Consider the following 53,962-nt stretch of genomic DNA (forward strand, 5'->3'; position numbering starts at 1 on the left):
AATTCTATTTTATTCTACAGAAATGGTAGGGGATTATTATATAGCCATACAGATTGGTAGCAGTGGACGGATACATAGACATACATATCAAATAAAATGTACAGTGAACAACAGTCACCATGGACCTTGTTGCTTAACTTTTTCTAACTCTCACAGGAAACTCTTCTCGGAACAAAAAGAATCAGAGATTATAACCATTGATACAAACTAAATACGGGCTGAATACCTCTGTAGTTGTTGCAAAATATAAGGGCACGATAAAAAATTGATTTACCATGGTCCTCACACTTAATGACTGTCGCAGCATGATCACAGGATCAAAATTTGGGCTGGCAGGTATCGGCGATGGTTGCCACATCCCAGGGTCACCTGATCACCATTTGCAAACTTCCCAGATGGCTTCTGACAAGCAAAGTCAATGGGGGAAGCCAGATGCCCTTAAATGACCATGTGATTCACTTAACAATTGCACTGATTCGCTTAACAACCATGGCACAAAAGGTCATAAAACCAGGGGCAACTCCCTTTAACAACCGCCTTGCTTAGCAATGCAAATTCTGGTTCCAGCTTTAAGTCAAGGACTAATCCGTTATTGTGCTTATATCTGGAGATGCAGATGTCACCACCTGTCCAAAAGGGAACAGGGTTGAAGAGCAAAATTCAAGGGCCAGGATGTTTCAAGTAGCTCGGAATATCCTGGTGACTGGCTCCAACCGAGGAATTGGATTTGGACTGGTGAAAGAGCTGGTGAAAATAAACCCTCCTCAAGGCCATATTTTCGCAACTTGTAGGAACCCTACTGAACCTGAATCAAAGGTATGTAGATGATCAACCGTAATTAAACATCTTTAAGATATAGGTTGGGGGAATGTGCTGATGTGGGCTTCCCTTGCAGCCATGAATCAATTGAGGTGTTTGGGACAAAAGATTAAGCCAGTGTCAAGTATCATCGAATGTTATTGCTTGACAGCCAGGATGTTGTGAATCACAGTCTACCGAATGACGCAAGGTGGCTTGGGATCCAGACCTCACACTAAGACATCCCAAACCAGAAAACTCACCTGCTTTATGCACCTCATGCTGAACCACACCATGATTTTATTTGGGTTTCACATGTCACACAGTGTAAGAGCCAAGTCCAGGTACTCCTCAAATTTGGACCACAATTCAGCCCCAAATTTCTGTTGCTGGGCAAGACATTTGTTAAGTGAGTTTTGCTCTATTTTGCAAGCTTTCTTGCTAGCTACTGATAAAAACAATCCATTGGGATGCTCTGCTGTAAAGGGATTGAAGAGGGGGAAAATGCTTGCCTTCCACTTGGAGGGTTGAGAGTTCAATGCTAGATAGCAGCAGATATTTTTCTTCTTGGGCGCAAAGAAAAAAATATTTACTGCAAACCCCGCATAGGCATCAGGAAGGGCATCCAGCCAGTAAATGCTCAGTTTCATTCAGCCCCAAATTTCTGTTGCTAAGTGAGACAGTTTTTAAGTGAGGTTTGCTCCATTTTACAACCTTTCTTGCCACAGTTGTTAAATGAATAGCTGTGGTTGTTAAGATAGGTGCACAGTGGTAAAGTGATTCTGGCTTTTTTTAAAAAAAAACAGATAAATGTGCAGATGTGGACTATTCTAGTCCACGAATCCTTCCAAGCTCCAGTTCACAGAAATGCATCCCAGTTAATATTGTTGCGGATGCTTTTTTATATATTTTATCTATTCGACCTGTTTTTTTCCACATTTTTCCTACGGCAACACCTGCGGCCGGCGTCAACTTCCCTCCGTCCAGTACGCTCCCACAGAGAGGGCCTCCTCAGGGTGCCGCCAATCAAAGAATGCCGATTGGTGGCCCCTAGGGGGAGGGCGTTCTCTGTGGGCGCGCCAGACCTGTGGAACCGCTTGCCGGTCGAGCTCCGGATGGCCCCCGACCTTCGCTCCTTCCGGCGGGATCTAAAAACTTATTTATTTGAGCAATCTGGCCTGGTTTGATGGGTTAGGGGTTGGGGTTTTAACATGGTTTTTTAATTACTGTATATATCGGGCATAATATTTAATTGTTTTTTAACTTTTGTACTTCGTTTTTAATATTTATTGCCCTGTACACCGCCCTGAGTCCTTCGGGAGAAGGGCAGTATAAAAATTTAATAAATATAAATATAAATATATTTCCTTTCTCAATTGCAGGCTTTGCAGAATTTTGCTAGTCAGCATGACAACACTCACGTAGTTCAGTTAGGTATGGGATCTTTACTTTCTGGGTAATTGTTGCAGTGAAAGCCACAAAACATTTTGTGGCACTTTAACCCATTTCTTATGGGATAATACTTCAGGAAAAAGACGGTAAGCTTCTTGACTCCAACAATCGAAGCAACATACTACCATATCTATCATCATAAATTCCATGAGCCAGAAGGAGGGCTGAGAAAACATCTGCAGACCCCTCACATCCTGGACATAAACTGTTTCAACTCCTCTCCTCTGGACAGCGCTATAGGCACTATAGGGCATTGCATGCCAAAACAATTAGACACAGGAACAGGTTTTTTTCCCCTCCGGCCATCATTCTGCTGAACACCTCATTCCCACAGCACTGTCTTATGTCTAAGCATATTTACCCATGTAGTGTGAGTGGAGTAGTAGTATCATCCTTTCATCTTCTTTATTACCACCTCTTATTGGCATCATATTACGATTATTATTACTCTGTTACTTTGCATGTACATTGAGAGCTTCTGCACCAGAGGCAAATTCCTTCTGTGTCTAATCACACTTGGCCAGATTCTTCTCTTCTCTTCTCTTCTCTTCTCTTCTCTTCTCTTCTCTTCTCTTCTCTTCTCTTCTCTTCTCTTCTCTTCTCTTCTCTTCTCCTCTCCTCTCCTCTCCTCTCCTCTCCTCTCCTCTCCTCTCCTCTCCTCTCCTCTTCTCCTCTTCTTGTCTTTTTCTCTTCTCTTCTCTTCTCTTCTCTTCTCTTCTCTTCTCTTCTCTTCTCTTCTCTTCTCTTCTCTTCTCTTCTCTCCTCTTCTCTTCCCTCCTCTCCTCTCCTCTCCTCTCCTCTCCTCTCCTCTCCTCTCCTCTCCTCTCCTCTCCTCTCCTCTCAATCTTTCAAGTCAGGAAGTACCCATTCCACCCCTCATATTAATTCTCTTGAACACAAGGGAACGTCCCTTCTAAGATACCTTTGCCCTCTCTCCTCCTTCATTTAAAAGGTGACAGTTTCCCTGTCCAGTTGTGTCTGACTCCAGGGCCCGGTGCTCATCTCCATTTCTTGGCCCAGGGAGGCAGCTTTGGACATGTGGTCAGCATGGCTATACCCAAAAGGTGCAAGGAACGCTGTTACGGTCCCACTGAAGTGATACCTATTTATCTACTCGCATTTGCACGCTTTTGAACTGCTAGGTTGGCCAATTTCATTTATCCGGCTGTTATCTAGGCTGCAGCTTTCCCCCCGCCCCCCGGCTCTGAAGTTCTTTCCCACATACCCTTACACTTTGCCCGCATGCATCAAACTAGGAACCAAGTTGATTTTATTGAGACCTGTCCTATTACCTTTTTGCTGTCTGTGGTAGATACGACAGACCTTTCCAGTATAAAGTGGGCTGCCTCAGAAGTAGAATCCCAGCTGAAAGGACGAGGGCTCAGTCTGCTCATCAACAATGCGGGCAGAAATTCCCAAGCCCTTTTTCTGGAACATGTCGATCAGGAAGATATGCTAATGTCCTACAAGACCAACACAGTGGGACCCCTCCTGGTTGTCAAAGTAAGTCTGGTTTAAGCTCCCGGGAGCTGTATAGATAGTCCTCAACATAAAACGGCATCGAAAATGGTGACCTATGACTGTTTTTCACACTTATGACCGTTGCAGCACCCCCCCGGTCACGTGATCAAAATTCAGGCCCTTAGCAACTGGTTCATATTTATGCCGGTTGCAACGTCCTGGGCTCAGGTGATCCCCTTTTGTGACCTTCTGACAATCAAAATCAATGGGGAAGCCAGGTTCACTTAAGAACCGTGTTGCTAATATAACGACTGCCGTGCGATTCCCTGTGGGAAGAAAACTTGTAAAAGGGGCAAACCTCACTTAACAACGGTCTCACTTAGCAACAGAAATGTTGGGCTTGGTTGGGCTCGTAAATCGAGGACTTCCTGTACATGTGTAGAGTTAGGGACAGTGTGGTGTGGTGGAACATAGTAGAGCAGGCCACAGGTTTTGCAGAGTCATCTTGAGATGGAAGGCCTGGACAGGGATTAAGAGTGAAGACAATAGTAGGCAATCACTCATGAGAAGAAACTCAGCTCTATCTCTTATCACTGAGAAGGGGAGCAGCAAAACCAGCCCATGGTGCTCTGGCTTTGCATAATGACCACTGCAAAAAAGTTCATAAGAATGACTCCGGTCACGTGGTTGCCTGAGTTATACAGTCATGACTCATGACTGTAATGAGTAGCCTCCAGAATAGCATAGCATAGCATAGAAAATAGGATAGAACAGAACAGAAAATAATAAAATAGAAGAGATGAGAATAAATTCTTTACTGACCAAGCGTGATTGGGCACACAAAGAATTTGTCTCCAGTGCATAGGTTCAGAGTGAACCTATAAATCGCGATAATCATAGTTACAATCATTCATCATAAGTGACAAACAACAACTGATAAATCATAAGAAATGATGGTCATAAAACAAGGGTTATCTGCAATCAGCAGCTGTTAAAGATGCCAATGAGGTCAACCGTGAGCCAATGGGATCAGAGGTGGCACCGAGAGAAAGCCATGACTTGGGAAATGAGAAAAGAATAAAAGAAAAGATTTGAATGAGACCCAGGAAGAAGAGAAATGTGACATTCCGGCCTACTGTTTCATATGTATTTTAGGAATTCCTGCCTCTTCTGAAGAAGGCTGCCAAGGAGACCACGAAAGAAAACATGGGAGGCAACAAGGCAGTTGTCATCAACATATCTTCTATAATTAGCTCCATTGGGGAGGGTTTTAATACCCCAACAGTAAAAATTCCTCCAATGTACCAATATCGTATAAGCAAGGTAATTCATAAATTTTGTTATTTTGAACCTAGCCAACGAGATGGTCCAAGTCGTCTCTAGCCCTCCTGCTTGCCAATCTCTGGCTCCAGTAGCGTCTGATCAGTGTGAAGCCTTTGTCAACTGAAACTGGACATGGAGCCAAGGTTCAGAAGATGTGTAACTGTTAGGGAAAGGACTTGTTAAAGTGATGATGAAAACTCAGGTCCTTGCGTGAAGGTTCAGTTAAACTGATTTATTGAAGGTGGAGATTCGTTCTCCGAGCTTCTGGATTGGTTTCCAAATGTTTCATTACCAGGCAAGGTAACATCTTCAGCAGAGTTTAAGGGATGTCGGTGTTGGTGTTCTTCTGCTTCTAAGGGCTTTGTGAGGTCAAGATGTAGCTCTCAAGATGGGGAGGTCCTATCAGGTGAGGGTCTTGTGATGGGTCAGGTGTGGGTCATCTTGGGTTGTCAGACCCATCAGAAGACTCTCACCTGACATGACCCTCACCTGACGTGACCTCCCCATCACAAGATCTACTGACCACAAACAGAAGAACATCTGCTTACCAAGCAGAAGAACATCAACACTGACGTCCCCCTAAACTCCACTGAAGATGTAACGAAACCCACCCACAAGCTCAGAGAATGAACCCTCACCCTCACGCTCAATAAACACATGTTTCATCATCATTTTAACAAGTCTTTCCTTGAAGGTCACACACCTTCTGAACCAACCCTCAGACTCGGAGAACGAACCTCCACCTTCATCCTACACCCGAGTTACAGATATTCACCACTAAATAGCCCTCCACAGAAACCTTGTCAAACTAAGGGTCAGCGCCTACTTGGAGCTTTATGGGGTCCACAGCACTCAAGGAGGGTTGGAGTTAGTTCACTGGTGGCTATGTAGGGACTCTAGGCTGATCCCTCTTTTCAAGCCAACCCCCAGGTTCTGCCATTCATTCTCTCACGCTTTGTTTTATAGACAGCGCTGAACATGGTCAATGCCTGCCTTGCGGAGGAACTGAAAAAAGATGGAATTGCGTGTGTTCTGCTCCATCCTGGGTGGGTGAAAACTGACATGGGATCAGAACAGGTACTATAAGATGGGGGCAGAGGGAATAATGACTATTCTCAAAAATTTGGAAATGTAATAATTGAGAGCCAGTTTGGTGTAGTCACCAAAGGCAACTTTTATGCCTAAACTGGGAATAGAACTCACCGTCTCCGGATGATTGGCCCAAGATCACCCAACTGGCCTTCGTGCCTAAGGCGGGACGTGAATTCACAGTCTCCCACTTTCAATCCTGGTGCCTTAACTACTAAAGGAAGCTGGTTTTATAAATAGTTATAAAGCAAAAATATGCCTTTGGTATATTTCAGGGCCATTTGTGTGTTTTCTTTTTTTGATGGGTTATGTGTGTCAGGCTAAGTCCAAGAACAAGGTGGAACAGTTCAGCCATAATTCAGTTCTTTGCTTCCTTGCACCTAAAATATAGACTCCTACCAGACTAAACCTTTACTACTCTCACCTTAACGGACCTACCCTGGGAGGTTCTAGGGAGTAGCTATCCTTACTCTCTTTCTCTGTCTCCTCTCCATCTCTGGGCTGTGCTGCTTCTTGTCTCACCCTACTCTTGGGATGTGTTCGGCTCTTTCCTGGGAAAGTGCCACCTCATTGTAGTCTTCACACCAGCTGCCCCTCTGTGGCTGTCATCTCTCACAATGTGTGTGTATGTCCAAACGGCAAATTGAAGACTTGTCTTTGGAGTCAGCCCATTCAGAGTTCAGAACAGGGCAATAATAATAGCAATAACAACAACAACAACAACAAAAACAGTAGTAGTAGTAGTAGTAGTAGTAGTAGTAGAATAACAATAATAACTGTAACATCATGCAACATCCACGTCTGCCTATTCCAGGTCCTTGGAAAGGAGTCAATAGGTGGACAAAAATGCCAAACCCCAAAAAACAAAGTGTCACAATCTGCAAATTGAAGTTGAGAGACTGTGGAGGAAGAAATCATGGTTGTACCAATAGGAATAGGAGCCCATGGAGCAATAATCAAAAGGCTGCCTAGACACATGGAAATTTTGGACTTGTTAGACTTGAATATCTTGACTTTGCAAAAAACAAACAAAACCCTACCTTATTCGGAACTGCCTATATACACAAGCACTACCTTAACAGCTCATAGGTCATTGGTTAGGACTTGAACTGTTAGGTTTTTACAACCCAGACTGTGAATCGAATTGAAGGTTAACAATAACAACAACATAAACTAATTTGCAAAACTATAATCCAGCTTCTCTTTTCCTTGCAGGCTCCTATGACAGTGGAGGCCAGTACTAAGAGTTTGGTGAAGGTCATTGCTGGCTTAGATTCGTCATCATCCGGCACTTTTCTGGATTGGGAGGGGAAAAAAATAATCTGGTGAACAGATTATTGAGTTTCTTTCTCCCTGGGGGAAAACATCAGACCTTAGTGAACTGAAAGGAGAAATCTTCCCTGTGGTTTCTTCTGCAGGAAGAGCCTGTCCCTAAACACAGTAGGACTGCCTCGCTGTTGTTTGTTATCCATAAACGCACGACGGTCACGGAAAATCTTGCCATCACCTTTCATTACAAGTGCCACATGTGGGAAGGTTGTCTCCAGTGGAGTGGGCGCTGTTGCTGTTTTATTTGTGCTATTCATTTGTGGGAATCCAGATCTAAGGGGGGAGGTTCAGAAGCATCGCAAAGGATGTGCAAATTGTGGGGGTGGGTGGGTGGGTAGCAGACCGGAGGAGTATCACATCTCTTCTGATCCTTGGAGATGCTTTTCCCAACCCTACAAACTTTTGACAAGTGTCAGGGGTTGGCCCCAAACATGCAAGACCTGTTTTCCCTAACAATTCTTCCCGCTGTGCTCTTGAGACTCCCATCCAAGGCTCTGTCACCGAAACAATGCCTTAAGATCTGCTTTCCCCAGGCAGATTTGCGCGCCACAGCTCCAGGCAAATGAAGAGATTGTGTCAGAAGGAGACACACCTCTTTCCCCAGTCCTTCTTGACACTGTAGTTACTAAACCACCGAACAAAGTCCAGGCAGTACAAACAAGTAAGAGTTCGGTGAAAGGATGGCTCCGTTAGCTCATAGCATATTAGTGACTGGTTCCAATCGGGGAATCGGACTAGAACTGATCCAACAGCTGGTGAAGATGGCTGAGCCTCCAGAACTTATCTTTGCAACTTGCCGGACCCCAGACGGACCTGGAGGGAAGGTTTGTACAAAGTGATCGTAATTGAAGGGCAAGGAGAAGACACCTTGCTGCTATCAAAGCAACTTTGCTTTAAGTTCTAGAGGAAGGATGACACAGTGGCTTCTTTACCTCCTGTAGTTACCTTAATGTTGCTGCAGGAGTAAAGCTACAGAAGATAGCAGAACCTACAGAGATACTTTTCACTCCAAAGAAGTAAGACATAAAATATTTTTAAAAATATTCTTAGAAGCCCAGAAGAGAAACAAGGCTAGGCTCTAAACAGTAATATTTGCATGAACCTCCTTTTGGAGGGAATTCGACGGGTAAGCCAGTCTGCGAAGGAAGCCGTATCCTGCTGGCAATTACTGTGGGACAGATGCCACCGTCTGCCAGAGGAGACTGAAATAGCAAAACAGTGAACTAAAGTACAGTTCTAAAACGGGAGGTTTTGGTGACTCAGAAGTGGGATGGGGGGTGAGGTGTCAAGAGTCACACAAGACAAGGCAATGATGTACAGAAAATGAGATCACATCCAGAACCTGGGCAGAGTAACAATTTGTTCACTGGATATTGCAGCAATGCTTCTGGTGTGTTCACTGTCTTGAGATGATGGGAGGCAGTGAGAAAATGTGACCCCGGGCCCTCTGGGGTCACAAAAGCAGCGAATCACATACAGCTGCCAGCCACAGAAGGGCAACATGAACCAGAAAGCAAATTTAGAAACGTTGCCACTCTTAAAAGCCTACCTGTCTTGACATGTTTTAAAATCACATGAGTGCGGATTCACTGACATGAGATATAGAACAGGAACAGAAAGAGAAAATCTAGATAAAACCCTTTTTTTCCCCCTCCCCAACAAGCAGGCATCCAGCACGCACCATTTTCAGAAATAGAGTCCTGGTTTTGAACTTTTTGAAACTTTTTGATGAACAAAATAAAAAAAAAACTGGTGATTGTATGGATTTGAGAGCTAAAAAGGACTCAAGGATAGGAAAGAAATGTTTTCTGTTGTTCCTTGGATCATCTTGTCTTATTCTCTTTAATTCCAGACCTTGAATGAACTCGCTAGCAAGCATTCCAACATTCACATCATTCAGCTAGGTATGAGCGCTTTCCATTTTTTCCTGTTCCAATTTGGCCTCCGTCTTTTTAAAAACCCATTGGGAAATGTGCATGGACTATGGACAGTTTGACAATGCCGTAGATGTGTTTTAGCTTTAAAATGTTTGTATCCCAATACAGGTAATCCTCGACTTCCTATCACAGTTGCTAAGCAAGATAGACGTTAAGTGAGTTTTGCCCCATTTTATGACCTTTCTCAACACCGTTGTTAAGTGAATCACTGCAGTTGTTAAGTTAGTAACAGGGCTGCTAAGTGGATCTGACTCTTCCATTAACTTTGCTTCTCGGAAGGTTGCAAAAAAAGTGAACACGTGACCCAAGGTCACCGCAACTATCCTAAATATGTCAGTTGCCAAGGGTCTGGATTTTAATCACGTGACCCTAGGGGTGCTGCAGTGATCTTAAGTCCCTTTTTTTCAGTGCTGTTGTAACTTTGAATGGTCACTAAACAAACCATTGTAAATCGAGGAATGCCTATATATAAGTGTCATGTAGGCACCGGCAGAGGTAGGCAACCTTGGCTCTTTTATGACTGGTGGACCAAGTCCCAGAATTCCTGAGCCAGCCATGGCTCAGCTTGGAAACCTCTCCCTTTCCCCTCAGCATGTCTGGCTCAGGAATTCTGGGAGTTGAAGTCCACGCGTCATAAAAGAGCCAAGGTTGCCTACCCCTGGTAGGGCTACCTGAAATTTGGTTCCTTCCCAATTGCTGACCCACAATCCTGGAGGTGTCATGCCAGCTTTTGGCTTCTCAGAATAAATATCCCATTTCTCTCGTCTCTTCACGGAAGAGGTGGAGGATCAGTCCAGTGTGAAGGCAGCTGCTTCAGCGGTTGAGTCGCTTCTACATGGTAAAGGTCTAAATCTGCTGATCAATAATGCCGGTGTGAACTCCTATGCCACTCTGGAAACTGTGGAGCAGCAGGAGATGCTGTCTGCATTCAACACCAATGTGGTAGGGCCCATCCTTATGGTTAAGGTAAGAGAATAATTGTCTCCTCTCTGGGAGGGAAGCAAGAGTGTGAAGGTTTTGGTCTCGTATATGATGAAATAGGGTAGATTAAACCAACACTGGAGAACTTATGATCCTCTTAAGAGGTGTTGGATCACAGTTCCCAATATTTATCACCACTGACCATGCAGGTGTTTGGAGTTATTTAGCAATGCCTGATGGACTACTGATTCCCATCCTATCATAAATCTTATCCTATCATTTCCTATCATATTATCATATTCTATCATGAATCTTATGATTTATGATTTGTGACTATCACTTTATTGTTTGTATGTTCGCAGGGGAAAATTCCTTGTGTGTCCAGTCACACTTGGCCAATAAAGAATTCTATTCTATTCTATTCTATTCTATTCTATTCTATTCTATTCTATTCTATTCTATTCTATTCTATTCTATTCTATTCTATTCTATTCTATTCTATTCTATTCTATTCTATTCTGTAAGGTGCTATGTAAAATGCAGAAACCTCAGAGTTAAAACTGAAGGGGGATCAATGATCCCAGAAATGTAAAGATTGCTGGGATTTTCAACTGAACGTGTGATTAAGGAGATGTGAAAGAAACTAATAAGAAAGAATGGGGCTGCTGAGACCAAAGAAAATCAGAAGCAAAGGCAGCCTTAATCAACAAAAGCAATGGTAGTGTCTTAGAGATAAATCAATGATGTTGATACTAGCCATTCAGTTCCTGGGTCAACTTAATGTATCTTGCTTCCTTCAGGAATTTCTGCCCCTGTTGAAGAAAGCAGCTGGAGAGGCAGCCATAAAGGAGATGAGCTGTCAGAGGGCAGCCATCATCAATGTGACCTCCAAGTTGGCCTCCATTGAACGGGGCTTTGAAGTCATGAAAGGACCCATGTACCCTTATCGTGCCAGCAAGGTAGGTTTTCCTTGGAGGGTCAGGTCATTCCTTTCCTTCAGAAGAATTAGCTGGTGGGACAGCAGAACACACCTATGTGTCCAGTCAATCAGATCTTGACTCCTATTGGGAACATTTCATTCATTCATTCGTTCATTCATTCATTCAACTTATATCCCGCCCATCTTCCCTGGATCTGGATGGGACTTAGTCAGATGGTGCTCATTCACTTATAATCATTAAAAAATGTGTTGCAGATGTGACACATGTAAAAAGGGGCAGACCTCTGTTTGTGTAGACACCATATTGACATTTGGGATTCTGTTGCAGGTTACCCTGGTCCTATGTTGCCTTTGCCTCTCTGTCCGTTAAATCTTTCACATCTGGAGTCTTTAATCCTTTAATCCTTTAATCCTTTAATCCTTTCACCTCTTAAGCACCTCTAGTTCTTTGAGATTACAATTCAGGTAAGCCCTGTCCAATCCATCCAGAGGTTAGGGAGTCACAGTCCAGAATATTTGAAAGGGATAAAACCCATTTTTCTTGTCATGTCAATGCTTTTGATAGCAGCGGTTCTGTGATTGGGTCCGGGCATCAGAGCAGAGAAGTTTCCAAAGAAAGAAAAGGGTGAGAAGCTGATCTTAAGAGTTTAATTTTCTTTACAGGCTGCTTTGAACATGGTGACGGTCTGCTTCGCTTTGGAACTAAAAGAAGAAGGGATCTTGTGTACTCTGATCCATCCCGGTTGGGTGAAAACAGACATGGGAACAGAGCAGGTACTATAAAGGATGTAAGAAAGACAGCCAGGGTTTACTACAGAGACAGCATTGGTCCCTTGTGGGAGCTGAGATGGGCTGGTGTATCCATCTCATTGCTCCTTGATCTTCAACAGCTTTTCACACTGTTGACCATCATGTCCTTTTGAACCAGCTTCAGGGGCTTGGGGGTGGTGGCACCATTTTGTGATGGTTCTTTTTTGTGATTGGTGACATCTACATGTTAGGTGATGTCATCTATCATGTTAGATGAGGTCATCTATCAGTTTGGAGTCAGGTACCATCAGTATCCATCTCAACCCTGGGCCAGCTGAGTTAGGCTGGAGAATTCTGGGAGTTGAAGTCCATATATCTTCAAGCTGCCAAGCTTGAAAATCACAGTGCTATGCTATGCAGTGGCTGTAGCAGCCATCCGTTTGTTGCTGTTGTTTTAGCCAGAGAGGGAGAATGAATGGGTGAGGGTACAGGATTCGAGCTTTCTTCCCTGAGGATAGTAACCCTGCCTCTCTTTCTCTCCCAGGCCCCTGTGACTGTGCAGAAGAGTGTGCAAGGCATCCTCAATGTGCTTGCCAATTTATCATCAGCCTCCAACGGGGCCTTTCTTGACTGGGAAGGCAAAAGGCTGCCTTGGTGAGATGTGCTTGTCCTTTCCTCCAAGAAAAAGAAAAAAAAGGAGTTGGATATACTTATCCTCTTCAATCTTTTTTTTATTGTATTTTTGTATCTCTGTTGTATTTTTAGAGTTTGTATTGGGTACGATTTACTATATATATTGCATTTGTTGTAAGTTGGAGGGTCGCTCTGATTTTGATGGTTGTTTAACCAACCCACCCAGATGGAAACTTTCACTTGGGAAGGAAGTCCAACTTTTAACCTGTTTGTATTGTAGGTAAGGTCCTTGGCCAGAACCAGCTTAAATTCTAAATTAGTTGTGGTTTATGATCTGTAAATATGACTTACCTCTGCTGGAAATCATGCAACTCAAAGTATTCTCCAGCTCTTTTTTATTATTACTATTATTATTATTATGATTATTATTACTCAGTTGCTATATTGTTTTTATGGTTGTTTGCATAATCCACCACATTAGACTGGATTTGGCATTTTGGTCCACCCATCGATCCTTCCCCAAGGACTTGGCATAGGCAGATGTTGTTCGGTGGTGTTAGAGGGATCATCATGGGATGTAAGCTATTCCAAGTAAAACTGCCTTTTGCAACTGGCAGATGGTTTTGACAGTGTTGATGGTGTTCAAGTGATGTTCCAGGTGTTTTGGAACTGAACCCAAGGCACCTGTTACTATTAGTACTATTATTATAACCATGGTTGGTCATACAACCAGTCAGATGTTTAGATTGGATTTGGCATTTTTATCTACCTATTGAATTCTATCGACCTGGGATAGGCAGATGTTATTATTTGATGGCGTTAAAGGGTTGCAGGGTGTAAACAATTGTTATTATTATTATGGTTGGTTCCACTGTCAGATGTTTAGATTGGATTTGGCATTTTTATCACCCATCTAGTTATTACTATTGTTAGGCTTATAATTTTCTTTTGGCAAGCACCAGCCTCAGCTCTAAGTCAACGTTTTGCTCTCCGTGCATGATTGCTGCTGCTTAAATTACCTGCTGTTCAACAGTTAGGTTAGAGCAGACATGTCAAACACAAGGCCCGGGGGCCGGATCCGGCCCGCGAAGTGGTTTCATGTGGCCCACAAAGCCATCCTGGAAACAGTGAGGGAACGGCCCCCACTGCCTTGGCCCTGGCCCAGAGACCCTCCTTCTGCCAGAGACCCTCAGATCTGTCCCACTCCTGCCCAGGCCCCCATAGGCACCCTTGATGCGAACAATGTAGAGCTGGCCACGCCCACCCAGTAGGCCACGCCCACCCACTATGCCACGCCCACCCGGCCCCCTGAGGGCAACCACAATGCTGATGCGGCCCTCAATGAAATTGAGTTTGACACCCCTGGGTTAGAGAGTCACATTTTAAAGACCTTAAAAAAAAGAAATGTGTGAGCAAGTATTTATTGCCTACAGATACACGGTGATAAGGGAAAAGATATGAAAACATTTTGGAAAATATGACAGAGAATGTTGAGTTTCCAAAGACTGCAATAAAAACAGTAGAAATGTCTTAACCTCGTTTTCTAGATCTCTTTCACCGGACCACCAATGTTAACACGACACGTTTCATGCTGCAGTAGTACAATATATAATTTTACCACTTTTCTTGCTAACCAAATCCCTGCAGTTGTTAAGTTAGTAACAAGTTGACTTTGCTTGCCAGAAGGTTGCAAAAGGGGGTCACGTGACTGCAACTTGCTTCTGCAAATAGAATCGCTTTCCGTAGGTGCAGAGTCTACAAGCTGAGCCTCCACCTATTCTGATTGATTGTTTTATCTCAGTTTGGTTGACTTGCAAAATCTTATTGCCTTTCAGCTATAATCCGTGCATTTATGGCATGCTGCAACAAGAACCCTTAATTGCACGATGCATAATTACCTCTTTCTTGCAACCATTTCTGAATGGCGACTTCATTGTAGCTGCAATGGTCCCCATGTCAGTTTTCACCCAGCCAGATGGATCGAAGTGCATAAAATTCCATCTTTTTGCAGTTCCCGAGCGAGCCAGGCAGTGGCCATATCCAAAGCAGCCTATAAAACAAAATTAATCTTTAACAAGGTCAACTCTGCCAATTCTTTCTCCTGCCAAAAGCTAAACTTCTTATTCTTTGATCCAAAAAGCAATTTCAGTTAGCGAGTCAAGGGCTGCTGGAATTTAAAACTAGCAGGTGGTCTAGTTCAGGGGTAGGCAACCTCGGCTCTTTTGTGACTCATGGACTTCAACTCCCAGAATTCTGGAAGTTGACGTCCATGAGTCACAAAAGAGCTGAGGTTGCCTACCCCTGGTCTAGTTGGATAAATTCTGGTGGCTCTTGTTCTTCTAGCAGACTGCTTCCCAAACCTGGGTAAAATTTATCCAAAAATTGTGCAAAAATGTTTTTTCTTTATGTAACTGTTATGTACTGGGCTTTTGGTACCACACCACGTGTGTTGCTGGTGAGCTAACGGCTCTCCAGCAACCCAAACAGGCCGTCTCCGGTCCTGCAATTGGTCAGCCTCAGGCGGCAAGTGCGGGTTCAATCCTATTGGCTGCTACAATAGGGCTTGGCTATATATTGTGGCTGGAAGTGGCCCAAGCTCAAGTACAGTTCCATCAAGAAATAAAGAATGAGTTTCTCGGTACTCAACCGTGTGTCTTCATTCCTGCTCACCAAAGCCCACGACTTAACAGTAACCACAAATGAATGTCTTACAACAGGGACATTTCAATGGACTTAAAGATTTCCACCTGTACAAAATATCTTTCCCTGATGTTGTACAAGATATCTAAAACAAATTCCCATGTAAAGGGAGGCAGCAAAAGGGAAGTGGAGTTATAATAATACAATTAAAACCAAAACCTCTGAATCTCCCACCCTGGATCTTTCTAGCTGCTTGGTCACCGATCTGCTGTTGCATTTAAAAGCTCCACGGATCTATGCAACGGAAATGTTAGCATAAGGTCATTTTGTAAAGAGGGACTGTTTTCCAGAGCCCAGACTATAATGACACGTTGCCATGACGGCTGGATTAGGTGAAATAACATCCAAAGGCAATGAGCATGCAAGATGACATGTGTTTCTAGGGGACGGAGGGAAAGGGTCATGGCTGGCTGCAGCATCAACATTGCAAGGCAGGATGAGGCCAGAATTCCTGCCAGGGCAAAATGCATCAGCCTGACTCCAGGAATATAATGCCAAGGAAATTGGATCAGCTGCAGCTTCAGCGACGCCAAGGGAAAATTCCAGCTTGGCAGCAGCCATTTCAAAAAAGTTGGAGCAGACATTAAATGCTCTGCTCTGGAAAGCAGAGGTGGAAGAGGGGTTCGTGGTACTCTCTGAGCTTGCTTGTTTTCTTGCCGATGTTTCAGACGTGCGCTGATGATGTTACCTCATTTGGGTCATGCAGCGTCTGCAAGAAAGCAAGCAAGCTCGGAGAGCACCACGGACCCCTCATTTCAATCCTGAGCTATAGATATTCTCCTTGAGAGGTCCACCAGCACAGAAACATAGCCTGGTGGTACAAAGCACAGGTGCGAAAACAAAAGGTGTACTGTAAGCTGTGAAATAAATCAGCGGCTCTGTGACAGAGGCCAGCATTACTTTGAGTCCCTTTCAGGTATCTGGCTGCACATTCTCTGCTTCAATAAGTTGTAAAGGTAAAGGTAAAGGTTCCCCCGCACATGCGTGCTAGTCGTTTCCAACTCTAGGGGCCGGTGCTCATCTCCGTTTCAAAGCCAAAGAGCCAGCGCTTGTCTGAGGACGTCTCCATGGTTATGTGGCCGGCATGACTAGATGCCAAAGGCACACGGAGCGCTGTTACCTTCCCACCGTAGTGGTCCCTATTTTTCTACTTGCATTTTTACGTGCTTTCGAACTGCTAGGTTGGCAGAAGCTGGGACGAGTAACAGGTGCTCGCTCTGTTACGCGGCTCTCGGGATTCGACCCGCCAAACTGCCGACCTTCTGATTGACAAGCTCAGCGTCCTAACCCACTGAGCCACTGCGTCCCCTTCAATAAGTTGTACTTTGCCCTTAAGCCATCTAGCCAGAACAGGCAGAGAATGAGCTGTGCTCCTTCCTGCTCAGTATGGCTAAATGCCCAAACGGGGGGGCAAATGGGGCCCCAAGGTGTGCTTTGCTTTTTTTGTAGCACTCCTTCGGCTTAGGAGAATGAAGAAGACGGGAATCAGCAGTAAATTCTCACCTCCCTATGCATACCTTGCATTGACTGCCTGATTCATTGGTTTGGAGGGTGTGTGGCAAACACTGAGCAGTGATCCAGTCAGTGGTATCCTCCATCATACTGAGAAGAATATTATGTCTTTTAAAAAAATACTCAGTTGTTCCAAGCTACATTTGAAGATCACCCTTCCTTCTTTTCTCTCCCTTTCTTTTTTTCCTTCCTTCCTTTTTCTTCCTTCCATGCTCTCTCTCTTTTTCTCTGTCTTTTTTCCTTCCTTCCTTCCTCCCTCCCTCCCTCCTTTCCGCCTTCCCTCTCATACTCTCCCTTTCTCTTTCTTTCTTTCTTTCTTTCTGTTGTGTAGTGGGTTCTGAGGAGTAGGAATGATGCCAGGCCGATGAGTACAGTCAAACAGCTCTTTATTTTATTTATTTATTTTTATTTTAATTCGTTTTATATCCCGCCCTTCTCCGAAGACTCAGGGCGGCTTACAAGCTTAGCAGTAGCCTTCATTCTATGTATATGCCTGCTTATTAGGGCTTTCACACACACCCCAAGCAGCATTATTACAAAGTCAGCTTAATTGCCCCCAACAATCTGGGTCCTCATTTTACCTACCCCGGAAGGATGGAAGGCTGAGTCAACCTTGAGCCTGGTGGGACTCGAACCTGCACTAATTGCAGGCAGCTGGTGTTACTTAAGGAGGCATTAGCCCACTGCTCCACCAAGGCTCAGTGGGCTTATTTGGTGACCATAACTGAACTGAGGGTTTAAGGGCTACTTGCACTCTTTATATACCTTTCTGAGCAAACAGCCAACCAATCAGATTGAAACTAAATCTCCTGCCATAATTGACTCCCGCCAAAACGGTTACAGTTCAAATGCATACTGGTAGTGACTGTTATACAAGTGCTTAGGTGTTCCCTTAAACCTTAATACATAACACTTTCCTTTCTTTCTTCTTTTTCCTTCCTTCCTTCTTTCCTTCCATTTTTTCTCTCTTCTTTCTTTCTTCCTTCCTTCCTTCCTCCCTCCCTCCCTTCCTTCCAACACACACACATAAACAAACACACACACACACACACAAACACACACACACACACACACACACACACACACACACACACACACACACACAGTCCTCTCCAATCTGCTCCCTCGCTAAGCAACAGCATTTTTTGAAACCATTTTCCTTCCTTTGCATAGTGGGTGTGGGCAGTTACCCAATATAGGCAGCAGAACTGGAGAGAAGAGAAACAGTTTCTGGAAGCCAAAGCAGATGAAGGAGACATAAACCTGATTCATTGAATTCAAGCTGCATAACTTTTCCCCTTGGAGTCCAACTACCAAACCAGATGGAAGTGCTGAATCCACGCAGTGTCCTGGTGACGGGATCTAATCGGGGCATCGGCCTGGAGCTGGTGAAGCAACTGGTGGGGAAAAGCAACCCCCCAGAACGGATCTTTGCCACTTGCCGTGACCCAGAGGGACCCCGTGCAAAGGTGAGCCCTGGAAGGAATCAACTGGGATTAGTAACTTTGCTCTAATGACAGGCAGAGCGGGAAAGGGCTTGAGGTGGGAATCTCTTGCAAACAGTCTCTTTCCTACTGCAAATAACTTAACTCCTGCCTCCTGCTTTCCTTTCTGCTCAGCCTCACCTTCTTCACCAACCTCAAAACAGCCTCCAAAGCTGCTCACATTTGTATCTTTCAGAGCTTGAAGGACCTGGCTGCCCAACACAAGGACCGAATAGAGATCATCCAGCTTGGTGAGTTCCTAGTTCCTGCCCTGGCTTTCCAACCTGGCAGCATTACAGCCCTTCAGCTATTGCCGGCTCCTAATTCTCAGCATTGATTAATATTGTCCTTCCTTCTGAGTTTGTGAGGCACCCACTGGTGGCTTAGCAGCGTCTGGATGATCGCTGGTTGCCCCCCACCCCCCAGTTCTTATGGGCTAAGAGCCGACGTGCATGGGGCTTCTCTGTGGGAGCGCCAGCCCTGTGGAACCAACTCCCCCTTGAGCTCCAGATGGCCCCCGGATCTCCGGTCCTTTCGCTGTGACCTCAAAACTTTCTTTTTTCATCAGGCTGACCTGGATTGACGACGGGTTTTTTAAAATGTTTTAATTTTTAATTGTTTAGTTAATTTATTTTGGGGCTGTTTGTTTAATTTCTTTTAACTTTTGTATTGTTGTTTTTATTGTTGTTAGCCGCCCTGAGTCCTTTGGGAGATAGGGTGGCATATAAGTCCCAAAAATAAATAAATAAAATAAATAAAATATGGGGGCCCCTTTTGTGAGCTGGAAGGATGGGCAGCCCACAGCTGAGCCCAAAATTTCTGTGGCTAAGGATTGTTAAGTGACTTTGCCCCAAATCACTGCAACTTGGGGTGTGTGTGAAAGCCCTAATAAGCAGGCATATACATAGAATGAAGGCTACTGCTAAGCTTGTAAGCCGCCCTGAGTCTTCGGAGAAGGGCGGGATATAAATGGAATTAAAATAAATAAATAAATAAATAAATAAATAAATAAATAAACAAACAAACAAACAAACAAACTGTTAAATTAGTCAAACTGTTGTTAAATGAATCTGGCCTCCCCATTGACTTTGCTTGTCAGAAAGTCGCAAATAAATGAACACCGGTCCCCGGGACATTGCAACTGTCATAAATATGAGTCAGTCAGTTGCCAAGCGTCTGAATTTTGATCATGCGACCATGGGGGATGCTACTACGGTTGTAAGTGCGAAAACGGGCCGCACGTCACTTTTTTCAGTGTAACGTTGATCGGTCACTAAATGAACCTGTGGTAAGTCAGGGACTATTTGTAGACATCTCAAGGCACATCTGTCTTGTATTTACTGCAGGGATTTGTTTCGCCTGCTCCATAGGTCTATTGCTCTGGTTTTCTCCCTTCATTCATACACTTTCTCTCCCTAAGGGTGCAATAGTCCAGATCTATTTCTGCTAAACAAGCTGTAAAAATGAAGCAATTTATTTGTTCTCTGTCATTCTGAGATTTTAAGCTAGATAATAACATTTTTTAAAAAATAAGCCACTGAATAAGGAATGTGGAGGACAAAGGATCTCAGGGTGTGTATATAATTGTGTAATTGTATTTTTTTTTAAATTGAAACGATAACAATCATGCTTTTGTTTGTAATGTCTAGTTTTAGAATGCTGGGTTGGTCCTTTGGTCCTTCGTGCTGGGTTATAAGAAATTTGCAACATCTTCAACCACAATTCGTTTTCTCAAACACCTTAACAAAGACATATTTCAGTAAGCCTGAATGCAAAAAAAAATTAAAATAAAATAAAATAAGAGAGAGAATGAGAAATGCAGTGAAGTGAACATTCTGTAGTTCTTCAATCAAAGCATCCTTTTTGAAAGTATAGAATGCTTTTTTTTAGAAAAGTCCCCAAAAACTATTGCTATGATTCTCCAGCTCTGTATTTTGCAACTATATCTTGCAATTCTGAAAATTATGGCATCTTCTTGGGAAGTGCAAATGATCCAGCCTTAAACTGGGATTGCTGAAACCTCCCCCGTGAGGTTGAGAAAAGCGTTTATAATATATGTAGAACTCTAATACTGTATATAAAAAAATGCAGTTAGGTGTCTTGTTGGGTAACAGCTGTGTTATTATCCTGGCTAGGGATTTGCATCACTTACCAAATCTTTCTCATCTCTGTTTCAGACACTTCTGATCCATCCAGCATCAAAGCTGCTGCAGCCACAATTACCGAACGTCTACACGGAGCTGGGTTGAATCTGTTGTTCAACAATGCTGGAATAGTAAAGGCATCCAGTCTGGAATCAGAGACACCAGAAAACATGTCAGAGGTGTACAATACCAATGTCATTGGTCCCATGGTGATGGGCCAGGTAGGAGATCTCTCCTTTTGACTAGGTCTTACTTAGCAATAGCCCTTATATACCACCTCACAGTGCTTTATAGCACTCTCTAACCAGTTTACAGTGTCAGCATATTGTCCCCCGACAATCTGGGTCCTCATTTTACCAAAGAATGGAAGGCTGAGTCAATATTGAGCCGGTCGGGGTCGAACTCCTGGCAGTGGCAGAGTTTGCTGCAATACTGCATTTTAACCACTGTGCCACCACGGCTCTTTCGCTTTATTCTCGGTCCACGATGGCTCAGCAGTTGAGGTGGTGGGTGTTATGTACTGGGCTTTTGGTATATCACCACGTGCGCCTCATGACGGGGTGAGCTCTTGTCACTTGCCCCAGCTCCTGCCAACCTAGCAGTTTGATAGCTTGCAAATGCAAGTAGATAAACAGGTACCATTTTGGTGGGAAGATAGCAGCATTCTGTGTGCCTCAGCATACAGTCATGCAAGCTGCATGACCATGGAAGTGTCTTGGGATAACGTTGGCTCCTTTGCCTAAAAAACAGAGATGAGCACCGCGCTCTAGATCCTGACACCACCGGAGGGGGGAAACCATTACCTTTACCTTTGTTCGAATGTCCTTAATATTTGGTGGCTAGATGGACTTATACTAGAGCTTGCTAATGGGTATGAGGATAGTGACTTTAGGAGTAGGCATTTCTTCTGCCCTGGACAAAAGTATTGCCCAGATCCACAATATGCTGAACAGGGTGGAGAAGGAGTCACTGTAACATGGGAACATCAGAAAAGGGTCAGTTGACCAAAGCAGCTAATGCTGAAGGGGCAGAATTGGACCAAAACTGACCGAGTCCTGAATGGATTTCAATTCACTCTAACCAGTCAGCCTCATAGGGAGTATATTAAAACTCAAATCTGTCACAACATCATGTCTAATTAGTCCTTCAAAAAAAAAAGACCTAAAATAAAAGAATGTCCAAAACAATAGATCTCTCCAATCCAGAACTCAGAATGTCCCTAATGCAGGAAGTCCTGGACTTAAAACAGATCATTTAGTGAGCGTTCAAGGTTACAGCAGCACTGAAAAATCTGACATGACCCAAAGGTGCTTTTACACGAGGCAACCGGCCTTTCTTGTTTTTCTTGGAAGGCGTTTTGCTTCTCATCCAAAAGAAGCTTCTTCAGCTCTGACTTATAAAAGTACAAGACAGCCTTTGATGAATAATTTCCGGACTATCATCTGCAGATTCCCAGAGTGAGTTTTCCATATCCGGCAATAGCGTGCCACTGTTTTTAATTGTTTGCCTCTTCTTTTTCAGGTCTTTCTACCTTTGCTGAAGAAGGCATCCCAGGAAAGTGTCTTGAAAGGAATGAGCTGCAGCAAAGCTGCAATTGTTAACTTTTCCCGTGACTGCGGCTCCATCACCAATGTTCTGGAATGGGATAACGGACAAATCCCCAACTATCGCTGCAGCAAGGTTTGGAGAAGACTCGCTCGCTGCCTCTATTGTCAAACCATAAGCCCACATTTCAGGCTTATTTCATGTTTCATATAGTATTATTATTTCATATTTCAGAAAGCGTTAAGAATTTACCCATGCCGCTGCTCAACAGATGGAGCCTGGCTTATACTGCCATAGCTAGCATCAAGGCAGAAACAAGTGGACAAAGATGGTCACAAAATAACCTAACCCCATGCCATGACGGGCATTAGAATTGGATTGGATTGAATACAGGTAGTCCTCAACTTACAACAGTCGTTTAGTGACAAAGTTACAATGGCATTAACAAAGTGACTTATGACCATTTATCACACTTAACAACCGTTGCAGCATCTCCAGGGTCCCATGATCAAAATTCAGGCGCTTGGCAACTGGCTCACACTCATGATGGTTGCAGTGTCCCGGGATCATGTGATCATATTTTGCCACCTTCTGATCAATGGGGAAGCCGGGTTCACTTAGCAACCGTGTTCCTAACTTAACATCAGCAGTGATTCACTTAACAAATGTGGCAAAAAAAAGAAGAAAGGTTGAGAAATGGGGCAAAACTCCCTTACCCAAATGTCTCACTTAACAACAGAAATTTGGGGCTCAACTGTGGTCGTAAATCGAGGACTACCTGTATGGCATCCAGTTTTGGTCACCAAAAAGATGTTGAGGCTCTAGAAAGAATGCAGAGAAGAGCAACAAAGATGATCAGGGGACTGGAAGTTAAAACATAAGAAGAATGGTTGCAGGACTTAGGGTTTGGTTAGTCTAAAGAAAAGAAGGAATAGGGGAGACATGATAGCAGTCTTCCAGTATTTGAGAGGCTGCTGCAGAGAAGAGGGGGTCAAATTATTCTCCAAAGCACTAGAGGGCAAGATAAGAAACAATGGTTGTGTTATGTACTGGGTTCTTGTGAAACACAGGTTGGAAACTGATCAAAAAGAGAAGCAATCTGGAATTAAAGAGAAACTTCCTGACAGAGAAGACAATCAACCAGTGGAACGGCTTGCCTCCAAAAATTGCGGGCGCTCCATCACTGGAGGTTTTTAAGAAGAGGCTAGACAGTCACTTGTCTGAGATGGTATAGGTTCTCCTGCTTGAGTGGGGGGCTGGACTAGAAGACCTCCAAGGTCCCTTCCAGCTCTATTCTATTCTACTCTGATAAAAAGGACTAGTAGTGACATGATAGCGGTGTTCCAATATCTAAGAAGCTGTCACAAAGAAGAGGGGTTCAGCCTATTCTCCAAAAGAATTGTAAGTCGAGGACTAGCTGCATCCCAAGTGTGGCCTTACCAAGGCATCATAAAGTGGTACTAACCCTTCGCCTGATCTTGATTCTACCCCTCTGTTAATGCAACCTAGGATTGGCAGCTGCAGCACAACCTACAAATATTCTTTGCAGGACTAGGCTGTGCCACTCATTTTCCTGTTTCTACAATGCACCTCTTCTAGGCTGCTCTAAACATGCTCAGCCGATGCCAGTCCCTGCAATATTCCAAAGACGAGATCCTGTGTGTTGCATTGCACCCTGGATGGCTGCAGACAGATATGGGAAGAGGAAATGGAAACGTAAGTGGCTTGCAGCAGAATCTCTCTCCCCATGAAATTAATACATCTACTCAGTGGTGGGATTGAAATAGGTGAACAACCAGTTCTCTGTGTGGATGCTGCTTCTGGAAGTCCGTTCTGGGCCTGGGCAACAAAAAATTAGCTACTGGTTCTGCCGAACTGGTGCGAACCGGCTGAATCCCACCATTGCATCCACTGCAGGGATCTCCAACCGTGGCAACTTTAAGATTTGTGGATTTTAACTCAGCCTGAGGAATTCTGGGAATTGAAGCCCACAAGTCTTAAAGTTGCCAAGGTTGGAGATCCCGATCTACTGTATATGAGCTGATTGTCATGGTTCCGATAAATGAGACAATTCAAACAAATTGCAGGCATATTATTTATCTTAAAAGTCTTAGTAATGAAACGAAACATCGGCACTCATGGAGGGATGCCAGAATCTGACCTCTCCTCCCCTTGATACATCATATCCTGCACAATCTCCCTCCCCTAATTACACGTCATAAATCACGTTCACCAATTAGTTTTACATATGAAATTACACTCCCCCTTCTGTGCGGCTAATCTTATCTTCTCAAGATAGTCGCTTTGAAAATTTCCCTCTCTTCAAGATTCAAAGCGAAGCAGTTTAAACAAAAGGCTGTCTCGTATATTGTCAGTGCAAAAACATGTCACTGCTATGTTAACATGCTATTACATTAATTCACTTTCTGGCTTTTCAAACGTGTGTTTTTTTAACAGCAAGGAAAAAAAGTCTTGGGATTGGTCTTGCAGCTCAGTTGAATCAGAAAAACAAAACAAAAACAATTTAATGAAATAACATTCTTTCCTTGATATCAGGAAAGCCATTTGATCATTTAATACTGCTTGCTTTTCTTGTCATGAATTTAGCAACAAAGTATTACAGGACAAGAAAGTCCTACAAAAAAAATATCATATATTTCTTCAATTCTTTTTTTTTAAATCAGTAGCTAGGAATATATTTTGTGGCAATACATTTTGTTCTCTGTTCATTAGACTCAATTAAGATTTTTATTTTAACACAAGATGTTGAACAGTCCATTAAGTATGCAATTGCACCAGATAAAAATGAAAAAAGAGTGAAAAAGAAAGTTATTTCACAACAAATTAAACTTTTGCAACATCGGTTGCCTTTGTTGACAGTAAGAGAAATGGAGGTAAAAATAAATTATGCAAAACAAAAAAAATGGAATTTGCAGATAAATTAGGGAAATTGTTGGCCTATTTCATTCTTCTTTTCTTTTCTTTTTTCTTTGTTTCTAGTTGAAAGCCCCAACTACAGTTGAGGATGGTGTACAAGAAGTTCTTAAAACACTTGCCCATTTCTCCGAGAAAGAAACTGGCACTTTTGTGAACTGGGATGGAAAACATCTTCCTTGGTAATCCAGCAACTTTCAGTTAGCCTGCCATTTAAGAAGAAGCCCTGAAGAGCTCTGAAGACTTGGCCACAATAAAAGAGTTTTGATTTGTAACGTTCCTTAAAGCATTAAAATCTTCACTCTTGCCAACTGGTTTTGGGCCCCATTGGGGGTCTTTTATGCTGGAGGAGTAAGAGAGAAGGTCCCACGTTGTATACCTGGTGATTAGTTTTATATAATAATAATAATAATAATAATAATAATAATAATAATAATAATAATAATAATAATAATAATAATAATGATGATGATGATGATAATGATTGATTATGATGATGATGATGATGATGATGATGATGATGACTTATATGCCGCCCTATCTCCCGAAGGACTCAGGGTGGCTAACAATAACATACAATAATACAGAAGTTAAAAGAAAATTAAATTAATGGCCCCTGTAGAATAAATTAAAATTAAAATTAAAATAAGTTAAAAATTAAAGCTAAAAATTAAAAACATAATTAAAATCCCTCTCAGTCCAGGTCAGCCTGATGGAAAAGGAGTGTTTTGAGGCCGCGGTGAAAGGACCGGAGATCTGGGGCCATCCGAAGCTCAGGGGGGAGCTGGTTCCACAGGGCTGGTGCTCCCACAGAGAAGGCCCTCCCCCTGGGGGTCGCCAGCCGACATTGTCTAGCCGACGGTACCGTGAAGAGGCCTTCTCTGTGTGAGCGCACTGGGCGTTGGGAAGTCGTTCCCGGCAGCAGATGGTCCTGCAAGTATCCCGGGCCTAAGCCATGTAGGGCTTTAAAGGTAAGTACCAGCACCTTAAATCTCACCCGGAGGACAACCAGTAACCAATGCAGCTCACGTAGGAGGGGTGTAATATGGGAGTATCGGGGTGCTCCCATCACTACCCGCGCGGCCGCACGCTGCACCAGCTGAAGCCTCCGGGTGGTCTTCAAGGGCAGTCCCATGTAGAGAGCATTGCAGTAATCTATACAGGAGGTAACGAGTGCGTATTAATTCCTGTTAATGTTAATGTTAATGTTTTTGTATTTCTGCTTTTATTGTATTGCAAGCCGCCTAGGGTCACTTTGGGTAGTGAGATGGGTGGTGTATACAGGTAGCCCTTGACTTACAACAATTCATTTAGTGACTGTTTGAAGTTACTTCAGGACTGAAAAAAGTGACTTAAGGCTGTTTTTTCAGATTACGACTGTTGCAGCATCCTATCTTCCTGTGATTTACATTTGGATAAAGGGTAAAGGTAAATGTTCCCCCGCACATGCGTGCTAGTCGTTTCCAACTCTAGGGGCCGGTGCTCATCTCCGTTTCAAAGCTGAAGAGCCAGCGCTTGTCCAAGGACGTCTCCATGGTCATGTGGCCGGCATGACTAGATGCCAAAGGGGCACGGAACGCTGTTACCTTCCCACCGTAGTGGTCCCTATTTTTCTACTTGTATTTTTACGTGCTTTCGAACTGCCAGGTTGGCAGAAGCTGGGATGAGTAACAGGCGCTCACTTTGTTACACGGCACTCGGGATTTGACCCGCCAAACTGCCGACCTTCTGATCAACAAGCTCAGCGTCCTAACCCACTGAGCCACCGCGTCCATTACATTTGGATACTTGGCATCTAATTCATATTTATGATGGTCATAGTGTCACGTGATTCCCTTTTGAGACCTTCTGACAAGCAAAAATCAGTGGGGAAGCCAGATTCCCTGCGACTAGCTTAACAATTGCAGTGATTCACTTAACAACTGTGGCAAGAAAGGTCGTAAAATGGGGCAAAATTCACTTAACCACCGACTCGCTTAGCCACAAAAATTTGGGGCTACAATTGTGTTTGTAAGTCAAGGACTATCTGTAAACTGAATTAATAAATAAAATAAATAAAATAGTATTAGGGGGTGGGGGGGTGGGGATATAAGAATGGTACCTGAGGACCAGCCATCATCTGTTCTGGATAACGGAAAGTGAATTATTGTTCTGGTGCAAAACTAGTGGTTTACCCTCAAGAAAGCTGACCAGCTAGAGATTTACAGCCCTAACTTGCAACAAATATCACTTGCCCTTGAATGAACTATTGTTGACTGCAATTTAAAGAGGGACTCACACAACTGGGGGCTTGGGGTTTAAAATCCTTTCACATCAGGATTCTAAATCATTTCTTAAGAAATGTTTTCAAATTTAGAATATCTGCAACTGAACAGATCACGTGGAATAGTGACCACATAAGTTTCCCTGTTTGAGAAGGACTCCCTTTATCAAACAAAAGTGCTATATCATTAACTGGCTTAAACTGGCTTTTAAAAGGGACATATTCAAAAAGCTAAAACAAACCAAGTCACCGCTTGGGCCATAACTCTTCCTGTGCAGAGATAATATATATTTGGAAGCGTGTAACATATAATGAACATGATATAAATATGCCACTTCTTCATTTTCACGACCATCTGCTTGGGCCAAGCTTGGGATCCAGCTAAAAATTCTACAGGCAGCTGGAATTTAAAAAGGAGATTATGGGCACTTACAGGTGAAACTCGAAAAATTAGAATATCGTGCAAAAGTTCATTTATTTCAGTAATGCAACTTAAAAGGGGAAACTAATATATGAGATAGACTCATTACACGCAAAGCAAGATAGTTCAAGCCGTGATTTGTCATAATTGTGATGATTATGGTGTACAGCTCATGAAACCCCAAATCCACAATCTCAGAAAATTAGAATATTGTGAAAAGGTGCAATATTCTAGGCTCAAAGTGTCCCACTCTAATCAGCTAATTAAGCCATAACACCTGCAAAGGCTTCCTGAGCCTTTAAATGGTCTCTCAGTCAGGTTCAGTAGGAATCACAATCATGGGGAAGACTGCTGACCTGATAGTTGTGCAGAAAACCATCATTGACACCCTCCATAAGGAGGGAAAGTCTCAAAAGGTAATTGCAAAAGAAGTTGGATGTTCCCAAAGTGCTGTATCAAAGCACATTAATAGAAAGTTATGTGGAAGGGAAAAGTGTGGAAGAAAAAGGTGCACAAGCAGCAGGGATGACCGCAGCCTGGAGAGGATTGTCAGGAAAAGGCCATTCAAAAGTGTTGGGGACTTTCACAAGGAGTGGACTGAGGCTGGAGTCAGTGCATCAAGAGCCAGCACACACAGACGGATCCTGGACATGGGCTTCAAATGTCGTATTCCTTTTGTCAAGCTGCTCCTGAACAACAAACAAGCGTCTTACCTGGGCTAAAGAAAAACAGACCTGGTCTGTTGTTCAGTGGTCCAAAGTCCTCTTTTCTGATGAGAGCAACTTTTGCATCTCATTTGGAAACCAAGGACCCAAAGTCTGGAGGAAGAATGGAGAGACACACACTGGAAGATGCTTGAAGTCCAGTGTGAAGTTTCCACAGTCTGTGTTGATTTGGGGAGCCATGTCATCTGCTGTTGTTGGTCCACTGTGCTTCATTAAGTCCAGGGACAATGCAGCCGTCTACCAGGAGATTTTGGAGCACTTCATGCTTCCTTCCACAGACGAGCTTTATGGGGATGCTGACTTCATTTTCCAGCAGAACTTGGCACCTGCCCACACTGCCAAAAGCACCAAAACCTGGTTCAATGACCATGGGATTACTGTGCTTGATTGGCCAGCAAACTCGCCTGACCTGAACCCCATAGAGAATCTATGGGGCATTGCCAAGAGAAAGATATGAGACCGAACAATGCAGAAGAGCAGAAGGCCGTTATTGAAGCATCCTGGTCTTCCATAACACCTCAGCAGTGCCACCGGCTGATAGCTTCCATGCCATGCCACATTGAGGCAGTAATTGCTGCAAAAGGGGCCCAAACCAAGTACTGAGTACATATGCATGCTTATACTTTTCAGAGGTCCAATATTGTTCTATGTACACTTCTTGTTTTATTGATTGCATGTAATATTCTAATTTTCTGAGATTGTGGATTTGGGGTTTTCATGAGCTGTACACCATAATCATCACAATTATGACAAATCACAGCTTGAACTATCTTGCTTTGCATGTAATGAGTCTATATCATATACAGTATTAGTTTCCCCTTTTAAGTTGCATTACTGAAATGAACTTTAAATAGGCAGGGCGACAGCATACAGCCTTGCCAGAATCCACGTATTCACGTGAATACCTATGAGCAACCAAAATCACTAAAAATAATCCCTATTTGGCAATGTTTTCTGCAATTGTTGGAAAATAAAGCTATTCAAGAACACTAAGGCAAGCTTTGTTTTTAGAGTTTTTTTATCCCACCTTTATTAATTTAATAGAGGTGGGCAACTTAGCTATTACTCCTCCCTCCTGCTATTTTGCCCACAACAACCTTCTGACTTGAGTTACGCTGCTTTGAGTTATGCTGGTCCAAAGTCACCCAGCCGGTTTTCTTGCCCAAGGCGGGACTAGAACTCACCACCCCCTGGTTTCTAGCCAATGGCTTCTAACCCTGAGGCCAGCCCCCCCCCCCAAAAATTGCCAGAATCACCACAACATCATGTCTTCAGTCCTACTCTAAAAGGTGGCCCTGATAGGCACCGCAATCAACGTTCTCAAACATTACCATGGTAGCAAGTAAGTCCTCCCATTGTTTTTCTGCCTATCAATAAGCCATTTAGAAAAGAATTGGATTCATCAGAACTCATAAGTTGCTTGTAGCTTACAAAGCTAAGCCTCTTGCCGAGTCTCAAATTTTAAGGCCGCCACGCTTTGCTTCTTTCCTCTGGCCAATGCTCCTAGTGACTTGACGATTTACAGTATCATTAACAAAAGAGAGACTTGTCATCCATTTTCATTTATTTCACGCAACATAATCTAAACAACAACAAAAAAAAGAACAACGTATTGGAAGTTCCCGATGGCATTTTGGCAAGAGAATTTACAGCCCAGGTGAAAACCCACTTCCCCAGATATGGAGTTGGAGAAAAAGGAATTGATCCTTAAGTGTCTGGCTTGGATTCCAGAGATCAGGAAAGAAAATTCCCCAGAAGTATTCAGAGGGATCGCTGGGACCTGCAGCCTGAAAAAGCCAAGCTGAGCAAGGTTTTATGAGCACTAGACAGATTAACTGAAGCAAGACAGAAGAAGACAGAAATTTGCACTGCCTTCAGTGAGATTATTGTTTGCAGGTTGTCTCACCAGGGGATAAGATCCCCTTCCCAGTTAACAAATGTGCCAGTGTTTTTCTCAGAGAGACGACCAAGGGTGTTCAGAATAGCTCGCAAGCTCTGCTCCGTTGTCAGTGGGGGTGTTCCCTGGAAAAAGAATTGGCAAGGGATGAAGGAAGTTGAGAGTGGAAAAAATCTAAAAGCCTACAGGTAGTCCTCCACTTACAACAGTGCATTTAGCGACCGTTCAAAGTTGCAGCGACGCTGGAAAAAGTGACTGACAGCTGTTTTTCACGTGACCATTGCAGCCTCCCCAGGGTCACATGATCAAAATTCACACATTTGACAACCGACTCGTAGTTATGACAGTTGCAGCGTCCTGGGGTCATGGGACACCCCCCCCTTTTGTGACTTTGTAAGAACCAAAGTCCATGGGGAAGCCAGATTCACTTAACAACCAGGTTACTACCTTAAGAAATGTGACGATTCACTTCACAACTGCGGCAAGGAAAGTTGTAAAATGGGGCAAACTGACTTAACATGCATTTCACTTAGCAACATAAATTTGGGGGTCAATTATGGTCGTAACCGGAGGACTACCTGTAGTATCGTCACTGGGAGAATTCAAGGCAAGAGTTTAATATGGTTTAATCCAAGGTGTATTAGCAAGAAAACGTTATTGGACATGACATTATATCAAAGGACAAATCTGCTGAAGAAGAAACCAAGACTTCTGAGGATGATAACCAGCAAGTATCAGTGATGCTGGCATGTCACCCTATTATTCAGGGGTCCCCAACCCCCGGTCCATGGACTGATATAGGCTGCAGCATGCCAGCAATCGGTCCGCACAAACAAACAAGGCCCCATCTGTGGTATGCAGGGAGCACACAAAACCACACATTCTCCGGTCCGTGGGAAAGCCTTTCACAACGGAAGTGGTCCCTGGGGCCCAAAAGGTTGGGGACCTCTGCCATAATTAACAGAACCCCTCTTGACCCAAATGGCTTAATTTGAGGGAACTGCCCACAGCATCATAAAAAAACCATCTGGGGTTTACAGAATTGAAGCGTCTCAATTTCGCATGACTGGTTTAGGTTCAACATGTTGCAGACAAACAAACAGAACGAACTTTTATATCGGTCATTGGCCAAGAAAAAGTATGCTCAATAAAACTACCAGTGCAAAACTATCTCCTAACAACAAGAATTATTAGCAACTGCTGGTGGGTGACGCTTACGCAAAATGTAGCGAAATAAGAGATAATTTTTTTTCTTGAGGGTTTAATAGAAAATGTGAGTTGTCAGAGGGCCCTGGAAGTTTAAATAAAAGGGGGTTATTTATCTGGTGGTGAAGGACCTTGTGGAACATTCAGAGAAGAATATGAGTTTTGATTGCCATGATATCCCTATCACAGGGGCAGGACTGGGTTTTTCATGGAATTTTCCGATATTTCCATTCCAGAACGGCTGTGGAGAAAACATTCACTCGAGATAAAGATAAGCTTCTCCTAAATGTGGGAACTGTGATATGATACAGATATGAGGCTGATTAAGACACTTACATTTGATTATTTGCAATTATAGGTTGTCCTTGACTTACAACAGTTTATTTAGTGACCATTTGAAAAAAGGGACTTATGACCATTTTTCACTCTTAGGACCATTGCGGCACCCCCATGATCATGTGATCAAAATTCAAACGCTCAGCAATGGACTCCTGTTTATGACGGTGGCCGTGTCCTGGGGTCATGTGATCCTTTTTGCAGCCTTCTGGCAAGCAAAGTCAAGGGGGAAGCCAGATTCATTTGACAACCGTGCTATTAACTTCACAACTGCAGCGATTTACCTAACAACTGTGGCAAGAAAGTTCATAAGATGGTACAAAACTCACTTAACAAATGCCTGACTTAGCCACAGAAAGTTTTGGCTAATGCGAGGACTAACTGCCTAGAATAAGAGAAAGCAGAAATTTCTGCCTGACCTTCTATATACGTATCTAAGATCTTTTGCCTTAGTATACATAGATCTAGCTTGATCTGACTCTGAAGTTAAGAGGATGTCTGTGGAGAATCCATAAAGGTTTATTTTTGATTGCCCTCTGGAATTGGTAAGATCCAGGGAAAGTCTCAACATGATCTGCAGCTCTTTGGAACATTACATTCCCAGTTTAGCTAATTATGTCCCCCTCCCTTCAGTCTGCTTACCTCTGAACCTGCCATGTCGGTCTGTATCCATCCAGGATGCAACGCAATGCACAAGATCTCATCTTTGGCAAGATGCAAGGACTGGCATTTAGAGAGCATGTTCAGAGCAGACTGTGAGGGAGAGAGGGAAGGGGAACATAAAATGAATGGTTCATCTGAATGTTCTAAGATGCCATTTCATTCCAAGCTATCTTCTGTAACTGAAAAGCTTGTCTTGGGCAATATGTTGAACCTCTAGGCCTGTGAAAGACCAGAATATTCATGTGTTGTGTTGATAAGGATGTGCCTTCATCTCCTCCAACTCAGTTTTTCCAGGTATGTCTCACTTCCTCCAATCCCCTCATCCCAGTGGTTGAGATTCAATGTTGATTGACACAAAGACAAAAAAAAATACCGTACTCAAAACTTCAGTTGAACCTACGCAGGATATATTCTCTGTCATTATTTGAAGGAACGTGTTCCGGTTTCAAAGCTCATGGCTATCCCAAATATCATATTCATTAGCACATCTGGAAGTATTCTCATGCTCAAGTACCTGTCTGTCTCTAATGGAGTCTGAAGAACTCTCATCATTGACCATCTGCTCCTCAGCAGAAGAAAGGGAAATATTAAACTGATTTTAGGTAGAGAGGTTTCTGGTGGAACAAGATTGAACATTTGTGATGGGAAGAGGGATCTAAAATTCAAGCATACTCTTCTCCTACTTGGGACAAAAACAAAAGTGGTCTATCCGCTGTCTGATTATAGACTTATGTGTACCTTACTACAGCGATAAGCAATGACATGGCCCCACTGCCATGCAAGGACTCTTGTGATGGAACCTCCTTCACTCGAAACGTTGACGATGGCGGCTTTGCTGCAGCTCATGCCTTTCAGGGGACTTTCGTGAGCTGCCTTCCTCAGCAAGGGAAGGAACGCCTGGAGGACGAAAGGAACAAATGAAGGGCACTCAAACCTTCTGCAAGGAGGGTTGGGACATTTCCCACTCAATATAAATTCCCCCAAAGGACCCCAAAGTTTTGGGTAATGACTTGCAAGGAAATGTCAAACTTGTCCTGTAGTGTAACCAGGTGGACCCCACTTGATAACCCTGTTTCATTCAGTACAATTTTCCCATCCATTGTACATCGGTAGTCTATCCATAGTCTGTCATAGTCTGTGCAGCTACTGGGTGAAAATTTTATTCAGGTCTTGATATCCCATTCTTAAAGAGTTCCAGGAGGTCAGGACTCATTCCCTGAAGAAAGTCCAGCATCAGCCTGGAATTCCTTAGTCCAGAGAAAAAATCCAAACATGCCAAAACCTGGAATACCTGCCTCTAAATATTCTTTCAACTCAGAGAGGAAAGGACCACAAAGTTCCCTTACCTGGACGACGATCATGGGCCCAATCACGTTGGTTCTGTAGATGTCAGCCATGCTCTCTGGCGTTTCAGCCTCCAGGCTGCTCATATTTATAATCCCTGCATTATTAATCAGCAGGTTCAATCCAGCCCCTTTTAAATGTTCCGTAACGTTGGCTGTGGCAGCTTTAACGCTGGATGGATCAGTTGTGTCTACAGCAGGAAAAATAAAAGTAGGTTATTTCATATCTGATTTTACACGCTCCATAATGTTCCAATAAATTTTCTTGTATTTTGTGCATATTGCATGTTCTTTCTTTTTTAATAATAATAATAATAATAATAATAATAATAATAATAATAATAATAACAACAACAACAACAACAACAACAACAACAACACCACGAGTTTCCTGGGATTAGTCTTAAGACTCTACCGTCTGTGACCCACTGATACTTTTGAACAGGGCTTTTTTTGTCACAGAACGCTCAGAACGGAGTTCCGGCACCTTTTTTGGATGGAACCTTGTAGGATAGGCAAGTCAGGTTGTATGACATGTGTGAGTTCCGGCACCTTTTTGTTTTACAAAAAAAGCACTGCTTTTGAAACACACAGGGCTTCTTCGTGAAGCCAATAAAGACAAGGCAATATTTGAGTTCATACATTTTATTAAACTGTGGATGGGACAAAGCAATGTACCCTGATGGTGTTCTTCTGACACGGAAAGCAACGGTAATAATGACTGGGTTTCTGTTTTATTTGCAACCTCTGGTTTGCGGCTTAATTGCAGATTGAATCACATTGGGATTCAGCCAATAAATCACTATCAAACAAGCATGAGTTATTGTGGTATGAGAACCACACCAATTTCTAGTGTAAAGGGTGATGATGAAATAACCTGTGGAATGGAGCAAAAAAATTGCAGGATGATGCTGTTAAGGTTTATGTATTTATTTATTAAATTTATATGCCGCCCCTCTCACTGTCAAGCCACATTCACCTACAGAAGGATTAGATGGACTGCTTGAGAGCATGTTGAATCATAAATGAAAACATGTCATGGTGAATGTTAAAATAGAAGCCAGAGGAGTTGGAATTAAAATTGCTGGAAAAGCCGTTTTATTTTTATTTTTTTAAAAAAAATATTTTATTGGTTTTTTTACAATAACAATCTCCAGGGCCTGGTGTACAACGTGTTGTCTTGGTTTATATATTTGAAAAAAAGCAATAATAATTAATTAACAGTCAAGAATGATTGATTTTGATAACTCCATAATTAGTATATTAATTAATAATATATTTCTTTGATCTTCCCTTCTTCCAATTATATTCTCCTTCTTCAACCTTAAACAAATATAATTCTTAATATTTTCAATGTATAAATGATTAAATATAGACTTTTTTCATATTTGTACAGGTAATGATCACATCAATGTATAACATTTTTTGTCAGCTTGTTATTCTTATAAAAACCATATCATTAATTCACCATGCATACTATTTTCGTGATTTTCGTTTAAGCTTAATTTCCCCTTTATATTCAATCCATTCTTATCAGTCATGATTTTCTCAATGCTAGTCATCTAAAGATCCAATTTTTTCCATTTAAATACGCCATCCCACTATTTTCATATTTCATGTGTTATAAAAATACTGTACTTCTTATCTATCTTATAGAATCTGCATGTAACATCCTTTCTGATCAGCTTATATTTCACTTATATTTATAAAATGTACATCATCCCAATATTTTTATATTTCATATATTGTAAAACAGGCTATTCTATTTAAATCTCTTATCCCTCTTGTTATATGGCCCCTTTATTTTCAAAGTTATCTATTCTTTTAACCATATTCAAACAAGTGTTTGCTCATGTAATACTCCATCTGGTAAGGTGAGTCAAATCTCTTGAATCTGTCTCTGGCCTTTTGCCGAGTAGCTTTCCAATATGATATATTCCACTTACCTGGCAGTTCCTGTATTTTTGTAAGTATTGTTGGGAATAAGGAAGATAAAAATAGGTAAAATATATACTTTCTGTCTCCCAAACTCTGATGATTCTCCTGGGAATTCTATAGTCCATTCCATTTTTGTTGTTATATCAAAGTCTTGTAGATTTTTTTCTGTTTTTATTAAATTGTAGTTCTTTTCATTTGTAGCTTGGTTGAATTGATCGTGTTCTTCTAATTTGTGTTCTGTTATCTGATTTGTTTCTTCATTCACCGTCATTTTCTGGCTGTTTTTTTGATTGTAGATTTAGGTTAGAGATGTGCTTATTTATGCCATCAAAGTTATTTTTAATTTCCTCGTAGTTTAAATCTGACATTCATCCAGTTATGTGACTCATATGGAACTGAATGACTGAAAAACCACCGTTCCAAATTACGAAATGTTGCACACAATTTCTTCTCTAAGCCAAATTCTGATTAGTGATAGCCAGGTAGATCCTTGCCCACATTAGTAAAGGTAAAGGTAAAGGTTCCCCCGCACATGCGTGCTAGTCGTTTCCAACTCTAGGGGCCGGTGCTCATCTCCGTTTCAAACCCGAAGAGCCAGTGCTTGTCCAAGGATGTCTCCGTGGTCATGTGGCCTGGACGCCAAAGGTGTAAGGAATGCTGTTACCTTCCCATCGGAGTGGTCCCTATTTTTCTACTTGCATTTTTACGTGCTTTCAAACTGCTAGGTTGGCAGAAGCTGGGACGAGTAACAGGCACTCACTCTGTTATGCGACACTCGGGATTCAACCCGCCAAACTGCCGACCTTCTGATCGACAAGCTCAGCATCCTAACCCACTGAGCCACTGCGTCCCTTGCCCACATTAATAATGCAAATTAACAAACTCACCTGCAAGCTTTGGGCGGGAGTGGCTGCCAATAGCACTCCAAAATTTGCTGCCAACTTGTTACTTTGAGAAAAATAGAAGACAAGGGACAAGTAGCCATCAGAATCACTGCTTGGATATTGATCTTCCAATACGCGTGCCTAGCAGATGTTTTGTTTCTTGGTCTGGTAGCAGATCCAGCTGTTCCTGGAATCTATTTGTAGAATTCTGCCTAAACAGCCTAAACTGTCAATTATAATGAAAGGCAACGGATGTCTATTCTGATGTGGGTACATGGAATTGATGCCTAATTGGCATGATCTACTGTGATACTGAATTTCAGTATTTTCCCTCCCGCCTACAGAAGGAGCAAAGAGATTTTCAGGACACATACCCAGTGCGAGGATGACAATTTGCGGGTGTTCAGCAGCCAAATTTCTCAGGTCCTGAAAGCAAGAAAAATCTGCAAATTTAGTGCTTTCTTCTTTAAGAGCTAACCATGGCAAATACAGCTTTCCAGGACTTCTCCTTTTATAGCTTACTAGATCTTTTTGATGTGCAAAATCTGCAATCATGGAGGACAGAGGAAATTGAAGAAACAGAGGTATGAGAGATGGGCAATTAGACAGCAACTTTCATATCAGAATAGTTTTGTAACATTGCTTTGTTGTTGTTTTTTACTAAGTTTGTTGCTTTTACTAAAAAAAAATTTTTTTGTTAACAAAAATGTAATTGAAGGAGATTTGTGTCTGGCCCCCTTTCTCTGAGAAGTTATAATCTGTAAATATCTTCTCTGGCCACTAGAATGTGTTATTCATACAATGGGAAAAAACAACAAATCATTCCATGAAAAAATCACTCTAGAGATTGAATCTGTATTCAAAAAACGCTAGAAACTAAATTTGAAAAAATTGAGGGGAAAAAAATACTGGATTGTAAATTGGGTGTGATTCAACACAAACAAATCAAAGATAAAATGGAACTTAAAAATAAGGGTTTTTTTTGTAAATACACCTTATGTATTTAAGTGACTTTGTTGTCTGACCAATGGGAAAAAACTACAGGAACAAGTTTCTTATGATGGTTTTAATCCAAGATTAAAAGCTAAAAACCTGAATACAACTCATTTGGAAGAAATTTTACGTGGAGTCTGTCAGAAAGAGGGGAACATTTTATTTTATTAGATTTACACCAAGCCAAGACTGTATTTCATCAGATCAAATGGGAATTATATCTCATTTAAAGGGTTCTGGATTTCTGTACTAGAAAATATGCTAGATTTTAATCAGGTTTTCATAGAAGAGAAGGGAACGTATGGTCAGCAAGAGACTGGAGAATATGGAGGAAGGACTGGAGGATATTGAGGAGAAAGAGGTGTATGTTGGAGGGAGAAGACACAAGATTGAACTGATACATCATATATAAATAGTTATTTTAGGGTCATGCTACACGGAATTTTGGTACAGATTTATAATGAAGATGTCGGGAAGCAGCCAGCGTGGCAAAGAGGAGGGATCAAGCGCGGAGTTTGTTTGGAGTCACTGTGCAATTGTGAAAGGGTTACAACCAACTCCTCTAAGTTCCTTCGAATCTTATCTATTTGTCTCCAAGAGAAGGCTGCAAGTCTGGGGAGATTCCCATATTGAGCTCCGGATGGCCCCCGACCTTCGCTCCTTCCGACGTGATCTAAAGACCTATTTGTTTGAACAAGCCGGCCTGGTCTGATGGGTTTTGGGATTTTATCATGTTTTTATGTAAATTTATCTGTTTTATTGGGCATTATGGTTTTAATCTCTTCTTAATTTTTGTATTTCTGTATTTATTGCCCTGTTCACCGCCCTGAGTCCTTCGGGAGAAGGGCGGTATACAAATTAAATAAAATAAATAAATAAATAAAATATTATATGCAGAACACAATGAAGTACTTAGCTTGATCTCTGCACATGTGGTTATTCACGCCTGACAAAAATTACATTCCAGAAATGTGTTATGGGAGGAAATGATTTTGGTTGAAAGAGGTATTTGGTTTAGTGATAAGGAAACACTTGTAAAAGGGGAAAAGATATACGTGTGTTTGGCAGAAAATTTAGATGAGAAAATACATTTTTATTAGAGATTTGTGTATTATTCATGCTTATTTTATGGTTAAGCTATTTTTTTGTTAGTTGATAGTGAGTTGAGATTAAAGTTGTAAGACTGGGGTTTAATATTAATTTTGAAGATCGGTTGGTTTGTGGGTTTAAGGAATGAACTTTATCGTGAATTGTATTTTTAATGGGAGGAACAGAGCGGGAAAAATATGGGATTTTAAAGGACTGTTAGTGAGGTAATATATACAGAGATGAAAGAAATGTAAAAAAAAGTAATAAAAAAGTGGATTGGAAAAAGGAATTGATGAACTTGAACTTTATGGTTGTTTGATGATTTAGGTTTATTTTAAAATTGGATATCATCTTAAAATCTTATTTAATAACGATAAGTTTTTGAATTAATGATTGGATTATTGGATTTGTTTAAGATTGTGGAAATAGTATTTATGTTATTAAATGTACATATTTAAATTTAAATATCAGTTATGTTTAATTTAGAGCAAGAGATACCTGATTATATTTATATCTCTATTGAGAAAAGTTGGAACACACACACACACACACACACACACACACACACACACACAGAGTATATATATTGTTAATCCCTTTCACTCCTTTTTTACTTTTTAACCCTTTTCCCTTTTAAATACATATTTCAATCACTTTGATAAAGTGATTATTTAACTGGATACTTCATATTCCAAGATGTATAAACATACAACCTTAGTAAGGATCTTCCCATCAATTGATTGGAGAAATTAAGCTCATCAGTGTTTTAAATATATTTTAAAAGTGGCATTTTAAATATGACCACTCTTCATTTCACAAATTCTTGTGTTTCTTTGTCTCCATCATGCCTAACTCAACACTGCACTGTCACCCTCTAGGACGGGAGTACCCAACCTTGGCAACTTTAAGACCTGTGGACTTAACTCCCACAATTCTGGGAGTTGAAGTCCACAGGTCTTAAAGTTGCCAAGGTTGGGGACCCCTGATCTAGGAGACAAGCAAATTTCCATTAAAGGGGAAAAAATATCTTTGTTCTTCCCACCTAGAGATGAAGCACCCCAGGCCTCACCTGGGTACGGGGTCCAGCTGGGTCCCGACAAGTGGCAAAGATCCATTTTGGGAGGTTTCTCTTGCCTGCCAGATGCTTGATCAATTGCAAGCCGAGTCCGCGGTTGGACCCAGTTACCAGAACGCTGCATGGATTCAGTTGTTCCATCTCTCTTGACGCCAAGGCCAAATATGAAACTGTTTCGTCCCTTTCCTTCAATCTTGTTGCAACTCAGCTTGCTCCCTGTCCCTCCAGCCAATTATGCAAGGTGTTTGGCTCCTGGGTTGAAAAGGAAATAGAACTTCTGAAGAGAATATGAAAGGAGTGATTTCGCAAAAACCTACAAGATGTGTTTGAATCTTGCCGTGGGGCTTTCGTTCTCTGAGCAGCTACTTGTCTTTTATGTTTTTTTACGTCAGTGTTCTTTTATTTAAATAATATCTCCTGTGTTCAGCACTGAAAAAAGGGCTTTTGAGCCAGTTTGCAAATCCAGCCAACCCATGACAGGTTTAGCTTGAAAATCTCAATGTTCAGTGCTTTATGGATTAGGATAATATATCATTTATAGAGCTGGTTTGGATAGCAACTGGATCAGGTGGTGTCTTACTGCTGCATTAAGGTATGGATGAGCCTATGAACAAAGAAGGAATGAATTCTACTGTTTTCCTTATTTATTTATTTTTATCCCATTTATATCCCGCCCTTCTCCGAAGACTCAGGGCGGCTTACAATTTAAGCACAAACCAATATAAGAATTTTACAACTACCGTCCCACCAAAACTGTTTAATTTTGAAAAAATGTATTTCAATATACACTGCCTACAACTTAAGATAAGAAAGTTTAATATATTAGCTGGTTCCCTTCCATCCTTTATCCCTTCCAAACTGCTAACAGGCAGTTGGTTGATGCTTCTTCGGCTTCCAGATCAGATCAGAGGCAGGCAATTGGCAGCGTTGTGGTACCTCCAGGTGTGCTATCGAACACGAGGTTTGAGGGACCCTCCAGAACATCTTTCTCCAAATAAAGACATTAGAACCTTCATTGAATAGATTTAGCAAGGTTTTGAACAGATATTTTCCACTTTCTGGTAACCAACCCAGAATCACAGCCAACGGGCTGGGGAGAGAGGAAGTGAATTAACTTGGAAGAGATTAAGAGACGATATGAAGTGCATTCCTACCAATATAAAACATGAGCGTTCTGCTCTGCCGGCCTCGTGTTCAGCTTATTGCTCAAGCCAGCCCTTCAGCTACAAAAGACATCTCTGAACAGGCTGGAATCTGCACTCAGATCATCCATCTCTTTTCTTCTCCACGCATCTCTGTCTGTCAGTCTGCTCTGAATATGCTCACTGAATGCCAGCCAATGCAGCCTGCCAAACAGGAGACTTTGTGAATTGTGGGGCATCCTGGATCAGTGCAGACTGACATGGGAAGTACACAGGTAGTCCTCAACCTACCTGGAAGTGAATTAACTCGGAAGAGATTAAGAGACAATAGAAGCACAAATAAAACATGAGCGTTCTGCGTTTTGCTCTGCTGGCCTCAGTGTTCAGCTTATTACTCAAGCCAGCCCTTCAGCTACAAAAGGCTGGAATCTTAAAGCACTCAGATCAACCATCACTGTTCTTCTCCACCCTCCCAATCTGCTCTGAATATGCTCATTGAATACCAGCCAATACACCCTGCCAAACAGCAGAGCTTGTGCAGTGCACTGCATCTTGGATAGAACGGTAAGCAAAATGGAGAAAAGACAAACCCTAAATTTTATACGGCAGGAGAAGAAGGAAAAAAAGGGAAAAATTAGATAAGAAATGGAACATTCTGAAAAACCAGAATAATCTAGAACTCTAAAACCTGGGTTGAAACATGTGTTTGGAGAACCCACTCAACTACAAAATGGTCACGTGAAATTGAGCCACTTGGATTTTGCAAACTCCAAGAGGTTCTTTATGATGTAGTGGGAAATTCCTTAAAATTGGACCAGCTAGGTCAACGGTGGTTTTTGTTAACTATGGAGCAACATGTAAGCATAACTAGTAATCTGCTGGTGGTCATTTCATAAGTTAATGAACAGAGTTTTCTTTTCCAAACCCAAATTGATGTTACCTTAGATTTTCTATAGGGACGCGGTGGCTCAGTGGGTTAGGACGCTGAGCTTGTCGATCAGAAGGTCGGCAGTTTGGCGGGTCGAATCCCGAGTGCCGCGTAACAGAGTGAGCCCCTGTTACTCGTCCCAGCTTCTGCCAACCTAGCAGTTGGAAAGCACATAAAAATGCAAGTAGAAAAATAGGGACCACTACGGTGGGAAGGTAACAGCGTTCCGTGCGCCTTTGGCATCTAGTCATGCCGGCCACATGATCACGGAGACGTCCTCGGACAAGCGCTGGCTCTTCGGCTTTGAAACGGAGATGAGCACCGGCCCCTAGAGTTGGAAACGACTAGCACGCATGTGCAGGGGAACCTTTACCTTTACCTTTAAATGAAGGAAAAATAGAACTTAGGAATTTTGGCGCTTAATTTTCAATTCTGGCTTCACTTTACTGCAATACATCTGACTTCTAATAAACTCTATAGGATGAAAATGTATGCCACGTGAAGTTGGTAAAAGCTGCTAGTTAAAGATAATTGACTAAGCCAGTTCACTTAAAGAAAATGATGATGTCCTGACAATCAAGATGAATTCTTGCGTCTAGGGACCAAAAGTGCGATGGATTGAGAAAAATGGAAGAAAAGAATCTGATTCCTCAGAACTGTTTAGTTTCTCATAGGTTATAAATCTGAGTCTTTCGTGAGGACCCCCAGTGAAACCCTGGTAGAGTATCCCAAAAATTTAAGGCCACCATTTGTTGCCTTCTTCCTTGGCTTCAAGTGAATTGACATATCATTAACAAAAGAGAGATACAGAATCAATTTTCTTTTATTTCAGGAAGCATAATCTTATAAAAAAAAAAAGAAGAACAAGAACCTATTGGAAATACAAAATGTTCCAGACGATCCTTTTTTGTAAGAAAACCCATTGTTACTTTTATACCTTGTATTTAGCTCTGGGAAGTCGGGGATGGGGGGGGAAGGGGAGGGGGGGAGGGTCGGGAAGGGTTGGGTAGGGGGTGGGGGGGAGGGATTGTTAAAGATAAAATGTATTGAAAAACTTTTCAATACAAAAGAAAAGAAAACCCAAATCAAGATTCACTTCCCCAGGTGTGGAGTTAAGAGAAGAAGGGGTCATCCTTTTGGGCTTAAGTGTAGGAAAGAAAATTCTCCGATCAGGAATCACTGCTATGCAGAATGCTGCCAGTGACACCCAGAAGTCATTTGGATCCTGCAACACCTAGAAGTACCCAAAGACATCATTGGGTCATGCAGCTTGAGAGAGCCTGTCTAAGCAAGGTATGGGCACCAGGTGGATGAGCTGCAGCAAGCAAGATTTGGAGCACATGCAGTAGAGCAGGATGTCGTCAGCACCGATAGAAGATGGAAAGCTGCGTTGCCTTTGCTGAGGACGTTGTCTTTCAGTGCAGAGAAGCAGGGTTTTGGTTGTCTCACCAGGGGATAAGATTCCCTTCCCAGTTAACAAATGTGCCGGTGTTTTTCTCAGAGAGACGGCCGAGGGTGTTCAGAATAGCTCGCAAACTCTGCTCCGTTGTCAGAGGGGCTGATCCCTGGGAAAAAAGAATAGGCAAGGGATGAAGGAATGAAAAAAGACTAAAAGCCTAGGTAACCTCAACTGAGAATCAATTTCATAACAGTCAGGGACATCAGAATCAGATAATTTATTCTGACTGAAGTTTATATGCAGATTCCAATCTCCAGCAGATGATGTGATGCCAACTTCCTTGCAAGGAAAGTTTCTTAGACATGACATTATATCACATATATTTCTGAAGAAGAACCAGGATAGGTTTTGGAGAATCCTATTTGTTGACTTTTGAGAATGACTACCAGCACATTAACAATTATGTTGCCCTCATTGTGTCTATACTTGTAGTTTTTATAATTAAAAGAAACAGTCCAATGGCAACTAACCTAAATAAAAAAAATCATCGATAGAGATGTAAAGATGTTCTTCGTGAGGAATGTAATATTCTGGTGATCTCAGGAAGATCCACTTTTCTTCAGGTTTATTCTGAACTTCCTCTGAGATCAGGTGATTCCAGGGGCTGTTTCTAGAACCCCAATTTTTCAAACTGGAAGTGCTTTGTGGTATTTGGTACATAATTGTCTCAGACTAAGCCTGGTTTAGGTTGAGATTGCCCCAAGAAAAATTCAAGGCACACCTGCTGAAATTACTTTGAGAACTGCTGGACCATCATCCATGGAATGCCATGATTCAGGAGAAGATTCAGCACAGTCTGGAATTGTTTGGAATATTCCATGTGTAGTCCAGCTAATTTTGTCTGACTTTGTTTCTTGTCCACTCTATAAAAGTTGGGTTTTCCCCCCCCCCTCCAATTCACTTACCAGTTTATTTCCCATGTCAGTCTGTACCCATCCAGGATGCAACGCAATGCACAAGATCTCATCTTTGGCAAGATGCAAGGACTGGCATTTAGAGAGCATATTCAGAGCAGACTGTGAGGGAAGTGGAAAATAAAATGAATGGTACATCTGAATGTTCTAACATGCCATCTCATTCCATGGTAGCTTCTGTAATGGAAAAGCTGTCTTGGGCAATATGTTGAACTTCCAGGCCTGCAGAAGACCAGAACATTCATGTGTTGTTTGGTAAGGATTAGCTTTCTTCTCCTCCTAAACTGTTTTTGAGACATGTTTCACCTCTTCCCCTCCCCAGCCCTATTGGTTGTGACTCAGTGTTGATTGGCAGGAGATAAAAACCTCAACTGAGCCAACTCAGGGAATGTTCTTGGCCCTTATATGAAGGAATGTGTTCTGGTAGGAAAGCTCATGGCTATGTGGAAGGTCATACTTGATAGCACATCTAAAGGCGCTCTTGTGCTCAAATGCCTGTCTGTCTCTAATGGAATTTGAAGAGTTATGACCATTGACCATCTGCTTTTTAGCAGAAAGGAGGCAGGTAAGCAAGCAGTAAGATATTACATGTTCTTATCTTTGACTTTACGGCATGGCTATTAATAGTAATGTTCAAATATTTCCCTTTTATCTTGACATCTTAGAAAATATTCTCTGTCACTGGGTTTGTTATATTATTTCTACCATTCTTTATAAAGCAAACCATCATATGCCATAATAATTATTTTTCTCTTGTTTATTTCCGGTTTGGTCCTGGGATACGAATTATGATCTGCTGATTGTTGTGATTTAGCATCAGCCTGTGGTTTCGGCAGCTGAGTCGAACGATTCTGAAGAGGAGGAGGAGGAGGGGTTTGGAGAGCCTTTGGTGTCAGAGGAAGGTTCTGATGCACCGCAGAACTCTCAGCCTGGCCCCTCCTGTCTTGTTCCTCCTCAGACCCAGCTGTGTGAGCATGAAGGATTGGAAGAAGACTATCCACAGCTGGCTTTGTTCAGGGATGCTAGGAGCAGGAGGCAATCTAGCAGCACTGAGCAGAGGAAAGCAATGAGGCAACTTGGGAGAAGGCAATGAGAAGCCACGCCTTGGGACTGCTGTTAAAAGGGGAATGTGTGGGAGGTGCTGGTTGCTGAAGGCAACCATTTGAAGAGCTTCTGCGAGAGTCCTGGTCTGTTATTGTTTAAACTCTTGTTTAACCTTTTTGGTTTAAGTCTTGTTTGAATTTTTGGTTTAACTTTTGTAAATAAATTTGGTTGGGTTAGTTCCAGCCTGTTGATTATAAAAAGGGGTTGTCCCTGACATTCAAACAGGGCCAGTCGTAGGCTGGAACAGAACACTGATATCCTCTAAGAAGCAACAGATTTGCTGTCACTTTCTTGGAAAAGTCTCAAGCTTGGTTGGCATCCAGTTTTTGCTTGCACATGTAGACAAACAATATTTTCTGTTCCACATGTATCTGACAGGTTAAAGGACTGGGAAGTGCAAGTGGCCCGGAAGGATTATTTGCCTAGAATGTATGTATTGAGAAAATGAACTCTTAGCTCTCTTCCAACTTCACGAATGATTGACATCAGGAAAACAGTCTTCATCTAAGATACTGAAGAGGCTCATGGGTATTGTCAACACTGAAACAGCCACAGTACTGGCAGGGGGGAATGATTGGTTTTAAGATTAGACTAAACAATTAATTGTCCTGTGGGAACCAAGGTCATTGCTGCCCGACTTTTGGCAGTCTGAGCCTTCCGTTAGAAAGTCCACCAAAGTATTCTATTGGGGAATGTGGATAATTACATAGTGCTGGGGTGGGAAGTTCAACCTTGTAATATTGCAACTCTTGGGAGGGAACTTCAGATTTGGTTTCACTTTTGACTGTGCCGATACTCGGTAGCCAATAAATATGTTCTTTAAGGAAACCCCTCAGGAGTTTTGCTTTTACTGATCTCATCTATCGGAACCATGACAGGCATCTTATATCTCAGGTGGGACTAGCACTTATTTCTGGGGAGAGATTGCTTAAGCCTTTAGCACTCTCTGGCTGGTTATGAACTAGATCAGCAGGCATCCAGAGGCTTGATTTCTTGATAGATTTTTCCAAGGACCTAGCTGGGACTTTAGGGTGGTGTTTTTCAACTTTGCCAACTTTTAAGATGTACACTATACAATTCAATTCCCCAGAATTCCTTCAGTTGAATTGAAGGCCACACATCTTCAAGTTGCCAAGGCTGAAAACATTGCTCTAAGATGAAATTCAGTGGACGTGGCATTCAATTTGTTGCAACACTGCAAAATATAAATCCGCCTGGTTTCCAATGACTTGTGCTAACAATACTCAACTTCAAGACACCAACTGATTAATTCTCAGCAGAGGTTTCTCATGAAACCACGTTGACCAGTTATGGTGGGAAGAGGGATATAAAATTCAAGCATACTTTTCTCCTACTTTATGATAGCAACAGAATTGACTTTTACACTCTTGGATCGTGGGTTCCTCTGTACCTTACTACAGCGATAAGCAACAATGTGGCACAGCTGCCATTCAAGGACTCTTGTGGTGGAACCTCCTTCACTCGAAACGTTGATGATGGCGGCTTTGCTGCAGCTCATGCCTTTCAGGGGACTTTCGTGAGCTGCCTTCCTCAGCAAAGGAAGGAACGCCTGGAGGACAAAAGGAACAAATGAAGGGCACTCAAATCTTCTGTAAGGAGACCTGGGACACCTCCCAATCAATATAAATTCCTAATGAAAAGGCCCCAGAGAGATACCAATTGTTCATCAGAAAGTGTCAACATCGTGCTGTAGTCTAATCAGATGGAACCCACTTAATGCAACAGCACAATTTTTCCATCCATATTGATAGTCTAGATCAGGGATAGGCAACCTTGGCTCTTTTATGACTCATGGACTTCAACTCCCAGAATTCCTGAGCCAGCCATGCTGAGGGGAAAGGGAGAAGTTTCCAAGCTGAGGCATGCTGGCTCAGGAATTCTGGGAGTTGAAGTGCACAAGTCATAAAAGAGCCAAGGTTGCCTACCCCTGGTCTAGATCCATAGTCTTATTATCACGATCTGTGTGACTAGAGGACAAAATTTTTATTCAGGTCCTGATATCCCATTCTGAAAGGGTTCTAAGAGCTCAGGATTCATTCTTAAAACCACAAATCTGTGAGGGGATTTTTCGGGCAGAGAGGGAGGGAGTGGACAAAAGTTCCTCACTGAGTACTCTGGAGAAAGGTCAGCATCAGCCTGGAGGACTTTAGACCAGGGAAAAAAATGCAAACAGGCCAAAACCTGGTGTCTGGAATGGCTGCTTCTAAATATTCTTTCAACTCAGAGAGGAAAGGAGTGTAAAGTTCCCTTACCTGGACGACTATCATGGGCCCAATCACGTTGGTTCTGTAGGTGTCAGCCATGCTCTCGGGCGATTCATACTCAAAGCTGTTCATATTTACTATTGCTGCATTGTTAATCAAGAGGTTCAATCCAGCCCCTTTTAGGCCTTCTGTAACTTTGGCTGCTGCAGCCTTGACGCTGGATGGATCATTCGCATCTACAGCGGGAAATAAACGTATGTTATTTGATGTCCAGTTTGCATACCCCACAATGGTCAAATGAATTTATTTTGTATTTTGTGCATATTACACTTTTTAATTTCTTTTTTTTAAACAAAAACAAAAACAAAATGACATTCCTGGATGAGACCTAAGACCATAGAGACATGTAGTCCAAAAAACAGAGCTTCTTCATGAAACCAATAAAGACAAAAGTGTATCTGAGATCAATTGTTTTATTAAAATATGGATGGGATAAAGCATTGCATGAAGCCATGATTTATTTAAGCCAGATTTGTTTGTTTTGGCAAGCGTGCTCTTACAGAATACAACAGTGTGGGATATTATTCTTCCAATGTATCTGCCTAGCAGAATGCTTCTTTGTCTGGTTTTGGAATTCAAGCTACATATTCAATTATAATACTGGACAATGTTCATCGCTGTGATGTGGGTTCATGGAATCAATGCCTTTCAACTCTTTACTCTCCAGCTAATAAAATATAGAATATTCTTTATTGACTAATTGTGACTGGACACACATAATGAAGAACCCAAGGGATTTTCAGGATACACACCTAATGCGATGATGACAATTTGGGGGTATTCAGCTGCCAAATTCTTCAGGTCCTGCAAGGAAAAAAAATCGCACAAACTTAGTGCCTTTCCCTTTTTAGCTAACTGCTGCAAAAGTGTTTCTGCGAGATCTGAAAGGCAACTCTGGTACATATTGTCCATTGTTTCCCAACGGCTCAGAAGTGGGTGAAGAACTGAAAAATAACCACACTCTTTAAAGGGAGTTCAAGGATAGTGGGATAGTCTAAGATGGTCCTGAAAAAAAACCTCAAGCACATTCTGCAAATGGTTTACTGGAAAAGGGATAAGAAGAAAAAGTAGAAGAGGATAAAATCCCACGTGGTCCCATTCTCACTTAGCACAGCATCCATACAACTTTATAAAAGTGCCCTGCATAAACATAAAAAAGTCTCCGGCTGACTCTGTTCTGCAAAGGAAAGCATCACTATACATTTTGAAATATAAGCAGTTTTCATTTAACAAACTCGTGTGTTTCATTATCTCCGTGTCTAACCCAGTCATGCCTGCACCATCATCAGCTAGGAGAGAGGTTAGGAACCATGCCCCCTTTATGACTGGGTGGACTTCAACTCCCAGAATTCCTGAACCAGCATGACTGGCTTAAGAATTCAAGGAGCTGAAGTCCACAAGCCATAAAGGGGCCATCGTTTCCCACTTGTTGTTCTTTCCACTCAAGAGCTTAAGGTACTTAGATAATTATTTAAGACTGAGTGAATTTCTGTCTCCTAACAGATTCCACCTTATGACTTACCTGAGCACGGGGTCCAGCTGGGTCCCGGCAAGTGGCAAAGATCCATTTGGGGGGGTTGCTTTTCCCTACCAGCTGCCTGACCACCTCCAAGCCGATTCCCCGATTGGAGCCGGTCACCAGAACGCTGCGTGGATTCAGTTGCTGCATCTCTCTTGACAGCCCAGGCTAACTAAGAAACTGCTTTGTGCATTTCCTTAAATTTTGTTGCAACTCACTTTTCTTAGTCCCTCCTCTCATGTTATGTAAGTTGGGTGACACCTGGGTCCGAAACATCATAAGACTTTGAAAAAAAGATAAGAAAAGAGGGGTTTGCCCAACACCTATAGAGTTGTGTCAGGTCTTGTAGCAGGGATTTTGTTTTCTAAGCAATTGTTTAGCTTGCCATTTTCGGTGTAAACGTTCCTTCATTTCTTTTATCTGTACTAAAGAAAAGCTTTCCAACCAAATTAGCAAATTCATCCACTTTACGATGGTTGTTAAGTTTCTGAAAATCTCAGTGTTTATTGCTTTATGGATTTACAACAATATCTATTCTCAGAGACACAGACAGGTGGATTGGAAGGTATGTCAGAAACGGCTTTGCTACACAAAAGAAGGATTGTGGGGTCAAGTGAGAAAAAGCGAAAAGACCTGTTTCTTAATATTACTCCTCTTTTCAAAGCTTGTTTTCATCAGCTGAAGTAGAAAGCAGTTCAGGTGGTGAGACCAAACCAATAACTCCACGCTAACTCCATGGAGTGGCCCAATTTCTCATCTCTTCTCTTTCTGCAGGACCCTGGTGGAATAGCTGCAACCAGATGGGAATTAATGAAGGGTGGGACCTCCATGAACCATTAACACTAAAGTTGGATCTGACTCTTAGCACACAAATTGGTACTGATGCTTGGCAGTAGACATATTTGGATATAGTAAGAACGGAAAGGTTTTATTGATGGAAACCAAGTTGTAAGTTGGATCCATTTGGGTGGGCCTTCTCCTTGAGAATGGCTGAGAGGTACCTGTTTCAGCTTTCCTTACAGAAGACTGAATGCACTTCGTGTCTTTCTTTTATTCTCCAGGCATTCTTTCCTTTGCTGAGGAATACACGTCAAGAAGATCCCCAGAGAGGCATGAGCTTCAACAAAGCGGACATCATCAACTTTCCAACGAAGCACGCTCCACCACAAATCTGCTTGGAAGGCAATTGACTATAAGGGGTTGTCTTATTGCTGCACTCTGGTGCAGATGAGCCCGTGAGCAAAAAATGGAAGGGTACGTTCTGATGTGTTTATAAATATAAGAGAACCTTACAACCACTTTCCCACTGTAATGGCTCAATGTTAATATTGAAAATGTCTCATCAGTATTTATTGGTATCCCGCTTTTATTGTTTTTACAAATAACTCAGTATGTGCTGTCTATATCTTTAAGGTTAGAAAGTATAATATATTAGCTGGTTCCCTTCCATCCTTCATCCCTTCCAAACTGCTAACAGGCAGTTGGCTGATGCTTCTTCAGCTTCCAGATCAGATCAGAGGCAGGCAATTGGGAGTGTTGTGGTACCTCCAGGTGTGCTATCGAACACGAGGTTTGAGGGACCCTCCAGAACATCTTTCTCCAAATAAAGACATTCGAACCTTCATTGAATAGATTTAGCAAGGTTTTGAACAGATATTTTCCACTTTCTGGTAACCAACCCAGAATCACAGCCAACGGGCTGGGGAGAGAGGAAGTGAATTAACTTGGAAGAGATTAAGAGACGATATGAAGCGCATTCCTACCAATATAAAACATGAGCGTTCTGCTCTGCCGGCCTCGTGTTCAGCTTATTGCTCAAGCCAGCCCTTCAGCTACAAAAGACACCTCTGAACAGGCTGGAATCTGCACTCAGATCATCCATCTCTTTTCTTCTCCACGCATCTCTGTCTGCCAGTCTGCTCTGAATATGCTCACTGAATGCCAGCCAATGCAGCCTGCCAAACAGGAGACTTTGTGAATTGTGGGGCATCCTGGATCAGTGCAGACTGACATGGGAAGTACACAGGTAGTCCTCAACCTACAAGAGTTCATTTACTGTTCAAAGTTATCACGGCACTGAAAAAAAGTGACTTATGACCGTTTTGCACAACGGTTGCAGCATCCCCGTAGTCCTGTGATCAAAATTTGAATGCTTGACAACTGACTCGTGTTTACGACGGCTGCAGTGCCCCGGGGTCATGTGGTCCCCTTTTGCGACCTCCTTACAAGCAAAGTCAGTGGGGAAGCCAGATTCACTTAGCAACCGTGTGGCTAACTAAATAATTGCAGGGATTCACTTAAGGTGGCAAGAAAGATCATTAAAATAGGGCAAAATTCACTTAACAAATGTTTCACTTGGCAACAGTAATTTGGGGCTTAATTGGGGTCGTAAGTCACGGACCACCTGTAATGGTAAGCAAATTGGAGGGGGGAAAAAACCCCAAACTTTATACAGCAGGGAAAAAAAACAGAACAAAATTGGTTGGACTAGGAATTAAAAAGCAAGAACTATCTACAACTCTAGAACTTGGGTTGAACATGAGGAATGTGTTTGTAGACTACAACTACAAAATGGTCAGGTGAAATTGAGCCAATTGGATTTTTGTAACCTCCAAGAGATTCTTTATGATGCAGTGGGAAATGGCCTAAAATTGGACCAAGTGGGTCAACAATGGTTCCGTTAACTATGAGGGTGACATGGAAGCCGTATTCTAGTGGTCATCTCAGAAATTAATAAACAGAATTTTTCTTTCTAAAACCAAGTTGATGTTACCTTAGATTTTAGACTTTTTTTTCACTGTTTTCTTTACCCCTTGCCTATTCTTTTGCCAGGGAACACCCCCACCGACAATGGACCACAGTTTGCAAGCTACTAGATGTTGTTAGTTGCAAAGTCGTGTCCGACCCATCGTGACCCCGTGGACAACGTTCCTCCAGGCCTTCTTGTCCATCTTCTGGAGTAGGCTCACACCTACTGCTTTAGTGAGCCCCCTCCTGGAAGGTAACAAGGCAAACGGATCGTGAAGAGGATGTGTAGTGTCCTAGACAATCTTGCGGACCCTGCTCAAGCAACGCTTATGTGCTATGTCCTGGATGGAAGGGAGGAAACAGCCAATGATCTTTTCTGCCATCCTCACCACTCTCTGCACTGCCTTTCTGGTGCAAGCTTGGCCATCTCTTTGAAAGAGACTATGGCAGATTTCTCAGTTGAAAAGGGAATCACCTCCCTTGTTGAGACAACACAATACTCACAATATCAAATATAAACACATGATTGGTGTTAGTTCTATGTGTTCATACCTGTTGGTATCGCTTAGCGATATCTGAGTTGATCTTCATTTTTTTGAGCTTATAGAAGAAGAGGTGAAAAGAGATGAAAGAAAAATCGCTCTGGGTGTGTCTATGGGAACTAAGTGAAGAAAACGTGTCCGGGCAAGTTGGATGCAGAAGATTAAAAATTATTTTCACATGGCCTCAGTTATCCTGAACTTAGGGGCACGCAGATGTACACACCTTTTCTGAGTTTCTCTAAGGCACTATTGAGAAGCAGAAGAAGGCTGCTGTGTTGGGGTCACTGCCTGGCTTCCGACTCATACTAACATTGGCATACATTGAGTAGAGGGTCTACCACGACTATCTTCTGGTGCTGATGTTGTGGTGATTCTGCTAATTTCTTGGGGGTTGGCTCCAGCAGTAGCATTCCTGCCCAAGAAAAGAAAAAGTTTGCCTTGGACTATTTCGGAACATCATAGAAGCAAAAGAGCTACTTAAATTTTTTTTCTTGGATAACGTTCTCTTCAACATGGGTGGTAACCTTTACCAAATCGGATTATTCATCTTAGCAGTTGTCATTGTAATTAAAAACAAGTTGCGATTTTGATAGAACTTGCAACGTTATAGCTCCTTGTTCCCAAAGGTTTTTTTTTTCCCAAAAGGCCACTGTACTTAAACATTACACTTCTCATCAAAGAACTTTCTTCAGTTCTTGGAGGTGAAGCTTCTTGAATGAAAAGTGAAATGTTTGTTTCAAAAAAACAACAACAACCCAAGAAAGTCCTTTTGCCTTTTGCCTTTGGAACAACCATAACAAAACATTTTTCACTGCTTTCTTTTTAGTATGTCTTTTTATATCTTAAACATCCTTTTCTAATAGAACAATAGTGGAAATTTAATAAATGGATAACACATAATATGAAATAAAATACTTCAAACTTTGTAAAACTTTGCAAAAGCGCTTAAAATTATATTTATTTGCTGAGACTTAACACTCCAAAATTTGTTGATAACATATAATTTTGAGAAACCGAACAGAGAAGTTAGAAGACGTCATCAGAGTAATATTTTAAAATCTAACTAAATGGGATCAAATTATGTTTTTTTTCTTGACCCAAATCAGTTTCTCTTTATCTCCCTCAGGTCATGAAAAAGGCTGCCTATCCTATCCCTGTTGTCATTTACTATTTCTTCTGATATCATATTTTTCTTGTCTTTTTTCTTTTCTTTCAAGGTTACATCACACAGTTTACATAGGTAAACCACTTACAGGTAGTCCTCAACTTACGACAGTTCATTTAGTGGCTGTTTGAAGTTACAATGGCACTGGAAAAAGTGACTTATGGCAGTTTTTCACACTTACAACCATTGTAGCATCCCCATGGTCATGTGATCAAAAACATTTTTTAATCCCATTTATATCCCGCCCTTCTCCGAAGACTCAGGGCGTCTTACAATCTAAAGCACAAATCAAATGTGCTTAGCAATAGCCTTCATTCTATGTATATGCCTGCTTATTAGGGCTTTCGGGGCCCCCAGCAGCATTATTACAA

At 42.1% G+C, this 53,962-nt stretch overlaps 4 protein-coding genes across 4 annotated transcripts; 3 read left to right on the forward strand and 1 right to left on the reverse strand.

Moving 5' to 3' along the window:
* Nucleotides 1–2,004: 2,004 nt before the first annotated feature.
* LOC308672609 (C-signal-like) lies at nt 2,005–7,452 on the forward strand (the record flags this gene model as incomplete). Its single annotated transcript, XM_081335653.1, has 4 exons — nt 2,005–3,753; nt 4,867–5,034; nt 6,001–6,111; nt 7,339–7,452. Exons 1-4 carry the CDS (start codon nt 3,493–3,495, stop codon nt 7,450–7,452), a joined length of 654 nt encoding a protein of 217 aa, XP_081191779.1. The 5' UTR covers nt 2,005–3,492.
* Nucleotides 7,453–8,132: 680 nt separating this feature from the next.
* Nucleotides 8,133–12,658, forward strand: LOC308672950 (C-signal-like; the record flags this gene model as incomplete). Its single annotated transcript, XM_081336264.1, has 6 exons — nt 8,133–8,276; nt 9,305–9,356; nt 10,168–10,355; nt 11,111–11,269; nt 11,914–12,024; nt 12,545–12,658. The coding sequence occupies 6 exons, from the start codon at nt 8,133–8,135 to the stop codon at nt 12,656–12,658; spliced, it is 768 nt and encodes a 255-aa protein (XP_081192390.1).
* A 5,416-nt stretch (nt 12,659–18,074) lies between these two features.
* Nucleotides 18,075–25,227, forward strand: LOC308672927 (C-signal-like). The gene is made up of 6 exons (XM_081336223.1): nt 18,075–18,314; nt 18,526–18,580; nt 20,507–20,694; nt 21,995–22,153; nt 23,618–23,734; nt 25,019–25,227. The coding sequence occupies exons 1-6, from the start codon at nt 18,168–18,170 to the stop codon at nt 25,136–25,138; spliced, it is 786 nt and encodes a 261-aa protein (XP_081192349.1). The 5' UTR covers nt 18,075–18,167; the 3' UTR covers nt 25,139–25,227.
* Nucleotides 25,228–30,263: 5,036 nt separating this feature from the next.
* On the reverse strand, nt 30,264–49,286 carry LOC308672610 (uncharacterized protein; the record flags this gene model as incomplete). Its single annotated transcript, XM_081335654.1, has 13 exons — nt 30,264–30,383; nt 32,443–32,553; nt 33,202–33,360; nt 33,810–33,997; nt 37,003–37,054; nt 39,780–39,928; nt 40,856–40,875; nt 43,305–43,420; nt 44,220–44,330; nt 46,744–46,902; nt 47,606–47,793; nt 48,370–48,421; nt 49,140–49,286. 13 exons carry the CDS (start codon nt 49,284–49,286, stop codon nt 30,264–30,266), a joined length of 1,572 nt encoding a protein of 523 aa, XP_081191780.1.
* Nucleotides 49,287–53,962: the final 4,676 nt, after the last annotated feature.

The sequence above is a fragment of the Vipera berus genome (assembly GCF_964194415.1).
Source record: "Vipera berus genome assembly, chromosome: 10".
NCBI classification, from domain to species: Eukaryota; Metazoa; Chordata; class Lepidosauria; order Squamata; family Viperidae; genus Vipera; species Vipera berus.

What these genes read in the sequence shown, in the direction of transcription:
- LOC308672927 (XM_081336223.1), top strand. Translation starts at nt 18,168, where the DNA reads ATGGAAGTGCTGAATCCACGCAGTGTCCTGGTGACGGGATCTAATCGG. An exon ending in GTCCCATGGTGATGGGCCAG is followed by an intron (nt 20,695 to 21,994) that starts GTAGGAGATCTC and finishes CTTCTTTTTCAG; the next exon opens with GTCTTTCTACCTTTGCTGAA. An exon ending in CCAACTATCGCTGCAGCAAG is followed by an intron (nt 22,154 to 23,617) that starts GTTTGGAGAAGA and finishes CACCTCTTCTAG; the next exon opens with GCTGCTCTAAACATGCTCAG.